The sequence below is a fragment of the Lycium barbarum genome, chromosome 3 (assembly GCF_019175385.1).
Source record: "Lycium barbarum isolate Lr01 chromosome 3, ASM1917538v2, whole genome shotgun sequence".
Taxonomy (NCBI): Eukaryota; Viridiplantae; Streptophyta; class Magnoliopsida; order Solanales; family Solanaceae; genus Lycium; species Lycium barbarum.
This window is the reverse complement of record NC_083339.1, coordinates 35,652,376-35,724,464: the sequence shown is the minus strand read 5'-3', so window position 1 is coordinate 35,724,464 and position 72,089 is coordinate 35,652,376. Positions and strand designations below refer to the sequence as shown.

General features: G+C 37.1%; 1 protein-coding gene and 1 long non-coding RNA gene across 3 annotated transcripts; one reads left to right on the top strand and one right to left on the bottom strand.

Annotated features, from left to right (window-relative positions):
• Positions 1-35,533: 35,533 nt before the first annotated feature.
• LOC132630995 (uncharacterized) lies at positions 35,534-37,887 on the bottom strand. Its single transcript, XR_009578775.1, has 3 exons — positions 37,337-37,887; positions 36,884-36,929; positions 35,534-35,922 (listed from the first exon to the last, which is right to left on the bottom strand). It is a non-coding gene; the product is annotated as an uncharacterized LOC132630995 (long non-coding RNA).
• A 4,616-nt stretch (positions 37,888-42,503) lies between these two features.
• Positions 42,504-45,443, top strand: LOC132630994 (G-type lectin S-receptor-like serine/threonine-protein kinase SD2-5). 2 transcript variants are annotated; one of them, XR_009578774.1, is made up of 3 exons: positions 42,504-43,199; positions 43,868-45,131; positions 45,225-45,443. XR_009578774.1 is itself a non-coding variant. In XM_060346589.1 (2 exons), exons 1-2 carry the CDS (start codon positions 42,813-42,815, stop codon positions 44,888-44,890), a joined length of 1,410 nt encoding a protein of 469 aa, XP_060202572.1. In that variant the 5' UTR covers positions 42,504-42,812; the 3' UTR covers positions 44,891-45,443. The 2 variants fall into 2 exon arrangements, 1 of the variants encoding a protein (XP_060202572.1); XM_060346589.1 differs by having other exon boundaries at positions 43,868-45,443.
• The last annotated feature ends 26,646 nt before the right edge of the window (positions 45,444-72,089 follow it).

Below are 72,089 nucleotides of genomic sequence, written 5' to 3'. Positions count from 1 at the left end.
TAAATCATCTTATAATTCCCTTAATCCAACTTGTAACACTCTAGGCACATTATCTCGTGTCACTCCTTTATCTTTAAGTCAAACTTCTTCTATTGCCTCTTTACTTAGATTTTTGCTCTTGGTTCTCCTCTCACGCGCCTTATTGCAATCTTTACACGAATAGGCATAGGTACTCAAATTATCCCAAGAAATACCTTAGCGTCGTCTCACCAGTCTTTGTGATTTACCTTGCCTTCTTCTCCCTTAGCTTACAATCGATGTCGGGATAAATCTTTGGCTCAACCATTGCCATGTCCCATTTTCCCTCAGCACTAATTCTATTTCGGTAATTTAGCTTAAACCATTTTTACATCTTTCTGTAACGTACCCAACATACCACAACTGCATTGTTATTACTAAATCCTTACTCCTCTTATCAAGTACTAACTCACTTGGTCTTACGCTTAATATACAAATATTTGTAGGTTGCATAACTATTCTTGTACAATTTGTATAAGGTATATTCAATCTTAGACATAGTTTTTCCGTCTCCTGGTTCATTCTGCTTTACATATCTCATTCATACTAACACTCGTTCGTCCTATTTTGTCGTACTACTTTCCCTTCCTTTATTCACTCGTTGGTTTTCTCATTTCCTACCATAGGATATTTTCTATTCCTTCTCCTTTGTTACTTATAAGTCGCAACGTCATTAGCGAACAACTCTATAGCCAACATCTTAACCTTTAATTATGTATATCATTGCTATCCTTTATAATATCTCTTAAGTTACTCGTTACCATTCGCTTGTCGTATTCTTCCTTTTTATACGCATCCACCTTCTGATGTCATTTTATCCAAGATCTTTACCAATAATTCTCAGCACTGTCTCAAACACCATCCTGACTTCTATCCGTTTATCGCTGGCTTTCAAATCTTACTAACCTGTTTTAGCAAGGGATCTCACTTGAAGTTTAAGCATCCATACCAAATATATTGCAGGATCAATTGCTTTCATCTCATACTTACATCTCTCTCACCCGCTTCCCCCCTTAAGGGTGTACTTATACCATTATCTGTTTATATTCTATTCTATGTCCCCATTTCCAAACTCAAATTCATATGATCCCTTTTTTCCCAGTTCGCTTGGTATATTGTACAGTATCTATGTCTTTTCTTTATAATTTATAACTTTGATTACCCGGGTACGAAACCTTAACAAAATCACGAAGCGACGAGAACCTTTCTATCTCTAGTACAAAATTTTATCTGACCATCTGTACTCGAGTAATGCAACCCATGTAGCAACTCATCCAAGGCCACATTCCACTTACTCCAATCAGTAATTAATTAGTACTTATAGTCGTTCCAAATTCTCAATTAGGTAGCACTTATGTTCCGACGATAAGTGTCCAAAGTTTTCTTGAAATATTTTCTTTATCCCAACCTATATCATTTGTTTCCTTTGATGAATTTATAATACACCATTTGTTCTTCAAGCCTACTGTCGTTGTCCCTTAAGGATTTCCGCTATTTTAGAGGTGAAGTCGTGTACAAGCAGTACCCCTTTATGCCTTATGCCCCCCCCCCCCCCCTTTTTTTTTTTGTTGTGTGCTCAATACCGACTTCCAACTTACTTAAAATCATATCAAATTCATTTTAATGATAGCCTTATCTTATCACTTTGTCGTCGTACTATACCTTTATGTTCATAACTATATATTCCCCTTTCGTTCCCTTTATTTTAAACTTTCCCTACAGAACTTGATAAGTCTTTCTTATTTGTACTATAGCTCGCTTTTTCGTTTTACACTTACCTTTATATTCTAGTCACACGGATCACGTCATGTCTTTGGCCACTTCCTCACTAGGTTTTACTTATTTTCATAACAATCCTCCTTATTTTCATTATATCCTGTTCGTCTTCGACCCCATAGCGAAACACTTTTTAATCTTATTCACGATTCTTATTATGGGTTAATTACACCCTGTGGAGTAAGCATACTTAACCTTTTACCCTTCCTAGTCAATATTATCCTTCACTACCTCACAACCTGTCTTACCAATACATTCGCATCCGTCACAATTCATTTTCCTCTGTACTCTCATCTTAATCATACTACTACTTCTTTTACTATAAACTCGTCATAATTTATCCCTGCTTATCAATTCAGTCGGTACCTTACTATAACACTTTATCGAGATTTGCCAGCCTTTTCTAAATCATCTCTTAGTATCATAAACCCTTTCCAAATTCTTCTTTTTACCGTATCGATAACGACATCCTAATTACTATTACCATCGATTCGGCAGTCGACTTATTTCTCGAGGTCAGCCGTATTGGCAACTTAGTCCAATCCTATCCTTACTATTGACACAACCTTTCAAAACATATTACAAACCTATATCTCATTCTCTTTTTTTTTTTCTGGGAAAATTTGGGCAGAGTTTCCTCTGTACTTCTTACTATCCCAGAACCTGCACGCAGGAAACACCAACAATGCCTCACAGGGCCAACATATATACACATATATCATATCGTATCATAGCCACACAGGGCTCCCAACTTCAAGTGAAAGGCATAAAGGTGTCGGGACTTACCTCACATATCGCACCTCGAGACGTACCTGATCCTTTAACGATTTTTTTCTGTTATACTTTCCTACCCACCTTCTCTTTCATCCTCCAATTTTACATTTCAATATTCTTACCTTATCCGACATGCCTCTTTCGTACGGTTACATACCTGTGCACTTTGTAACTTCCAATATCGTCAATCGCTTCCTTCTGTCGATGTCGTTATTCAGCTGAAATCAAAGGTTAGTACAAGGAGTTTCATTTCCTATGGCTGGGCTCTATCGCACGATCTGAGATATGAAAGAAAGATAACATCCTAAATGTCCTGTAGCTTCCTGTTTATAGATGTGGTGCACAACACACCGATAAAAAAGACTCTACTAGACACGGTCTGTAGACACTCCGAGGATGAACTGCTCTGATACCACTTTTGTCACGCCCAACCCCATAGGCCGTGACTAAGTACCCGAACTGGGCACTCGTATACACACTCTTTGGCTATATGTTCTTTTCACAACAAACTTAATATGGATCTTATAACGACCAAACCATGGTCTCGGAACTGTCGCATAAATATACATATAAATGCAAGCCGACAAGGCTGTTACCACAACATGATAATATCTGAAAGCCGGCGAGGCTGCCATCACATATCAATATCATAAGCAAGACGACAAGGCTGCCACTATAGACGAACATCATACCACAGCACATCATATAGACACAGCTGAACAGAACCCATACACAACCCACACATATGTCCACAGACCTCTAAGAGTATCAACAGTAACGTAACATATAACGGGACAGGGCCCCATCGTACCCTTAAACAACATATTCATATATTTAGATCAAAAAGGATTTATACCAAAGTCTGGGCTCCGGAACAACGGAACTCTCCAAGATAGCAGAAGGGAAATATTAAGCTGGCAGTTCACCAAAGCGCGTATCTGTACCTGCGGGCATGAAACGCAGCCCCCCGAAGAAAGGGGGTCAGTACGGAATATGTACTGAGCATATAAAGAGTGAAATACAGTAAAAGGATCGTAACTGAAATATGGAGTACAGTAAATGTGTACAATATCCAGAATACCAAAACACTTGCCTTTGTAACATAATCATATTTGTCAATATCATATATCGTATGCATATTCATATATCGTACCCGGCCCTTTAATGAGGGACTCGGTGAATAAGATCATCATATGCCCTCCTGGCCGCCATGACATGTCATCATATCGTCATATCATCATATCATCATATACATATATACCGTACCCGGCCCTCTAGTGAGGGACTCGGTGAACAATGCAGTGGAACTGTGCACGATAACATACCCGGCCCGGGACTCGGTGAAAGACATATTGAGGTATGCACGAGCACAGTAATGAGAAACTATATGCATTCAAAACGTTTTTAAGCACTCAATACAATAGTCAACACGAACCATCGTTCTCAAATTCAAATAATAGTCATATCATTTACCTTTCGGATTTCCCTGTGGATTATATCAAAATGGAACTTTGAAATCATATGTACATATCAAAATATATATAAAAAATGTAAGTTATGAGAATCAAGATCATTAGCCATCCTAGTGGCTCTAGGAATAGGAATTCCTTTGGAATCATATATATATCGTATATTCATTTCACAACGATCATGCCAAAAAGAAAGAAGGGTTAGCTTCACATACCTTTAGCGCTTATTTTTCACACAATATGTATACGCTACCCAACAATACTTCAACCTATATTAAGACGCCAACAACTACGGTTAAGCTACGGGGAGATTCAAAACGTATTCTAACGTTAGTAACTCCTTTCTAGATGTTTAGACGACGTTTTCTCTTGTAGTCAAACCAACTACACACAACCAATCCCACATCAATAATTATACATTCAATACCAATCCGGACAGCCCACACAACATTCCAAACAGTCGCATTCACAACATTCAATAGCGATTCACATACGGCTACTACATCCTCAAGTTATTCGTAATAGTTTGTAGCCTTACGTTTGCATGTAACAACTTTATAACAGCCCATCCAACATACAACACAATGCATAATCTTAATTATCATTAATCTTCCAAGCTCAATAAGAACAACAACAACGTGTCAAAACAGCCCGCATGCGGTTTCAAATCAACCCATACCTTACAATATTCGATAATAGTTTACATGCGGTTATGACACCTCCATTTTATTCTTATTGGTCCATAGTCATAATACTTTATCAAATGGTTCTATAACAGCCCAATTACTATGACAACATGATGTATACTCTTAATTATAATTAGTTTTTTCCAACTTAACAAAAACAACAGCACGTCCAAAACAATCCTTAACCAACAACATAAAGATGCTCGGAATTCTTGCAAACATTTACGAACATATTAAGCGAACTACATACGATTCTTATACCTTATTTCATGTCTTATTTTCAAATAATTTCAGTAAGTTACGACCAGCAACCACACGACATGTACATCATCACTTCATACGCAACTAAGCTACCTTGTCATCACTATAATCCTTACAACAACCCACAAACGATTTTAGTTCCAACTCCAACCATTAAACACCTTCATTTCCATCATAAAATTCATGACAACAACAATCAAAATATCAAGTAAAATCAGTTCATTATCTTCCACACAAAACAATCCCTACACGGTTTCAACATGCTTCAACATCACACACAAGATTTCATGGATTCAATTTATATTCATACTAACACAACTTCACCTTTAACCTTCCAATTATTTTCATTCTTTTTACCATGCAATCTATGATAGCATCATCCATAATTAATAAAGAAAATCAGTCCACCATGGCCACCAAAACAGTCCCTACGGCCACATTAACATTGCAACACCAACATTCATGATCTTATGCATGCAATTCATGTTCATCAAGTTACAACCATACTTCAACATCAACATATATAAGTTCATGTCTACTATCATGTTCCAATATCAACACACATCATTTCATGCATGAAACTTATATTCACACATCTACATCACCCTTAACACATGTAAAAGAAAGTTAGATCTTACCTTGACAATCCGACTTCTCAACTTGGCTAGAGTTTGTGAATTGAAATGATAATGGTTCTTGTTGCTCCAATGACTATCTTCACATTTCTAGGGACCTTCTAAAGGGTTGAAATTCTTGAAGAAATATTTTTTTTGATCAACACACAAAGAGCTCAAAATTCAGCCCCTTGGCCGAGAGCTTTTCTCTCCTTCTCTAGTCTTTCTATTTTTGTGTTGTGAAGCTGAAATGAGAAGATGATCTCTCTTAGTCTTCCATTTGATTAAACTAAGATGCCTACAAGTTGGACACAACACATGCTCCACTCATGACATTGAGCACTCAATTAACTTTACACTAAAATTCAATTCTTTTTCTCTATACTTTCGGCCAACCTCACTTCTTTGTCTCCTTTCTTCTTCTTTCCATTTAATTGTTTACAAGACAATTGCATGTGTATTGGATGATTCATACACTAACCTTATCCATTGCAATCATACAAAGATGAATGGTCAATATTTAAATGTGCAATGACTCATCCAACTTGTTTACCTTCATAAAATAATGCATGCCTTCATAAAATAATGGATACTTTCAATATTTAAATGCATGCCTCAACTTTTTCTCCTCTTATTTTCAGACATCTTGGCCGAATTTCACATCCCTTTTTCTTTCCATTTGGTTGTTCATAATATAATGAAAGTGTAGTGGATGAATCAACATTAAATGCATATTTGTATGTCTTCCATAATAGCCTTGTTTTAGATGACTTTGAGTCATCTTTTGGACATGGCATGTTAATGTTCATATTGGCTCATTGTTGCCACTAATTTTTACTTAACACCACAATTAAGTAGTTCCTAATTTCTAACAACATTCTTATACTAAGTAAAATTTATAACCGATTAGTTCTAGTTTAGAAATTAAAAATCCGAGGTTTCTATCTCACGTCGATTCCTTCGCGAATAACTCGACGTATAAAATACGGGGTCTAACAGTTTTTTTGTAGTTTGTAAAAGATTAAGAAGTTTTAAAAATTACATTTTGGACCCCAATCTTCTTAATTCCAAATTTAATTGGGTTTTGATGTGGGGTGGGCCCTACACGTCACCCTTAGTAATTTGAAGGTTTTTTAGTCACCTTTAGTAATTTGAAGACTTTTTAGTCACCTTCAGTTAATTCTTCCTTGTTAGTCTTATTAAGGGTCTGTTGTTGTTAGGCCCAATTAAATGTAGCTTTTATTCCAGCATTTGTTTTATTCCCAGGTTGTTGCCTATTGCTAAGGGCAGGTGTCATCAATAGTACAATTAGTTACATAGGACAGCTGTAGCTGGCTGAATTCCTCTATATATTGCATCTTTGTAATTTGGGACCGTATCTATGAAATATCATAATTCTTCTTTTATTAACTTTTTTGTTTTTTCCCTTTAATCCAAATTTGTAGCAGCTCTAGTGCTACATTTGGCACTACAACACAAGGCATATATTGCTATCAAATACATTGTAGCTAAATGTGAAATTTTTTGTGGCTAAACACTATAGCTACAATACTTTTTCCCGTAGCATTCGTAGCAAAATGTAGCGTAGTTAAAAGTAAGCTACAACTTTACATGGTCCGTGGCTAAGGACTAATACTTATTGCTACGAATGTTTTGTGTTGTAGCTATGATGATAAGAAATTTTTGCCACGAAAATATATACTTGTAGCAAGTGATTTTTTGTTCTTTTGCTACGACAAGCCTACTCTATGGCTATCTTTATGCTTTAGCCACAAAGTGATATATCGTGGCAAAAGATGTAATTTGGTTTGCCACAAAAATTAAAATATATAGGTATACTCACATATTAGCCTCTTGTTATTAATATTTATGTCTAGCTACGAATTTAAAATTTCATAGCCAGAAATCGGCACAAGATCTGTGGATAAATTTTTATTGTATATTAAATTTTAATTATTGACATAAATAAATTTATTAGTAGCAATAAAACTTTTCATTGCAAATCTATTGCTATTTTTCCTAATTAAATATTTTCAAATGTTTCATATCCATACATATATTATGAACATTAACAACATAATAAGCTTTAGGCATGACTTATTTCATACAAATAACACAAAATTATATAACTAAAGTTCATGGCATTCATAATACACAATCCTTCTAAATCATACATAATGAAATTGATAGTAACAAATATTACAAACTATGTGCAGTATGTTATACATTTCAACTATAATATGTAAAATTCTAAAGTGACTCATATCCAGAGGAAAAAAAACTAAGCATTTGTCAGGGATTCATGATGCTGCAACTCGCCCGATGATCTTCTTGCATTCAGGGAAAGGATGAAGTAGGTTTTACGTGCATCAATAGGTTGAAAGCCTGAAATAATGAAACAAAAATATTTTGTCACAAACTTATATGTAAATCATAAAATAAAATAACTGATAGAAGTATATTTTTATATATCTCCATACCAATGACAAAAAGGCTAAACGAATGTTTACAAAGTCATTCTTGCTCTTCTTTAATTATTGTTATTAAAATGCATCTGTAACTTCAGAAAAATAAACTAACAATCAGCACAATAAGAATGAGCAAACCCAAAAAAAACTTTAATACAAAGATGAAGTTTGATAAGTAACGATAATAGAATCACAGGAAAAAAAGATTATGTCTTGACAATTCATTTACATGAAATTTAACATATAACAAAAGGGAAAAACAAAGTACAATATAAAGATCTTTGTGATTGGAAGAGACAAGTGCCGATTACCAATGGTTGAAGACAAAAATGGAAAAGCAATAGAGGGGGTATGGCATTTGGAGAGGGAGAGAATGTGAGAAAGATGTTTAGGTTTTAAAGATTTTATTTTTGGACAATTGGCACAGCCTTTATCGGCCATTTTACTTATTAACTACTATATTTTGCTTTTTTCCCTGCTACAGATAGTACGTAAATGATAGTAAATGCACGTCCTAACAAATATTAGTAAGAAAATTACTTTTGAAGAAATCCTAAATAATAACTGCATATAATTTGCATTAAGTAAAATTGGAAAAATCAACTAAGAACAAGAAATAAAGATATTCTAAAAAAAAAAAAAAAAGGCATACATAAATTATCTCTACAATAATTAGAATTTTACATATAAAATTATATAATTAATATTCATAAAATTATTGTAAAAAAAAGAGTTAATTAAATATTAAAATTTTACATATAAGCACATACTAGTTGTTTAAATATGATATGACCATATATTCAAATTTCATTAAATGTGATAACTGTTGTATTTTGTCATTATTATGTACAGTTACAATATTAGTCATTATTATGTACAACTAGAATATTTCCTAGAATGTTATGTATAGCTACAATATCTCCTAGAATTAGGTAAGTCTTTTGTATATATTGATGACATTCAATCATAATCAATCAAGGAATTGATTTCCTACATGGTATCAGAGCAGGTTTTCCTTCTCCACAAAACCCTAACCTAGCCGCCACCCTAACCCTAGATGGCCGCCCCTTCGCTCTTTTTCTTCCTCAACTTATTCCTCCTCCCTTCGTCTTCAAAGCCACCATGACTGACACAAGAGCAAAGTTTCACTCTGCCCTCTCCATAACCAATGTTAAATCTCTCGTTCCTTTCACATTGGACATTGAAAATGGTCCATATCATTCATGGGTGGCGTTATTTAAGGTGCAAGCCCGAGTGCATAACCTCATGCATCACATTCTCCCCCCTACAGAGGCCACGGCTAAGGCCAAAATTGATGCCTTACGGGCAGCTGATCCTGAACTCTATGATCGTCTTGATGCGGCAGGCTTACAGTGGATATATGGTACGATCTCTCCTGAATTAATTCAAGCCATATTGGTGAAGCATGACACCGCGGCGAAAGCCTGGCAGAGGTTGAAGGCCATCTTTCAAGACAGCAAGGGTTCTAGGGCAACCCATCTCGAGGAAGAACTTGCTGCTGTCTCTCTCGAAAATGTTTGAAGTGCGTATGCGTATTGCAACCATGTCAAAACCTTGGCGGACAGGCTGGCTGATGTGGATGCTCTGGTGGCAAATAGTCGCCTTGTCTTGCGACTCATTGGTGGTCTTCCAGAGGACTACTCTGGCACAGTTGATTTTGTCCAAAATCAAGACCCGTTACCACCTTTTGAAAGCGTTCGATCCCGAATAAAACTGGTGGAACGTACGCTCAAAAATTGTCTCTCCAAGGAAGCCGGCGGGAATGCGGCTTTTATTTCCTCTACTGGCGGTGCCCAACTAGGTAACATGGAACATGTTAACTCCAACTCTCAGAATAATCTTTCTTCAAGTTCCAATCATGGCAGGAATAATAACAACAAGAAGAAAAATAATGGAAAGAACAATGGGCAAAACCGTCGCGGTGGGGATGGACAGAACGCTGGCCGCGGCACCAACCAGTGGCCGACTGGTGGCACCAGTCAGTGGCAGCCGCGCCACGTCCTACTGCCATACCCTCCATATGGGCAGTGGCCGCCACAGTGGGCAGCTCCACCTTGCCCCTACCCGACTGCTCCACGGCAGCAGTCCCGACCGGCAATGCAGCAGCCCGGAATTCTCGGGCCCAGACCTCAACAGGCCTATGCGACCTTGGCAGCCCAGCCCCATATTGGCTACTCTCCGATGGATATTGAGGCGGCAATGCATACTTTCTCTATCGCTCCACCGGATGGGAATTGGTATATGGATACCGGCGCAACATCACATATGACCTCAGACCAAGGTACACTCCCGTCTTATTTTAATTTGAGCAATAGTAATCATCACATTGTTGTTGGTAATGGGCATGTAATTCCAATTCATGGTTCCGGGAACACTACTCTCTCACCTCCACACCCCCTCTCACCTTGAATAATGTATTGCATGCACCCAAGTTCATTAAAAATCTTATCTTCGTCCGTAAATTTGCCATTGATAACTGGGTTTCTGTTGAATTTGACCCGTTTGGTTTTTATGTGAAGGATTTCCAGACGGGGAACAAACTAATGAGATGTAACAGTAGTGGGGACCTCTATCCACTCTCCACCGTCATCCAGGCCTCACCTTCAAAATCTTCTTTCGTCTTCACTGCTTTGTCTCCTGATTTATGGCATCGTCGTTTAGGACATCCGAGAGCCCAAACTTTACGCTCTCTTCATAGCCAGCATTTTATTGAATGTAATAGGAACAAACAGTTTTTATGTTCATCTTGTACTTTGGGGAAACAAGTTAAATTACCTTTTTATGAATCGATGTCATTCACTGCTTTTCCATTTGACATAGTTGATAGTGATCTTTGGACGTCGCCCGTAGCTAGCTCTAATGGGCATCGTTACTATGTACTATTTCTTGATGATTTTAGTAAATTTTTTTGGACTTTTCCTATCTCTATGAAGTCTCAAGTTTACTCTCTTTTCACCTCATTCCATGCTTTTGTCAAAACTCAATTTGAAAGGTCCATTAAAAATTTACAATGTGACAATGGGAAAGAATTTGATAATGGGCCACTTCAACCTTTTGCTCAAAAACATGGGATGCAATTCCGCCTCTCTTGCCCTCACACATCTCCTCAAAATGGAAAAGCCGAACGTCACATCCGAACCATAAATAATGTAATTCGGACCCTGCTCACCCATGCCTCAATGCCCCCTCGTTTTGGCATCATGCACTTTCTATGGCCACATACCTTTTGAACATTCTCCCTACTAAAGTTCTAGGATACTCTTCCCCTACTCAACTCTTATACCAAAAAGATCCTATCTATTCCCATCTTCGGGTTTTTGGGTGTCTATGTTTTCCTTTGTTTCCATCCACCACCATTCACAACTTACAATCACGGTCCACTCCTTGTGTCTTTCTTGGGTACCCTTCCGATCATAGGGGATATAAGTGTTATGATATGTCAACCCGGAAAATTTTCGTTGCCCGTCATATGGTCTTTGATGAACACACATTCCCTTTTTCAAAATTTCATACTCCTACTCCTCACATGTATGAATTTTTGAATCATAATGTTAATCCATACATCATTCATCATATGCAATGAAATTCTGGCAATACACCTCCCAACACTCCAAATCCCCACCCTCCTCCACCCGCGGCTCCACCCGCGGCTACTGCTAGTCCCCAGCAGCATCCCCCCCCGCCACAGGACAGCCCTCCCGCTGCTCCTGCACTGCTGCCTGCCAGCCCGCCATCACCACCTACGGCCCCCTCCCCACAGCCGCCACACCCCATGACGACCCGGTCCCGAAATGGCATTTTCAAACCCAATTTGAAATATTCCTCCAACCTTAACACCGAGACCACTACCTCCATCTCTCCATTACCCAAAAATCCCGTCAGTGCTCTCCGTGACTTAAATTGGAAGAATGCCATGATGGATGAATTTAATGCTGTAATTGAAAATAAGACTTGGGAGTTAGTTCCTCGGCCTGCTAATGTTAATGTAATTCGGTCAATGTGGATTTTCCGTCATAAAAAGAAATCTAATGGTTCTTTTGAGAGGCATAAAGCCCGTCTTGTAGGTGATGGCAGGTCTCAGCAGAAGGGTGTTGACTGTGAGGAGACCTTCAGTCTGGTGGTCAAGCCAGCATCCATTCGCACTGTGCTAAGTATTGCATTATCTTATTCTTGGCCCATCCACCAGCTCGATGTCAAGAATGCTTTTCTTCATGGCAATCTCTCTGACACTGTGTATATGCATCAACCATTGGGCTTTCGGGACCCCAATTTTCCTGATCATGTCTGCCTACTGAAGAAGTCTCTTTACGGCCTGAAACAAGCCCCTTGGGCTTGGTACCAGCGGTTTGCTAATTTTGTCGCCACCATTGGCTTCTCACACAACAAGTCTAATCACTCATTATTCATTTATCGCAGGGGTTCTGCTATTGCATATATACTGCTTTATGTCGATGACATCATTCTGACGGCCTCTTCAGATGATCTCCATAAGTCTATTATGGCACTCTTAAGTGCCGAGTTTTCCATGAAAGACCTTGGTCCACTAAGATATTTCTTGGGTATTGTTGTTACTCGTAATGCAAATGGCTTATTTTTATCACAGAAGCAATATGCCGAAGAAATCCTGGAACGGGCAGGTATGTCACTATGTAGCCCATCTCCTACACCTGTTGACACAAAGCCGAAGCTAAGTGCCTCGAAAGATGCACCATTTGATGATCCAACTAAGTATCGTCAGCTTGCTGGGGCTTTGCAGTACCTTACATTCACTAGACCAGATATCTCTTATGCCGTCCAACAGGTGTGTCTCCACATGCATGACCCTCATAATGAATATATGGCTGCTCTTAAGTGTATTCTCTGCTACATTCAAGGGTCTATCGATTTTGGTTTGCATCTCTATAAGTCTACTGTCAGCAGCTTAGTCTCCTATACAGATGCAGATTGGGGTGGCTGCCCGGATACCAGACGCTCCACCTCTGGCTATTGTGTCTTCCTCGGTGACAACTTGATTTCTTGGTCCTCCAAACGTCAGTCTACACTCTCTCGTTCTAGTGCCGAGGCCGAATACAGGGGAGTTGCTAATGTTGTCTCTGAATCCTGCTGGATCCGGAATTTACTTCTTGAGCTACATTGCCCGATCCAAAAGGCGACACTTTTTTATTGTGACAATGTGAGTGCGATATACTTATCAGGTAACCCGATACAACATCAACGCACTAAACACATTGAAATGGACATACACTTTGTTCGCGAAAAAGTTGCCCGTGGCGAGGTTCGTGTCCTTCATGTTCCGTCCCGATATCAGATTACAGACATTTTTACAAAAGGGCTTCCGCACGTACTGTTTGATGACTTTCGGGACAGTCTAAGCGTTCGTCCACCTCCCGCTTCGACTGCGGGGGTGTGATAACCGTTGTATTTTGTCATTATTATGTACAGTTAGAATATTAGTCATTATTATGTACAGCTAGAATATTTCCTAGAATATTATGTACAGCTACAATATCTCCTAGAATTAGGTAATTCTTTTGTATATATTGATGACATTCAATCATAATCAATCAAGGAATTGATTTCCTACAAAATGTAATTAAATAATTATTACTTCTGACACTTATAAATAATTTTTTTTAATATGAATTATGATATTTTAGTTAGTTTTATTATACACTTACATATGAACCAAATTATAAAATACCGAATTATACACTTACATATGAACCATATTATAAAATACCGAATAATAGTCATAATAGATACAAGACACTTTGTATACAAAACATATTAAATTCATAATTCGTTAATACAATGCATAATTTTGATTTACATCAACAACAATAACATATTCAGTGTATTCTTCAAGTAGAGTCTTGTGAAGGTAGAGAGGTTGTTCCTGCTGGACCCTCGGCTCAAATAAAGCTCAGAATCACGTATGGAAAGGAAAAATGGTAGTGAATAAGCCATGCTAAAAATAAAGGAGATAGTAAAGGACCATTACAACGTAAGTGGTAAAACTTATAGTTGTTTAAATGTTATATAATAGTTTTCCACACGTTAATTAGATATGTCCATTATTTTTAAATTATAATTGGAACTTATTACAATTAATACTTATTTAATAAGAATTATTATATAGTTAATTTTTATATGGACTTAGATATTAGCCATATTAAATTCTTAATACTTAGTGTAACTTAATAAAATAAAATTATGTAAAATTTTATATGAATAATAATATGAGTGATAGAGATTTCAAATATTCCCACATGCATTAGCACAAAATTAGCAATAAATCTCATTTTTAGTCTAAACTCCTCATTATTTTAATGTTTTTTTTTCTCTACTTATTTAGTGATGCAAATATGAATTCATCATCATTCCATGTCTATGTAGCTACGAAATGTCAATTAAATTATTATTATAAATTTATGATACTAAATGCACCAACACAATAGCAAAAAATAATAATAAATAATAATAATAATAATAATAATAATAATAATAATAATAATAATATGAGCACTTATTTAAAATAAATTGTTTCGATATCTGAAAAACATTTAAGTATTTATAGAAATAATTGAGGACCATATACATAATATCTCTACAACTATTAAATCTTCACTACGAATATATACTTAATGAGGAAAAGTGTTTACACATGAGAAAATACTCTATTTGAAAATAACAAAATACCAAATATATTAAAATTTGATCAATTCTATTTTATGTCGTTAAGATGGAGAACTGAACTAAAAAAATTCTTTCTTCATCTTCAATCGAATCACTATTCGCAACCCAAGATTCTATTTTCTATAAATATCTCTAATCATATAAAAACTTATTTTACATACAAAGTTATATAACTAACATAAAAAAAAAAGTTACAATAAAATATAGCATGATAATTTTTGAGGTTACAAGAAGGTATATATATGATCTATTAATGAAGATTACTTTTTTCATTTTATTCTTTTTAGTTGAATGTTAATTTATTCTTTAATTTATATAAATCCTATTTTCTGTCTTTTAGAAAAAAATATAATTTTTATGTTTAAGTTCTTTTCATAACTTAAATCTTGTTAAACCATCTCTTATAATGATTTCCGTAATCGATGCAAACATATTAATTTTTTATAGTTAATTTATTGATTATTATACAATGGTAACCTCACATGTATAACAAAAATTATAATTAATTATGGAAGTTTATTGTCGCTCTAAATTTGTAGTTATTTATTTTGTCATGACAAATAGTTATAATTATTAAGCAAAATTATTTTCACTTTTCTCAAATATAACTTGAGAAGAAAAATATTTACTTAGCTAAAAGATTTTCTTTCAAATAATTAATGTGGCTAAAAGATTACCATTGCTGCAACAAATTTCAACTTGTGGTAAGAAATGATGATTAGCTACGAAATTTCATCACAACAATAAAATGCGTAGCTATATCATTTTGTCATGATAAATAATTGTGGATATTAAGAAGACTATTGCCACGGTTTTTTAGTACTCGAAGCAAAAATATGTGTTTTAAATAATTTTTTATGGCTAAAAGGTTACTATTGCTACAATAATTTTCAACTTGTGACAAAAATCAATGATTAGCTACGAAATATTATTATAGCAAAAGAACTGTGGCTATATCATTAAATTATTGCCACAAATTTTTATAACTTGAAGCAAAAATATCTAGTTAGCTACAATATTTTTCTTTAAATAATTTATTGTGGCTAAAAGTTTATTATTGCTACAGTAACTTCTATCGCGTGGCAAAAATTTATGTTCAGCTACGAAATTTCATTGCAGCAATAAAGTTGTAGCTATTTCGGTAGTTATTGACACGATTGTTAGCGATCATAGCAAAAATGAAAATTGGATTTGTCAATTAAATTTTCGTGGCTAAGAAATTTTACGAATTTGTAGACAACCACGGAATTCAAATTTTTGTGGCTATTATTAGGTATTAGCCACGATTTTTAAATTCGTAGCTAAGATTTCGTAGCTATATATGCCTTATATTGCAATGTGGTATCCAGAGCATTGATCTTTGCCACTACGGTTAATCCACCGCCGCCCTTAGAACAGAGTGATGGTGATGGTTCTTCGAAATTGGGGTTACAGTTGATGCACCCCTATTATTTTTTATTCTACTTCTTCTTCAATTGATACCCTATTTTTCCATTCCTATCAGATTCTTGTTGTTCGACACTGCTATTACTCTATTTTTGGTTGATTAATCTTTGAGTGTTTCCGTTCCGGTTCCTTTTCCTTTTATATTGCATACTATCATTTCTTTTTCTTTTATGTTTTCTATTATTTGGGTGAAGGGAAAATAAATTAAGTGGCTTCAGTTAATTTTACTTCAAAGAGTTGTCTAGTGGAGGCATAATTATGTGGTAATGAAATCTTGGAAAGATATTGAAACATGACAAAGTCAAATTATTGTATATTTTTGGTATAAGCTTATGGGAATACATTCATGGTATAAATTTGTTATATTGAGAGTATTTTTCTTAAAAAATATTATTACATATCAATTTATATGTGTAATATATGCATGGTATAAAAGTTTTATATCTTAAATATACCATGTATTATTATGGTATAAGTATAGTATGTGTTAGCAAATATCAATTTATGTGTAATTTATGCACGGTACAAGAAATTATATTAAATGTACCATGTCTTTATATGGTATAATTATAGTATATATTATGTATTACATATCATTTTATATGTGAAATATATGCATGGTATAAATAATTTATATCTTAAATATACAATGTATTTTTATGGCATAAATATAATATATGACAAATGCAAATTATTGTTATATTTCTGGTACAAATCTATGGGATATAAAGGTAAAAATTGTATATTCATATATATATTTGTTATATCAAAACTATTTTTGTGAATATATATAGTGATTTTCTTCATATATATATATATATATATATATATATATATATATATAGACACACACATACAATAAAGCAAACTCGGGCAAATTAAAATAGAGAAACTCGGAATGTAATTATTGTCAGGGAAGATATCTTCTGAGCACAAAAGTAGGAAGAGAATCACTCTTCAACTGCTATTGGATGTGCACTAAATAAGTCTGCTAAAGTTTTGTAAATATTTTTAGGTTGTTGTATGGTTCCTTTTTTTCCCCCTTAGTGTTTAGAGGTTGGGCTTTTGCTTTTAGCTACTTTTTAGGATTGTAGCTTTAACTTGGGGAAAACGCGTAATTAGACAATACTATAATGATATTTACATAATGTTAGTAGGTAAATGATATTAAACATTACATGACAAGTTAAGTGTTTTATAGTAAATCAAATTGCTATGTTTAAGGAAACTTAGACGTGAATAACACCAGTCCCTATTTTTTGGTTCACAGTATAACTACTTTTTTTACAGATTTCTTACTTCACTTCCTGCATATTCTGAAATATTTTTTCCCATCGTGCTTTTCCTAACCTTTTTTACTTCCTCCATATTTTCATCTTCTTTCATTGTTCCATGTAAAATAAAATCACAGTTTTCATTTAACACGGTGGGGAATAAGAGTACAATAATTTTAATGTTAATTTTATTATATTTAGTATAATAAAAATGTTATACTGGAATATTGTTCATATAATTTATTACACCTTTTATAATAAATTAGATATAACTCATTTAATTTGACTATACACTATATAAAATTTTATAGCCTTGTATAATTTTAATGTCACGGCCCATTTTGCTTAGGTCGTGTGGGCACTTACCTTCCCACCTCGAGAGGTGAACTCTTATCCCAACAATGAACCAGTACATAAATTGAAGAAATTAAGTAGCGGAAATCAATAAATACGTAAGTCTCACTATGGATAGATAGAAGTAAAAAGTGCGGAAGACAATAAATACCCCCAGGGTCTAGTATGAATAATACAAGAGCATCTAGGGAGAATAATACAATCTGAAAGTACTAATACAAAATATTTATGTCTCTAGAATAAAAGTAAGACATATAATGAGAAAGTCTTCCCGGTCAGTGAACCCCCTGCTCACCCTGGAAACTCGAGTGGAAGCTGAAGAGTCGCTCAGCCACGGGTCAGAGAGGTAGATCTGACCTGGTACTCTGCATTCATAAAAGAATGCAGCAAGTGCAGGTTAGTACAAACAACAGTACTGGTAGGCATAATCGGTCGACTAAGTATAGTTAACACCATTCATAAGATAAAGAAGATAAACAAGGAATCTAGCAAGTATAAGACAATATAATCACAACCAGATATCCATCATCGCCTATGTAAGCATCTAACCCAAATCTGTCAAGTCTGAATGTATCCGATCCAATATATCAGCACGATAGAATCATCACGATCCATCATCATAACAGAGTCATCACAATCCAATCATCACAACATCTCAATCAAGTCATAATGCAATGCAGTGCACTAATGGTATGAATGCGATGCCATGCCACACAAATGAGGTGTACACATGTACTCCGGACGGAAATATCGACGTCTCGGTAGCACAACCCAGCGTGACTGGCGAAGTCTAAGTGCTATTATACCCCATTTTAACCGGGTTAAATTAGAAGTACAACATATTGGTGATTCCTATTTTTGTTTTATTTGTTTTAAGGAGTCGCCACCTAATTATTTACGGTGAATTAGGACACCTAAATTGATTACAGTTATTTTAAAGTTAACTCTGTTTTAAAAGTCTGCGAAACTTAAGATTCTAGGTAAGGGGTTCAATTAGTCTAAAGGGAAGGTATTAGGCATCCTTTAAGACCCATTAACAATGGTTAACCGACCGGACTTATGTTATTTAATTAAGGCAAAAGTAGATGTGAATATTTAAGAAAATACCTTGTAAGTATGGCTAAAGTTATTTACAGTAAAACTTGTAGAAAATAATAATTGCATAAAAGAGTTAGTTAAAAAAAATAAACTAAAAGAAGCGGGATCTATAATGTTTATATGCATTTGGAGAAAATGACTAAAATTTAAAAGAGTTATTTAGTAAAAATTTAAAGGTTGTTTTAGACAAATATGTATTTTATGATTCCTTTTTCTCAAAATATGTAATCGCTATTTTGAAAGTCAATTGAAATAACAGTATAGGTATTATAAGTAGTTTTATCATAAAAAAAAAATGGAGATGAAATTTATAGAATTAATCGTTGGTTCCCCTTAAAGTAATTACCCATGACTTCTAAAACCATCCACACTAATTTCCTACAATTCATCTAAGCTAAGAAAAACAAAATAAAAGGAAGTGTTAGTCAAACAATCAAATACACCAAGATGATAGAATGGCAGAAATAGAACGGAGTTCAAATGGGTTTATCCCATTTTGGGATGTTGCTGCCTGCTGTTGTTGCTATGGGTTTCAGCTTCACCACTGTCGTATTAGATCCCGTTTACGCACAAAAAGAATACTGGATTAAGCCATGCCCAATGGCAATAGATGAAGATTGTGTGAGCAATGCAGGTTGTGGCCTCGAGTCCTAATAGAGGGACTCCTTGCGGCTCCATACACCATGTGAACAAAGAAAATAAAATAGGGAAGCATTAGAGAAGCAATCTGATTGTCAAACACGAAAAAGAAAAAAAAATGTAAACTAAAGCAAATTAGGACTGATATGAGTCTTCAACTACCACATATATGTACTACATACGAATATAAGGAAGAGCAAAACTGAGCGTTATTTATATAACAGAACTCAACGGATTTCAGACTTAACGACAGATTGAATATACTATGAAAACAGGACTCAGCAGATTCCAAACCAAATGACAGATTGAAGACATTATGAAAACAACATCTTATAGACAGGCTGAAGCTCTAACTGAAAGCACAATTCAGGTCACACAAGAAGGCTACTACCAGGTTCATTCATACATCAAAAGAAAAAGAGAGATAAGGAATTAGTGTTCTAAACAGCGGACTGATACTAAACTTGAATCTGAACAGACTAAACAACGCAGATACATTTAGCTATTAGGCACCTGGTGTTAAAAATACTCCAAGACAATCCACACTCTATTTTATCAGCTTTTAATAGATTAAGCAGAGAAACATGTCAAACAAATATAAAAGGGCCCATTAATAGACTAATCTGCCAGAAATTAATAAAGTTGCACTAGACCTCCGATTAAACCAGCCAAAACAAGCACCTAATACATAATTATCAAGCTAATCTAACAACTTAATGTGATAAAATGTCACGCTTACAAGTAGTTGGCTGGACCACATCTGATTTATATTAAACATACATAAACTACTAAGACATACTTAGTGACTAACGAATACCAACAGAATCAAACTAATCACTAAGCTAACACTTAACTGTCACCTAGGCATAAATCAAACAGATAGGAAGAACATTATACAATAACCACGTTTCAGATTCAACGAGACATTCATGACCATGCTAATATCATTCGAACAAACATACAGAGGACTAGATTATCTTGGAAATGGCATAAGCATACTAAACTTGAATTAAACCAGGATTAGATAAACACCAACACCATGGTATGGAATTACAGAAATTAAACATGCACAGACATGTCTAAACTAGCAATTAGACAACTTATCTGACTGTGTAGAAAAAAAAGAAGCAATTAACTCAAATATGCACACCCCAGTAATTCGGCACACACAAACAAGCTATAATCCAGGCTTAAGGCAGCATTCATCTCTGGTTTGACAAGGAGCTTTCAAGGACACACACGGGTTAAACATCCTAGTCTCATGCTTATGTCATAATCTCGAGCTAGTACTTCATTGAACACTTATTTAAACCAACCATGATGATTACTTGAACCCAATTGTATGCTAACAACTACCATATAACATTCATGCTAATTCATCCCCCCCAAATGACTTGTGAATCAGTTCTTATATTGGTGCTGACCTAAACTAATCATAATGAGAAGCAAAGCACAAATCATATTATGGTTAAACCAACAATACTGCAGTATTTAAACGATTGCCAACATCCTTTAAAGCTTAAGACAACACCACTTTTCTGTCAACATTAGGCTACATATTTTAAAATAAATCTTCTCAAAACAAACCAAAATAAACACTTATATGCTAATGCGAAAATGAATGATAGGATATATTATTTGAAAAAATAGAGTAAAAGAGAGACAATGCTGGCCTGTTCTAATCGTATATGTAATATACCTAAGATATACACACCACTGTGTGTATATCTTAGGTATATCGAATGTATATCTTTTCCTTATCTCGATAACCCACTGTATATCCTATATATATGCGGTTTCAAATATGTCTTAGGTCCTGGAAATTCATTCTTAAGCAACAATAGACATCTTTCAAATTCGAATAATGATTAATATCCTATCCTAACAGCTCCCAAACATCAAACAAATAACGCGACGACAACGAAACTACATAACCACTGAACATACAGCAGAATAAACTAAAAATCTTAACCAAAACAGAAATTAAAACTTATGAGTGATAAGGTATCGAAGTTTACCTCTTTTGTGTGCAATGAACTGAGGTCGTCGGGGCCTCGAATCTATGCTCGAATTCGAACGAACGATTAAAGTAACTAAAGTTCCCAACTGGAAAGTGAAAATAGAGTAATATGTGGTTATTTTTTAGAATTGAGGCTATCTATTCGATGATAATTTCAGTCCCAAACCGTATATTTCAACAGAAAGGGTTTTCTGATTTAAAGGAAAATCCAGACCAAAATATATAAAAAAAAAATTAAGACTCGATGACAGAAAACTCGTGTATCTTCCCAAAAAAAAAACTGAAAAATCCCCCCCTAAGACCGATTCAACCCGCATTCGTTTATAGGGTTTTTATTGCGTTAAAGTGAAGAGAGGAGCTTATGAGAGAGAAACGATTGGCGTGGGGAGACAAAAGGAAGTGGGGAGCAGAGGCGTGGGTGACAGAGTGTGGTGGAAGCATGGAGATGGCAGAGATGTGGTGGGGAGAACGTGGGAGACGAAGGAGGAGAGAGGAAGAGAAGCGGGAAAGGGGAAAGGTTAGGGGTGTGCGGCGGGTTAAGGGATTAGGTTTAGGGATTTAGTTTAGGTTGAGCTGATTAAAACAAATGGGCCGGACGGGTTGCGTATTGTAGTGGGCTGGACCAGGTAGTTTAGGATGTGGGCTGGTCCGTTTGGGCTGAAAATGTGGGTTGGGTATAAAAATGTGGGTTGTTTATTTGGGTAGGGAAATAATATTGTATTTGTATTTCGGGTCATTAATTTGGCTGAAAATTGTTGATCCTTCCTCCTCTATTTAATTTTTTGGGATTTCTAATTTAATAACTAGTACAGTGCATGCTATCTAAAGACATTAAATAATTAATATGTAAAAAGAAAAAATAAGGATTTTACAAAATGTTGTCTTGTAATTAATTTAGCGATTCCAAACCCGAAAATGAAGCGATGACGAACATTTAAAATTTGTGATAAAGTAATGCTCTTAATGTTTAAAAATAAAAGTAGCGAAAATAATAGTATTGAAAATAAAGTATTTAGTTCGTCAGTAAATTTAGAAGCCCGAGTAAATAAAATTGAATAAAGGAGGGACAAAATTGGGTGTCAACAAGTGCCCCTCTTCGACCGGAGATGATGTAAGAGTCTTCGGGCGAAGAAGTTGACGTAGCAGCCAATTTTGTTTCGACCGACAAACATGAACTTGAGAAAATGCAGTTTAGGGGAATTGGTGGAAAATATTATGGTATGGAAAGAATTATGGTTGAATCTGCTGAGAGAATGTTATTTATGGATTTATGACTTCGCAAGGGTTGTAGACAGGTGACGAGAATGAAACATATGCTTATAGCCTCCTGATTATAAATGTGGCGCGCAACACACCTATAAGTAGGACTCTACCAGACACGATGTAAGTTCTCCAAAAATGCCCCAGTGTTGAGTTATGGAGACACTGGGATATAGACAGACTTACAAGATTGTGAGAGGAGTTGATTAAGTAGAGTCTTAGCGGTGTATATGAAAGAATTTTTTTGGATAACCTACATATCACATGTTGTGGACGTAGGCGGAATCGAGTTCGAGAGTAGATTCGTGACCTTTGCTTGGGAGTTTGATATTCCTCTTTAGCATGTTTTCCCCAGTTCACTGCGTAAGATAAGGTTCCACGTTGTGTTGCGTCTCCGCAGGTTGTACTTTCTGTCAAAACTGAAATTCATGTCAAAATTAGTAGTAATGTTGGAAGTGTAAAATTATAAAGAATGTAAAATGATAGTAAATATGAGTGTGGGAATGAAGATGAAGCCGTGTGGATTTTAATGAAGCAGTGTGGCCAAATGTTGTCTCTGGTTGTCTTCCAGGACTTGAATGAATGCGCGATGTTTATGCTGAATATCTCCAGTTGTATTTGAAGAATTTAAATGATAATGAGGCCTCCGGCTGTCTTTGGAGGCTTAATGATAATTCCTTTAAAGTTCAAGGTAAAATCGTTAGAGTTGGTAAAGTGAATGATAAAGTAGAGAGTAAAGGCATAGTGCAGCCGTCTGGCTTATGCATATGAGACTGTATAGTCGAGTGATGCCCCCGGTTGTCTTCGGAGACTCGACGCCAATCCTGTAAAATTCAAGATAAAAATGTGAATTCTTATTTTAGGGTGGAATGACCCAATATGTCCTATTTTAGGGTGGACGAACCCAAGTATCCTATTTTAGGGTGGAAGAACCCAATATGTCCTATTTTAGGGTGGACGAACCCAAGTATGTCTCCGGTTGTTTTCGAGGACATGATGCATATGCCGTGTGAGGCATTTAAAGAAATGATATCCTATTAAAGGCGGACGAGCCTAAAGTGTCCTATTAAAGGCGGACGAGCCTAAAGTGTCCTATTAAAGGCGGACGAGCCTAAAGTGTGCGTTTGCGAACAATGATGTTGTCCCTTTGCAGGGCCTTTGAAAGTAATAATGCAATACCGGTGGGGTGCCTTTGCAGTGCGGGCATTTGAAAGCAGTAGTGCATATGCAGTGCGGGCATTTGAAGAAATGATGTCCTATTCAAGGCGGACGATCCTAAAATGTCCTATTCAAGGCGGACGAGCCTAAAGTGTCCCATTAAAGTCGGACGAGCCTAAAGTGTCCTATTAAAGGCGGACGAGCCTAAAGTGTCCTATTAAAGGCGGACGAGCCTAAAGTGTATAGTTATCCTCGGAGTGTGATATTGATTTTAAAGTAAAGTCATTAAAGTTTTTAAAATAAATAATAAAAACGGAGAGTAAAGTAAGAGTCAGTTCGCTCGGCTAATGATATTGATGATATCGTGACAGGCCAAATTAAGGACACGTAATCCTGATTTAATTCGCCTTCAATCTCGTCAACCTACAAAAATAGGTATATAAAGTCATAAAATTATTGTGATAAAAATAAAATAAATTAAAAGATAAAGTTGGAAATAAAGCCGTATGGATTTTGAGGCGAGGCCATAATGAGCCAAATGATGCTTTTGGCCCTGATTGATAGACTTGACTGTTGATCTCGCAATTTTAGGTTCCAGCACTCAAAGAAAAATTCTTAGTTTGGGAGGGGGAAGTTGATTCGTGTTTGACTCGAAGCTTGACGTTGTTGGTTCTCCATTCGTCTTATTTGTTTGGATCTCGTGACCCCCGTTCAAGCCTCGGTAGATGAACAGTAGTGAAACAATTGAAAGAAAGTATTTCATTTGAAAGGTAGGTATGTAAGTATATGTATGCGGAAAGATATATATGTAAGTATATGTATATAAGGAAATATATATGTGTAAACATATGTATGTAAGTTGTAAAATATTTCTGCCAACTTCAGATTGTGACACTTCTGAAACAATTGGAAAGTCATTTGTCTATACTATTTCCTGTCTGGTAGCCTTAATCTTGTCGATGTCTAACTCTTCTCTTGTCTAATCTTTCAAAATATGCCCCAGTTTTGGGTTCAGAAGGGTGTGCTAAAATTTATGTTATGGGGTGACCGAACCTTGTATAGGTTGCCTACGTATCCTGCCAAGGAATCAGGTCAGAACGTAGTTCGTAAGGTTCATAAAAAAATGGTTTGAAGTTTTCTAATAAAGGGACCGAACCCGATGTGGATTGCCTACGTATCCCACCAAGGGAATCAGGTCAGCGTAGTTCTATTATATAAATGGTAAAAGATTTGTTGGATTTTTATCTAGGTGTGACAGACCTATATGTTGATAGTCTACGAATCCCGCCAAGGGAATCAGGCTATATGTAGTTATCCTTGTATAAGGATTTTTTGGATTTTCTATTATAATACAACCGAACCCTACATGGGCTGCCTACATATCCCACCTCGGGAATCAGGTCGGAACGTAGTTCGTACGTGTTAGGAAAGGTTGCGAACTAGGTTGTCTAACCTAATGTCATACTTTGATTTCTCCTTGAATTGCTAGCTTTCTGTTTAGGTCATTGCCTATCGGCTATTTCGATTTCTTCGAAGTGGAATATTGTCTTGTACTCGAATTTTCTTTGTTACTCTCTCGAGATGTATGTTTTTTTTATTCGTTTATTTTGTGTCACAATCGTAGAGTTGACAGTTTTGATAAATAAAGTAGAAAATAACAATAATAGATGATTTAAGGAAAATCAGAAATTCATTCATAGGTTTGCAATCCAAAAGATGAAGCAAAGCAACAAAAGTTTTGCGCGTGATTCAAAAGATAACAATCCACTACATGTTCAGTCTACCAAGACTACCGGCGCATCAGAGACGGAGTACAAGTCAAATTCCTCAGAGTCTCTCCAGGTTCGGCACCCCATATTGTCAGTGCCTTGGTGTTGTGAGTAGTTGTAGCAGTAATCTTCATGTGTGTCTATCTTTGGACTGTTCATGGGAGCGACAAAAGTTGATGACATGTCTCCTTTTCACCCTCCAATCGACACACTAGATTCGTTCAAACTTCGTGAGCAGGCAAAGGATTGTTGACCACATTGGGCTTAGCTTCCGCGAGCTGGACTACTCCTTCCTTAATCAGGGCTTCGATTTTATTTTTAAGCCCATAGCAATCTTCAGTGGCGTGCCCAGCAACTCCAGAATGGTATGCACAGCGCTTGGAACCATCAAACCATTTTGGGATAGGATCGGGAATTTTTCCTTCAATCGGTTGTATTACGCCTGCTGCTTTCATTCTTTCAAACAATTGAGCCAAGGGTTCAACGATCCGAGTGTAATTACGGGTGTTTTTGGTGTCATGGTTTGGACGGGCTCTGGGTATAGCATGTGGTCGATTTTGGTAAGTTGGGGCTTGGACGAGTTGATACGGACGCGGGTTTTGATGTGGAGGTGCTCGGGGTTGGTAGTAGTTTGCTTGGGCGTTGTAGACAGGGTAAGGAGATGGTGGAGCTTGGTAGGGTTCAGGGTAGTAGTAAGGATAGAAGGGTTGTTGTGGGTGGTTAAAGTATGTAATGGCTTGTTTCGGCTTATGCCCTTGAACGTTCATGACTGCAGCGACATCTTCCTTCTTCTTTTTAACCCCGTTGATAGAACCAGTTTGAATAGCTTTGTTTATCGCTTGTAAAGCAATAAGATCCTGAATCTTTCCCGATTTGATTCTTTCTTCTAAGGCTTCTCCCATTCGGACAACTTCTGTGAATTTTTGTCCCATCATACCTATCATTTTCTCATAAAATATGCCAGCCTGGCATTCAATAAAGGTAGCAGTCATTTCTCTATCATTCATCGGAGGTTGAACCCTGGCCGCTTCTGGCCTCCAGCGTAACGCATACTCGCGGAACGTCTCAACGGGCTTCTTGGTTAACTTAGTCATGTAGACTCTATCTGGCGTGATATCAGTGTTAAAACTGAATCTATCCATAAAGTCTTGCGCCATGTCACTCCAACCACGCCATTTACGGACGTCCTGTTGTGTATACCAAGTAAGAGCCTCACCAGACAAGCTTCTTATGAAGAGCTTCATCCTTATGTTCTGGTCTCTACCTACTCCAACCAGCTTATCGCAATAGGCCCTTAAGTGTGTATGGGGGTTGCCTGTTCCATTGAATGTATCAAATTTCGGTGGCTTGTAGCCTACGGGAAAATCAACGTCAGGCTGAACACACAGATCTTCGTATTCTACGCTCTTGCTTCCCCTGGAAACTTGAAGGTTTCTCATTGCTTCTTTGAGACTATGGATTTCTTTTAACAACATATCATCCGCCCTTGCTTTCGCCTCTTTTTCCATTTCCTCGTATTGATCCACCTCGGGTTGGAACCTGACCGTTACTGGGTTGGTAAAGGCTTGTGTTTCTGCGGCATATACTGGAGGAACATACTGTGTATTTGGAGTGACAAAATGTGCCCCTTGTAGATGCTGGGTTGGCTAAGTTTGGACGGTGGGGGTGTTTTGGACTGGAGGTGGTGTGTTATAAGTGGTGTTTGTAGGTGGTTGATTTGGTAGGTTTAGAGGAGTAGTCGCAGGTGGTGGATTAGTGTTGGTGGGCAAAGTAACATAGGGAGTGTGAACTAGCGATTGACTTGGTGGGTTGACGGGTGGTGGATTAGGAGTAGCATAGGTAGTATAGGTGGGTGGTTGATTTTGTGGAGGAGTATAGTTAGTGTAAGTGGGTGGTTGACTTTGTGGGGGAGTATAGGCGGATGATGGATTTGGTGGATTTGCGGGGGTGATTGGAGGTAAGTTGTTGTTGGTAGATGCATTGTTTTGTGGAGGAAAATGCTTAGGAACTGGAGATTCGAGTGATGGGAAACGAGGTGGGTTTGGTGTAGTATTTCTAGGTTCAGGAGGCGGACTTTGGAGTGTGATGGATAAATTGGTCAAGTCCCTAACCCGATTCAGTTCTCCACGTAGATCCTCAATTTCTTGAGTCAGGCGGGCGATATGTTCATCACGTTGAATAGTAGTTCCATGTTCGGAAGTCTCGGGGGGATCACCAGAGATCACGATGTTTTCCACACCAGTTGAAATAGGTGCGGCCGGATCAGACATAGTAATTTCATTTCCTTGAACAGCCCAACTACGTTCAGGTAACGATGACGTCTTTGACCTTGTGATGTAAGGATGGTCGGCCATCGAGTGTCAACACGAATCAACTCTTTGGGAATAAACATAAAAAGAAACATAAAGTGCAAATGATGTCAGTCTCATTAACGTGTCTAGGTAAAGTCATGATCACATAGAGTCAAGTAAGTCATGTAGCAAATAATTCATCAAATAAAGTCAAACAAGTTGTCAAACAAATGTAAATAACGCGTCCTAGTATGCATATGACCTCTTTGTTCCAGAGGTAGGCCTAACGTTTGTTTGAAGGGTAAAGTGTACCATAATACGTCATCCCGTTGCTTTGATTAATTAAACAACTTCTATTTCCCCAAAATAAAGTACAAAAGTAGTGTAATATTTTTTACATGTCAAATGAATAAAACATAAAGTGTTTCCTAATCTAAGTAAAGTAAATACAATTTCCTATGTCTAAATATCAGCTCCGTTTTGTGATGTTATTGATCTTCGTCATTCATTGTACTCCAATGCAAATCCATACCTGTCATAGAAACGTTAGTCATTCCCTCCCTCCTAAAGTTTAATTAATTAGAGCAAATAGTCAATATTTAGGCACAGTTATCCTTCAAACATGCACATAAAGTATGATTAGTGTCACTCGGGGTCGTGAACCCGCTTGGACGTTTGGGTAAAGTCATCTAATAAATTTAATACACCAAGGGTATTAAACCTCCTAGGTCATGAAATGTATGCTCTTAATAAAGGGTGTTGTTTAGCTCTATCTTAGGCTGACTAAGAGTGTTTTTCCTATGACACAAGGTTCTCCCAAGTGGACAACTTGGGAGTGAAAAGTCCGTGGCCGCCGACTGCACCGCCGATCGACTAAATCCACAAGATCGATCCAACTAAAGGGTAATTTAGTAGTGCACGGCCGCGAACCGCGAAACCGCTTTAAGTGTGTGAATTTGTGTGAATTTTCCAGGAGTGGAGGAAGTATGAACGGAATGACAGTTTTATCAAAGCAAGTAACACAAAAACAGTTTATATCAAACAAACAATTAATAACATGTAAAAAACAGTTAACAAACAAATAAAGTAATTAAAATAAGCACACAAAGCCTATTTAAACTAAGTCCGTTATGGCTAGAACCTAATTATTCCCCAGTGAAGTCGCCAAGCTTTTATACCCCATTTTAACCGGGTTAAATTAGAAGTACAACATATTGGTGATTCCTATTTTTGTTTTATTTGTTTTAAGGAGTCGCCACCTAATTATTTACGATGAATTAGGACACCTAAATTGATTACAGTTATTTTAAAGTTAACTCTGTTTTAAAAGTCTGCGAAACTTAAGATTCTAGGTAAGGGGTTCAATTAGTCTAAAGGGAAGGTATTAGGCATCCTTTAAGACCCATTAACAATGGTTAGCCGACCGGACTTATGTTATTTAATTAAGGCAAAAGTAGATGTGAATATTTAAGAAAATACCTTGTAAGTATGGCTAAAGTTATTTACAGTAAAACTTGTAGAAAATAATAATTGCATAAAAGAGTTAGTTAAAAAAAATAAACTAAAAGAAGCGGGATCTATAATGTTTATATGCATTTGGAGAAAATGACTAAAATTTAAAAGAGTTATTTAGTAAAAATTTAAAGGTTGTTTTAGACAAATATGTATTTTATGATTCCTTTTTCTCAAAATATGTAATCGCTATTTTGAAAGTCAATTGAAATAACAGTATAGGTATTATAAGTAGTTTTATCATAAAAAAAAAATGGAGATGAAATTTATAGAATTAATCGTTGGTTCCCCTTAAAGTAATTACCCATGACTTCTAAAACCATCCACACTAATTTCCTACAATTCATCTAAGCTAAGAAAAACAAAATAAAAGGAAGTGTTAGTCAAACAATCAAATACACCAAGATGATAGAATGGCAGAAATAGAACGGAGTTCAAATGGGTTTATCCCATTTTGGGATGTTGCTGCCTGCTGTTGTTGCTATGGGTTTCAGCTTCACCACTGTCGTATTAGATCCCGTTTACGCACAAAAAGAATACTGGATTAAGCCATGCCCAATGGCAATAGATGAAGATTGTGTGAGCAATGCAGGTTGTGGCCTCGAGTCCTAATAGAGGGACTCCTTGCGGCTCCATACACCATGTGAACAAAGAAAATAAAATAGGGAAGCATTAGAGAAGCAATCTGATTGTCAAACACGAAAAAGAAAAAAAAATGTAAACTAAAGCAAATTAGGACTGATATGAGTCTTCAACTACCACATATATGTACTACATGCGAATATAAGGAAGAGCAAAACTGAGCGTTATTTATATAACAGAACTCAACGGATTTAAGACTTAACGACAGATTGAATATACTATGAAAACAGGACTCAGCAGATTCCAAACCAAATGACAGATTGAAGACATTATGAAAACAGCATCTTATAGACAGGCTGAAGCTCTAACTGAAAGCACAATTCAGGTCACACAAGAAGGCTACTACCAGGTTCATTCATACATCAAAAGAAAAAGAGAGATAAGGAATTAGTGTTCTAAACAGCGGACTGATACTAAACTTGAATCTGAACAGACTAAACAACGCAGATACATTTAGCTATTAGGCACCTGGTGTTAAAAATACTCCAAGACAATCCACACTCTATTTTATCAGCTTTTAATAGATTAAGCAGAGAAACATGTCAAACAAATATAAAAGGGCCCATTAATAGACTAATCTGCCAGAAATTAATAAAGTTGCACTAGACCTCCGATTAAACCAGCCAAAACAAGCACCTAATACATAATTATCAAGCTAATCTAACAACTTAATGTGATAAAATGTCACGCTTACAAGTAGTTGGCTGGACCACATCTGATTTATATTAAACATACATAAACTACTAAGACATACTTAGTGACTAACGAATACCAACAGAATCAAACTAATCACTAAGCTAACACTTAACTGTCACCTAGGCATAAATCAAACAGATAGGAAGAACATTATACAATAACCACGTTTCAGATTCAACGAGACATTCATGACCATGCTAATATCATTCGAACAAACATACAGAGGACTAGATTATCTTGGAAATGGCATAAGCATACTAAACTTGAATTAAACCAGGATTAGACAAACACCAACACCATGGTATGGAATTACAGAAATTAAACATGCACAGACATGTCTAAACTAGCAATTAGACAACTTATCTGACTGTGTAGAAAAAAAAGAAGCAATTAACTCAAATATGCACACCCCAGTAATTCGGCACACACAAACAAGCTATAATCCAGGCTTAAGGCAGCATTCATCTCTGGTTTGACAAGGAGCTTTCAAGGACACACACGGGTTAAACATCCTAGTCTCATGCTTATGTCATAATCTCGAGCTAGTACTTCATTGAACACTTATTTAAACCAACCATGATGATTACTTGAACCCAATTGTATGCTAACAACTACCATATAACATTCATGCTAATTCATCCCCCCCAAATGACTTGTGAATCAGTTCTTATATTGGTGCTGACCTAAACTAATCATAATGAGAAGCAAAGCACAAATCATATTATGGTTAAACCAACAATACTGCAGTATTTAAACGATTGCCAACATCCTTTAAAGCTTAAGACAACACCACTTTTCTGTCAACATTAGGCTACATATTTTAAAATAAATCTTCTCAAAACAAACCAAAATAAACACTTATATGCTAATGCGAAAATGAATGATAGGATATATTATTTGAAAAAATAGAGTAAAAGAGAGACAATGCTGGCCTGTTCTAATCGTATATGTAATATACCTAAGATATACACACCACTGTGTGTATATCTTAGGTATATCGAATGTATATCTTTTCCTTATCTCGATAACCCACTGTATATCCTATATATATGCGGTTTCAAATATGTCTTAGGTCCTGGAAATTCATTCTTAAGCAACAATAGACATCTTTCAAATTCGAATAATGATTAATATCCTATCCTAACAGCTCCCAAACATCAAACAAATAACGCGACGACAACGAAACTACATAACCACTGAACATACAGCAGAATAAACTAAAAATCTTAACCAAAACAGAAATTAAAACTTATGAGTGATAAGGTATCGAAGTTTACCTCTTTTGTGTGCAATGAACTGAGGTCGTCGGGGCCTCGAATCTATGCTCGAATTCGAACGAACGATTAAAGTAACTAAAGTTCCCAACTGGAAAGTGAAAATAGAGTAATATGTGGTTATTTTTTAGAATTGAGGCTATCTATTCGATGATAATTTCAGTCCCAAACCGTATATTTCAACAGAAAGGGTTTTCTGATTTAAAGGAAAATCCAGACCAAAATATATAAAAAAAAAATTAAGACTCGATGACAGAAAACTCGTGTATCTTCCCAAAAAAAAAACTGAAAAATCCCCCCCTAAGACCGATTCAACCCGCATTCGTTTATAGGGTTTTTATTGCGTTAAAGTGAAGAGAGGAGCTTATGAGAGAGAAACGATTGGCGTGGGGAGACAAAAGGAAGTGGGGAGCAGAGGCGTGGGTGACAGAGTGTGGTGGAAGCATGGAGATGGCAGAGATGTGGTGGGGAGAACGTGGGAGACGAAGGAGGAGAGAGGAAGAGAAGCGGGAAAGGGGAAAGGTTAGGGGTGTGCGGCGGGTTAAGGGATTAGGTTTAGGGATTTAGTTTAGGTTGAGCTGATTAAAACAAATGGGCCGGACGGGTTGCGTATTGTAGTGGGCTGGACCAGGTAGTTTAGGATGTGGGCTGGTCCGTTTGGGCTGAAAATGTGGGTTGGGTATAAAAATGTGGGTTGTTTATTTGGGTAGGGAAATAATATTGTATTTGTATTTCGGGTCATTAATTTGGCTGAAAATTGTTGATCCTTCCTCCTCTATTTAATTTTTTGGGATTTCTAATTTAATAACTAGTACAGTGCATGCTATCTAAAGACATTAAATAATTAATATGTAAAAAGAAAAAATAAGGATTTTACAAAATGCTGTCTTGTAATTAATTTAGCGATTCCAAACCCGAAAATGAAGCGATGACGAACATTTAAAATTTGTGATAAAGTAATGCTCGTAATGTTTAAAAATAAAAGTAGCGAAAATAATAGTAGTGAAAATAAAGTATTTAGTTCGTCAGTAAATTTAGAAGCCCGAGTAAATAAAATTGAATAAAGGAGGGACAAAATTGGGTGTCAACAAGTGCCACCCGTCCCGGATCTTTGCCCAACAGACAGATGAGACCCTGGCTAATTGCTCACAGGGAGAGTCTCATCGGCACCACCCTAGGGGACCGCGGAGTCCATGCTCTAACAACAATTCCGGAATAACATCGAAATCGGCCATGCAACAACGATGCTGGAATAGCTCATCGGACATCGGCCATCTCACAGTCACTGAAGTAAAAGAGTCTGTCAAATATCAGTTTCACACAATCAACGATTCCGGAATTGAACCTCGGACATCGGCCTTTTTACAATCACTCAAGTAAAAGAGTTCATCAAAATATTAGTTTCATATAATCAACAATTTCGGAATGGATCTTCGGACATCGACCTTCTTACAATCACTCAGGTAAAAGAGTTATCAAATATCAGTTTCGCTCAATCAACGATACCGGATCATCACCGGGTATCGGCCATGCATGAATATGAGAGAATGCAATGCATATGTAAATCGATCAAGTTCAATATCACAAGTACCACAACGGGGTACGCCAACAAGTATCACATCACAATACTAACAGTGGGTATGCCAACATACCAAGTACCAACAGTGGGTACGCCAACAACAAATCCAAGTACAAATACCAACCGCGGGTATGTCAATTCTATCCAAATCAAGATGACAAGACATAACTCGATATCTACCAAGTACACATGGCATCAACTATCAAAATGGAATAATCAAGCACACATAATGGGGTGGCTAGTCCCAACACACATCAGGGCCCAACCTAAGGCAATATCCATCCCAACTTCATACCCGAAGGTTCACATGCTGTCTCCGACATTATAATCTAAATATGTGATTCACTATATGAAGTCTCACTAAAGGTAAGCCATAACCTACCTGGACTGCCGAACCGCAACACCAACAAGTCACTCTTTTGCCTTGCCCTTCCTCTGAAGCTCAGAACCAAAGTATTCTAAGCATAATCGAATTATATATTACAAATCATGAAGAATGATACTAATATTGCTATGATATCAACTAGACCCTAGAAATTGGGGAAACGGGCCCACAAGGGCAAAACGGGAAATTCGCGAGCAAAATACCAAATTAAGTACTAGGCAATCATAATACCGCCCTTAATTGTTGATTTTGCTCAATAATTAGCCTAGATTCTGATTTCATGCAAAACCCCCAAATTGGGTATAAACCCTAAATCTCCAAATCCGAAATTCAATGTTAAAAGTGGAAGATCTATGATTAATGAGCCTAGATTTGTCAACCTCTAACAAAACATCACCAATTTATTCATTAATAATCCTAGGAACAACATTCTTCCAAACCCTCTTTCAACTCTTACCACCTTGGGTTCATTAAGGGAGAAGGGGGAATCTTAACATGATTATGGTTTAAAGGACGAATGAAGAAGTGAGTAGGAATTACCTCCAAGATTTTCCTCCAAATATCCTTAGGAGTAGTTTCTTCAAGCTCAAATATCGAAATGGGGTAAATTAAAGGGTCTAGGGCTTTTTAACACTTCATTAATATTATTAACTGCCCGTCACCCGCTGAAGCGGTACCTGGACCGCCCCAGCGACCACCTGGCCGCTTCAGCGGCAATGACTAAAAGTCATATACCGCTTAGCGGCAGGGCTACCGCTCCAGTGGTGCCGCTGCCGCGGTGCTGGTGCCGCTAAAGCAAGCACTAGACACCAGAAACTTAATCCAAGATTTCCTTTCGATCTGATTTTTTGACTAATTCCCCAGGCCATCTGCTCACATACCAGACACATAGTCCCACATAAAAATGCGTTACGAACGCATCCGTGGCCTCGAAATTCCCAACGGATGTCTCGTTAACCGAGCCAACCCCTGGTGCCTTAATCCCAAATTTCCATCCCAAGTCCCGAAATGCACCCAAGTGCATTGGGAACTGAACCAAACACACACACAAGTTCTAAATAATCATCCGGACCTTTCGGAATCGATGGAATTTCAAAAAAGGTTTTTTTGTCCAAACGTCAACTTTGGGTCAACCATTTTTCACTTTACGCCTATATTTTCACCAAAGTTGCCCGAATTCAGTCTAGGCACCTCGGGATACATATCAGCGGTTCCCTCGTGTCACGACCCAACCCCGTGGGCCGTGACTGGTGCCCGACCTGGACACCCGTATACGTACCTGATAAACATAATCAAACTGAACCCATGAACAATATCGACTTTACAAAAGAACTCTGAAGGTTCATAGCGTCAACATATATGTATATTCAGATACACTGTCTCCTGAGGAGTCACAACTGATCATATCATGAAATAATACGCAAGCCGACAAGGCTGCCATCACATATCAATATCATATGCAAGCCGACAAGGCTGCCACTATAGACGAACATTATACCACAGCACCTCGTATAGACACAGCTGAACAGAACCCATACACAACCCACACATATGTCTACAGACCTCTAAGAGTACGAATAGCGAAATATGACGGGACAAGGCCCCGCCGTACCCTTGGATAACATATACATATATATATCATCAGATCTGTACTAAAAGCTTAAACCCCGGAACAACGGAGCTCTCCAAGATAGCTAAGTAGAAGTCCTATGCTGAAGGGTCACCCAACCGACTATCTGTACCTGCGGGCATGAAACGCAGCCCCCCGAAGAAAGGGGATCAGTACGGAATATGTACTGAGTATGTAAAGCATGAAATATAGTAAAGAGGATCATAACTGAAATAGAGATTACCAGAAACAAGTATGACTTTTAAAACATCAATACACTTGCCTTATGAAATGAAAGTCATGCATATCAATATCATATATCATATATATATAACGTGTCCCGGCCCTATAGTGAGGGACTCGGTAAATAAAATCATATCATCATCATGCATATATATATACATATAACGTGTCCCAGCCCTCTAGTGAGGGGCTCGGTGGATAAAGTCATCATATGCCATCCTGGCCGCCATCACCATATCATCATATCATCATGTCATCATATCATCATATACATATACATATAACGTGTCCCGGCCCTCTAGTGAGGGACTCGGTGAACAATGCAGTGAAGCTGTGCACGAAAACATATCCTGGCCCGGGACTCAGTGAAAGACATATTGAGGCATGCACGAGTAGAGTAGTGAGAAACTATATGCAATTTAAAAACATTTTCGAAGACTCAATAGAATAGTCAACACGAGTTACCATTTGAAAATTAGGACAATAGTCGTATCAAATACCTTTCGAATATCACTCGGAACATATCAAACATCCCTTGAATGTCATCATAAGTATATCACAAAGCCTTAAGGATCATAGTCATATGTCACTATAGTATGAAACACTTTATAGAAGTTCAGTCACTAGTTATCATAGAGTTCCTAAGAATAGGAACGGATATTTATCGACTATTAACCAACGTACAGAAAACTGAAGAGGGAGGCTCAATCACTTGAGAATTGTAACATCAAGAAGTGAATAAGAATCATAAATATCACTCAAAGCTTATGAATGGAATTACCCCAAAGTTCATATCATTCATCACTTAAATCTAAGACATGCCAAAAGAAAGAAGGGACGGCTTTAGATACCTGTTAGCGGCTATTCGTAATTCGTTCGTCTCGTCGCTCTTTTAACCTATTTAATATAAGATTAACGTTATCATTAGCAACTATATTTTCCAGTCCACAAATCTATACCCCATTTCTTATTGAACCTATATTTTAGTTTATATAATCTCGTTTAGGGTTTTCTATTATCTAAAAATTTAGCCACTTCCCCTATATTTTCGCCTATCCCAAATTTCCAATTGTCCTCCTGTTGACACAGAAATACCAACAATAACAATATATATAATAAATTCTCCCAGTTCAGCCCATAACCATTCTAACAACCCGACAACTTTCCTTAATTCATTTCAACCCACAATTTCCTATAACATCGATTTCAGGCACTTTCTTAATTCCAATTTCGTCCAATCCAATTTTAATATTTTCATTACAACACCATTAACATAATTACACTATAAAATACGAAAATCTTACCAATTTTTTTCTCGGAGGAATTTCTACTCTTAATTGCTCAAATTTCGCAATTTCTTCTTCCCCGATTCAATATCCAATGTTGCTATCATCTTCTTGGATTTTTAATTCACCTTGGAATTAATCTAGGCAACAAAACATATATTTTTTTTCCACAACCATGGCTGGCCGAGAGCATGGCATCCATGGTTATGATTTTATTTCTTTTTCCCTCAAGTTGGATTTTGCAAAATGAAAGTGAATTGTTTGGTTTGGTCGTTCAACACATATACGTATATGGTGTCCATATATTGGACACGTTTCCCACCTTTTATGACTCATTAATATCAATTTGCTGATTTGTTTTTTTTTTTTTTTAAACGGGTGGGGCCCACAATTTAGAAATTAAATTAATTAATTAATCCTTAATCCCTACTTAATAATTTTAATCATAATTAATTAGTTCCTAATCTCCAATAATATTTCCACACCAAATAAAATTTACGAATAATTTGTGTTCTAATTTAGAATTGAAATTTAAGGGTTTCTATCTCGTGTCCGAAAATGACTCCGCCTTTAACTTGAGTCGACTTGCTTGCGAATAATTCGACGAATAAATTACGGGGTATAACACCTCGGGTCAAAAGCGAGCTAATCAATGCTCGGGAACGGGCGAAAACGCCGAAAGAACTATAACGACCAAACGGATCGTTACATCTAATTATATGTTGTATAACAATTATATTGTATGTATTGAAGGTATTATTTTATCCTGTATATGTGGATGAATTCTAAAGTCATCAAGCCTTGACACATTAAATATATTTAATCTAGCGTAAATCCTCTGTAACTTGAAGCAATTAAGAAATAAAAATGGAAATGAATGAAGAGATGATCAATCTCAAATGGAGAATGTATAGATAAGAAGAGATAGAAGTGACAAAAATATAAATGTTGGGTCAAAGAAGAGAGACAATGATTATAAAAAGGGTTTATCCGTTAAAGAAGAGGGATAAATGATACTCGCTGATTTAGGGGGATTTTTTTCCTTATAATATTTATTCAATTTGTATAAAGATAATAAATAATGTTCTTTTTGATGAATTTGAAAAGGTATGCTATTTACGTGCTTAATTCTAATACAGTGACTTAAAGTGTAATTTTCTCCTTTAACTTGCATCAACAGAGTAAAGAGGCCCAATTAGCTTGTAGCCCCTCATGGCCTATACATTGCAGTAACTAATAAAGTTCCAATTATTTAGCATTTTAATGCTTTATTTTTTATACATGTTAATCTTGCAATTTAATCAATTTATGATATGATGGAAATTTGATCATTTTATATGCCTTATGCGTGGAAAATATTAGTTACTTCTTACAAGTTTCATATTTTTTGTTCGTTTCAGATATTTTAGAACCTAATTATTTTAATGTTCTATAGTCCATTTTATTGATTTTTAATAAGACAATACCATACCTTTTTATAGGGGAATTTTACATAAATGACTGCACTTTCGGGGTTTAAAATTTTCCATAGCTACAGTTTCAATATTTACATTGCGTAGCTACAGTTTCCCAGCTGTATTCAAAAAATGGCTCACTGTATTCATAAAACGGCCTAGCTGTATTCATTAATACAGCGAATAAAAAAAATTCAAAAATTATTTTCACTGTATTCAAGTCATATGTATTCAACTCAGTTGTATTCATGTCAAATGTATTCATCTATAGCTACTTTTACATTGTATTGACTTTATTGTATTTAAAAATCAGTGGTATTCAAACAACATAAATACAAAAAATATTGTATTCAACTTGTTGCATACAATTTTTTTTTAGTGAAGGCAGCGAGTAATACACTAAAAATTGAATACATAAAAACATAGATACACTAAAAATTAACAAAAACACTCAAAAAAACTGAATACAAAACAATAAAATGAATACAATATAAAAAATTAACCAAAAAACTCAAAAATAATGAATACAAATGCTCCGATGATCTCAGCAGATCTGAGAAAAAGGGAGAGAGAGAGAGAGAGAGAGAGAGAGAGAGAGAGATCTAGACGGAGATACACTCAATAAAACAGGCAGAGAGACGAGCTGGTTTAGCCGGAGCTAGGTTTCACCGGAGCTAGTTTGGACGGAGATGGCAATGGAGGGTAGGATCAGAGAAGGGGTGGTGATTTGAGAAGCAGTGGAGGGATGGTCAGGTTGGTGGTTTCGTGGTGGCTGGAGATGGAGGGCGTGGTGGTAGATCTGGTGGGTGTTATCGGAGTTCTGCCGGCGGTGGTGGTTGTCGGTGTAGAAGAAGACAGCTTAGAGAGAGAGAGGTGATGGAGGAGAGAGAAAATGAAGGAAAATGGGAGGAGAGAGAAAATGAAGGAAAATGGGAGGAGATTACGAGAGAATAGAGAGAAAATAGTTTTTAATTCTAAATACAATATAATTTTACTATACTAGTTACCTTGTGTAATTGACATACAAGATTTAGCTATGCGATGTAGTTTGAGCAAAGTATAGCTACTAAATGTAAATAAGGCCTAATGTTCTCTACACTATGTAGATTTCCCTTTTTATAGTTCATACCTACATCTTTTCATCTCCATTACTATCATGTCTTTAATAGGTTTATTTTATTCCGCAAAAGTAGGGGTGTGCATTATTGGGATTGAACCAAAAAAACAAATTGAACCAAACCGAATTTTAATTTGGTTGTTTTTTCGGTTTTTTTGATTTGGTTTCGGATTGAAAACTAAAAATATTGGATATTTGGTTTGTGTTTGAGGGTTTAACCACTTTCAGTCATTCTTACTTAGTGGCCTATTTGTATTAGAGTAAAATATGACTGATTCTCAATCTTTAGGTTATGTACATGTATTAATATACTTTTAAATATTGTATTTTTAAAATTTTACACTATGACTTATATTAGAAAATATATTTAAGAGATTTGACATGATTACTTCTCATTCACTATAATATTTGTTTTTTTTTTTTTGCCATTTTGATTATGTTAGTTATCTTATATGACGCAACCGAATAACTAAACCGAAAAGAGAAAAACCGAACTCAACCAAATTTATTTTGGTTCGGATTGGATTATAGTTTTTAGAAACCGAACACCGAAAAATCCAAACCGAATAATGTAAAACCAAATCGAAAAACAGAATGCACACCCCAACGCAAAAGTCATTTACTAATCTTATTTTATTCAACTGGTTATGGCCTAATCCTACTGTGCACTTGAGATTAATTTGAGAACAAGTTGTTATCTTAATAATTGTCGAGCATCACAACGGCTTTCATCTTCACTTTTAAGATTATTTAATTAATTATTATGGCCTAATTCCACTGTGAACTTGAATAACTGGAACTTTAATTAATTGTTATGGCCTACTTCAATAACGTACGGTTAAATTTTTTTTGGATGAGAGACCTATCCAGAATATTTTTTGTCTAAATTATCCTTATTTATGGGAGTAGGTTACTCTGAGCATCTTTAGTCCCTTAAGTTTATTAAAGTAGAGGACATTTTATCCAACTTATAACAGAATAAAATTTAAAACTAATGGTGACTACCAAAAACACTACTAAAAATAAGGCTAATATTGATCGAAAAAATTGATCGACTTTCGGACCGACAGAGCTTAGTCAGGTTTTTTGCGCCAAAAACCGATCTACTTTTGGACCAATCGAAAAACCGATCGATTCAGCTAGGTTGATCTAATATGTTCTAATTTTAAAAAACGACCGAACTCGGTCTGTGGTTCGGTCGTTTTTTTATTTTTCCATTTTTTGGTGCAAGAAAAAATCGACCTAGCTCGGCCGATTTCTTCATCGATTCGAAAGTTTGGTCGATTTTTACCGTATTTTTAGTAGTGTTTTTTTGAAAGTCACCATTAGCTTTTAAGTTTATTGTGTTAGTTGGACCAAAGATAAGCCACTTTAGCAAAACTGAAGGAACTAAAAATGCTCGAGTTTATATCTAAAGGACCAAAATGGACCTATGACCATAAATAATTTACAATTTTGACTAAAACTCACATCTTTTTCACTTATTAGAGAACATATTTGAACTTTTTTATTTTTTATTTTAGGTGAAAGTTTTCCTTGTTATCTAGAGTTTCATGTTTTCTTTTCTCATTGGAAATTTCCTTTTTTTTTTTTTTTTATTATTACGAGAGATTTTTAATGTCACAATGACGCTACAAAAGTGTCAGCAAAGATTATGGCCATAAAGTATAATTCACAATTGATCCCACGTGGTATCCACGGACCCTAATTCATCTCACTCAAAACAAAAGAACACTGAAAAGGGTGGGCATGCCACAAAACCAAAAAAGTAATCTAAGAAAACAAGGGGGAATTATGGGTCCCTTTCACCATTACTACCAACCCAGGACCCAGATATACTGAATGGTGTCTCATTTGAGTACAAACATCCACTGCCTAATCAATTATAATATGGATTAACTTTTTTGACAGCTAATTTACCTTCTATAATCCTCTAACAACAACCATGTTCAACAGCTCAGGTCTTAATCTATGTTGTCGGATTATTAAAAATGCTACCAGGTGTATGTTGGATCCTCCAAAATTAATTTATATTTGAAAAATTTGACACAAATACAATATTGCTTGTAAGGAAGGACTTATATATAGCCTATGGTCCATATATATATTTTTTTTATTACACAGAGGTAGGAGAAGGGGACTACAAGTTACAACGTGGGGATACGAACCCTCACCAATAAAGGTGAAGATTCAGGTAGCCAACCAACTGAGCTACTAGATCCCTACCTATGATCCATATTATCTGTCTTTTAAAAACTTTTTATATCCGTTAATTGAGACATATATTAATAGTCTTTTAATCACAAGAGTCTTTACCAAAGGTACCACTTATCTCTCTCTTTTTTTCTTTTTTTTTTTTCAATAAGGTAAGATAAAAGCTACCATTCATCGCCCCGTAAACGTCTCCATTATTTAACAGTCCACTAATTAAAACAATGAAGATGGATTTGAAAAATAAAAGTAATTAATTTCTTATTTTTTTAAAAGGTCAAATAATTTGAAACAAATTTTGGTCGACCATAGAGATCGGAGGAAAGATCTTTTTTATTTGAATCAAATGTTAAAAATGACTACCTTTAAAAGCTTTTCCCTTTCATAAGTATCATTTATTGGTACAGTGCTAAGTGCTAACAACAAAACCACTACACTTCAATGTAATCCTTCTGTCTCCTAAGTAACACCTTTTAAGTAATATTTGATTCACAAAAAGAAAGAAAAAAAATGGAGAGATGAATGTAAAAAGGAAGCACTTGATAGTTAAGTCACAATTTTAAGGAGTGGGAAGACACTACTAATGCTGTGACATTATAACCATGCCAAAAAAGTTTTTTTCATCTTGTTTATACTTTCCCAACAAAGAAACCTATTAGCAGAAGAAAACATACCTGATGTGAAAAGCATATAGTGACAATCCATTCCGCACATGAAAATCAATGAGCTTGTTTTTGTCATTTATTGGTTGGCTCATGGCCATTGCTTTTCTGATGTACAAATTGGTTATGAGGTAAGTCTTGCTATACCAACATCATATAACAGAGGATTCATAGGCAGGGCATTTTTAATGGAAACTGACAAACAAACGGCACCAAATTTTAGAGCTGCAATAAGTGTTGAAGCCAATAATGAGAAGTACACATGTTCACTTGATGTCTTTCTTGGAGATGTGAAAGTTTGGAGTTCTGGTCATTTTTCAAAGTTCTACACAATAGACAAATGTGCACTTCAACTAACTCAATATGGAGACTTATTGTTGAAGGGTCAAGATGATAAAGTTGGATGGAAAGCTGGTACTTCTGGACAAGGTGTGAAGGTAACTGTGAATCTTTTTATGTCAATTTTCAGTTTAAGACATAAATACTGTACGGCTTCTGATAAATTGTATGTGCAACAAAAATATTGCCTTTTCTTATGAGCAATCTGCAACTTTGAGGCAAAACACTGATGAGGTAATTTGTATGTTCTCAAAACACTTATACTCCCTCTATTCCACTAACGTGACACTTTCAGTTTTCAAGATAAACTTGACCAACATTTTAAAGTAATTTTATTATATGAACATAAAAAGAATTGCAACTTAAAGTACTGTTTGTTTAGCTTTTGAATATCTAAATTTTAATTGTAAAATATTTAGTTGATCTTATCCAATTTAACTTCAAAGCTTAGTCAACTTAACTCTCGCGAAACGAAAGGTGCCACATAAATTGGGATGGAGGGAGTAATCTTTTTTGAGGTAAAACTACAAAAGGGCCAAATTATAATGTGCCCAAATATCTAAATTTTAACTTTAAAATATTTAGTTGATCTTATCCAATTTAACTTCAAAGCTTAGTCAACTTAACTCTCGCGAAACGAAAGTTGCCACATTAATTGGGGCGGAGGGAGTAATCTTTTTTGAGGTAAAACTACAAAAGGGCCAAATTATAATGTGCCCCTCGTGGAACATAAATATTGAATGCTAATATTTGATTTCTTCTGCAGAGGCTGCACTTACTTGGGACAGGTAATTTGGTCTTAGTTGATGCTTTGAACTTGATAAAATGGCAAAGTTTCAATTTCCCAACTAATATTATGCTTTGGGGCCAAAGACTAAGCTCAAGAACTCGGTTAACTTCTTTCCCTATCAACTCTAGTTTGTCATATTCTTTTGAGATTCAGTATGACAAGATTGCATTGTACTTGTACTCTGGAAAATCGAAGTATTCGTACTGGGAATATACACCTTCGGAAGTGGATGGCCTAAATATCACTTATGTTGAGTTAACTTCCAACGCGTTGGAGATATTCAACAACGAAAACCATAGAATCGGAAGAATAAAATCTGACAAGCCAGAGCCTCTGAGGTTTTTAGCATTGGGGAATAACACCGGGAATTTGGGATTCTATTATTACTCATCTGACAAAGGAAAGTTTGAAGCTTCATATCAAGCACTAAACACTACTTGTGATCTTCCTTTGGCATGTAAACCTTATGGTATTTGTACATTTTCAAAACAGTGTTCTTGCATAAGGCTAATAAAAAGAGGAGACGGGTTGCTTTCTGATTGCACGGAAAATGTAACCGAGGGATTTTGTGGAAGAAATGAATCCCAAATGCTAGAATTACAAGGCGTTACGAGTATATTAAGAAGCAATCCTTATAAGGTCAATGTCAGCAAAGAAATATGCGCGAATTTGTGCTTGGATAACTGTACATGTGTTGCGGCATTACATTTTTCATTTGAGGATTCTGAGGATGATCCCACAAAACCGGGCGAATGCTATCTGTATGGACTAGTGAGAGGAGTTAAACAAATAGAAAGGGATGGAAGACTGAGTTATATGGTCAAGGTACCAAAGGGAATTGATCAAGGTCATGATAAGCACTCTCATTGGAAGAAATGGATTCCAATTGTTGTAGGAGTGGTTGATGGAGTTGTATTATTACTTGTTTTAGGAGGGATTGGATACTATGTAATACGAAAGAGAAGAAAGTCGTGCGCGGATACTGGTCACAGCAATTGATATTGTATAGCTGAAATTTTGTTTTCAAGATAACATTTTCTTCATGGATATAGTATTGACTGATTTTCATGAAAAAACAAGGATGAAGCTCGAGCTACGGATACTAAACTTCTAACCAAGAAGTTAAATTTGACAACTTCAAATCCAAAGGAAAGGAACTTAATTTACAGACTTACAAGAAGATAGAAGTGAATTGATGAAATGCCTATTGAGCTGAAGTTCCAAGAAATAGAAGTGTCAGGTATGCAATCTTTTCAGGGTTAAAATATGTTATCACTTCACATGGGATTTTTTAATTCCTGAACTAAGATGTTGAATTTGTTAATGTTCCAAGGTTGGAGAAAAAGGCTACAGCATTCTTGCTCGAAAAATTGAGCAAGCTTGACTTACAAAATGCGCGGAGTAACATTAGCCAAATGTATCTAGTATAAACTATATATAAGTTGATTTGCTCAATTGTAAACTAGATTCTTGCAGTTCTTTTTTATTTTCCTTATGTTTCCAACCAAGACATAAACTTCAGACATAAGGAGAGATTCATGCTCCATTTAAATTCTTTTTAGCTCAGTGACTATTTGCCTTGAACAAACTAAACCATTGTAGTTTCTGGTCTTAGCCTCATTTTCTGGCTTTAAACTCAGTAAATTATTATACCTTTTTAATTAATACTTCTAATGTCACAACTGTCTGTGGAGCAAGTTGTGGAGATATGTGAGTCAAGTGTGTGTGTATGAGACAGTGAAAGAGATAACACAAAGGGGATCGAGTAGGATAAAATAAATCTAGTACTCTGCCTATGAGTTGAGCTAATACTGTCATAGACAGTTAGACACTAGTCATTGCATCAACATCTAAACACATAACGTATGAATATACTTAAATTATTAATTAACCTCAATTGCATCACTATTCGAAACATGTATTAGCCAGTTTTTATAAAACAAAACTATAATTGGCTGTAATCTAAACTCAGGGATTTTGGAGATTTTTCTTTTTTGTCTTTCTTCCTATATTCTCTTTCTTCGTATCCTCTCTTCCCACAAATTCTAACTGTCATCGTTCCACCACAAGACCATCATCACGAACCACCATAACCACAGAATAAGAAGACGACAAGGAGGATGAAGAGGAGAGGAAGAAGAAGAGGTAGAGGAGGGAGGAGGAGGAAGAAGAAGTTTCAAACTAGTAAATGAAATTAAATACTCACTTCCATCAATATGATGCACAATGTTGTATGTCGTTTGTATGTATTTTGTATGTCTGTGTGTATGTCAATATATGTCTAGTGATACATAATATATGCAGTCACATACACTAAACATAATTCCACATACACGAGATATACACTAGATATGCACTCATTCCACATCTAGTAACATACACACCTGACATACAAATAACATACATCTAACATACAATTACTCTACCATCGGACCACCACCAGCAAACCCACCATACCCATCACAAAATGTTGGATGAATAAGGGAAATATGAAGGAAAAGTGAACAGAAAACAGAACAAACAAGATAAAAAGTTGTTGAGTTTTTTATTACACTTCAAGTGAACAAGTATTGCCTACAAATAAGCTTACAATGAAACTAGAAATACTAAAATCTAGGTTCACTAACCTGCAAATTAGCTATTTATTTGCAATAATAGTTAAACTTTTCTTAAATAAAGGAAACTAACTACAAAACTCCTGAAGACTTGGTCAGATATTTTTTGAATCACTTCCCGACGCTCCCCCTTGATTAAAATTTGCAAACTCCAAGTTGACCTCTGAAGAACTCATGCTTTGCTTGGGGAAGTGACTTTGCGTAGATGTCTGCAACTTGCTCATTTGTATCGCAAGCCTTCAAAGTAATTTCTCCAGTAGAAACAGGGCTACAAATAGAGTGATAGAGAATTTTAATGTGCTTTGTTCTACGGTGAAGATCTGGATTGTTCGCCAGTGCAATAGCAGATTTATTGACACCAAAGATCTGTGGCGCACCAATTTCTTTTTGATTATAATATGCAACTAGTATAATTAACCAAACTGCTTGACAAGCTGCAGAAATTGGTGCAATATATTTATCCTCTGAAGTTCATAAGGTCACTACTTCCTGCTTCTTTGAACTCCATGAAATTTCTCAAGATACAAGATTAAACAAGAAACCAAATCTGCTCTTTTTATCATCAATGCTACCTCCAAATCATTTACAATATAACCAGCTAATACGAAATTCGTTGCCTTAGAATATTAAATTTCATGATTTGTGGTCTTGAAATATATCTCAGTGTTCTCTGGCCTTGTATGAGACAAGTAGGTTAAACAACCAACAAGACTTCTAAAGTAAGTTGTATTTGTGAAACTTTTCGATGAAATGGAGGCTTGCCTCCGGAATGTTGTGTGACAAGAAGGTGCCACCAAAACTTAAAGGCAAGTTCTACAAAGTGGTGGTTAGACCAACTATGTTGTATGGGGCGGAGTGTTGGCCAGTCAAGAAATCTCATGTTCAGAAGATGAAAGTGGCGGAAATAAGAATACTGCGATGGATGTGTGGGCACACTAGGAGCGATAGGATTAGGAATGAAGTCATCCGAGACAAGGTTGGAGTAGCCTCAGTGGGAGACAAGATGCGGGAAGCGAGGCTAAGATGGTTTGGGCATGTGATGCGGAGAGATGCAAATGCCCCAGTGCGGAGGTGCGAGAGGCTAGCTAGCGACGGTTTCAGAAGAGGTAGAGGTAGGCCGAAGAAGTATTGGGGAGAGGTGATTAGATAGGACATGGCGCATTTCTTGCTTACCGAGGACATGACCTTAGATAGGAGGGTATGGAGGACTCATATTAGGGCAGAAGGCTAGTAGGTAGTCGCGTTTATCCTTTCTTATGAGTAGTTATATAGCTCTATAGTTTCTTGTCTCTTGATTTCTGCTAGTATCTGTTGGTTTATAATGGCTTATTTACTTTCATTGTTTTCATTTTCATAATTGCTTTGATTTGTTTGCCCGTATCTGACCTTTCATATGCCTTTTCTTGAGCCGAGGGCCTTCCGGAAACAGTCTCCCTACCTAAGGTAGGGGTAACGTCTGCGTACACTCTACCCTCCCCAGACCCCACGTCATGGGATTCACTGGGCATGTTGTTGTATTTTGAACTTTTCGAATTCTGGATTAGATTTTGGATTTAATTTTTAAATTTTTTGAATTTTGGATTTTTGGATATCCGAAAACTGAATTTCTTATACCTTATGTTTAGCCTACCCGACTATCCATTAAATATTAGCACATTACCTATATGTCCAATAGAATAAGTCCAATATACCCTACTTGTCACAATCTAAAATCCCATTAGTGCCGTGAGGGCTCCCAACCCAACCCATAGGCAAAACCCCAAATACATACCAGTCAAGATAACATAAAGTAAATAGGGAAATAAAGTCACAACAACCCAAGGTAATTAAGTCTTAATGTCACGACCCAACCAGAAGGCCATGACGGGCACCCGGATCTAACCTACCGAGCACCACAAGACATATATGCATCACATAATCATACCTGAGTGGGCCATGCTACTAACTAATAGGTATCATAAGCTGAGACGAAATCAAGCCCAAAAAGATCTATATATACAAACGTAATCAACTGAACCCAAGTACGCAAGCCAACAAGGCTATCAAAATGATGATACAACAAAATGTAGACCGAGATGGCCATAGAACATCTAACTGTGCATATCTGTTTACGAGCCTCTACTGGAATGCATAACATAATAAGGACGGGATAGGACCCCGCCATGCCCAAATGTACATAAAAGAATCATAACAAGCTGAACTGCTAATCCAGAACAAGTGGAGTGCTCCTATACAAGCGTTGAGAAGGCAGCCTAAGGGTCTGAACAGTCTCCCTGTCTACCTACGAGCATGAACGCAGCGTCCACAAACAAAGGACGTCAGTACGAGTAATGTACCAAGTATGTAAGGCATGTAGAACAACATAATAAAGATATGGAAGTAACATGAGATAAGAGAGAGCAACCTGTACATCTGAATGCCATGTCATGCATGCTTGCCTTTAAAAAAACATTTCCATACATAAATAAGTCATATCATCATAATACCGTACCCGGCCATAATAAGGTTCGGTGTTATCCGTATTCGGCCATAATAGGCTCGGTGTTATCCATACCTAAATGCAGTGGCGTGCACAATAGGTGCCATACCCGGCCGACCATACCGCGACTCGGTGTCATAAAATATCTACATATAAATAAAGCATGCATGAGAGCTCAAAGAAACGTTACGACTCTATCGGAGTGACGTAAGGTCGGTATACCTCCGATTACCGTTATGGAGCTAACATCATCGACATATCTCACTTTGAAGGATCAAAACCATAAGATGAGATCAACAATCATAAAACAAGATCAATAACCATAAGATAAGGTCAATAATGATGGGACAAGACAAATAACATCATAAGAAGATCAAGAACATAAGCTTCTAATATTTCTAGGAATGGAGTCAGTATGGATGTCATTCGTATATGTTCGTATCAATATGATCATGCCATAAGAAAGAAAGGGAAATCCTTAACATACCTCAAGTCGTCCAAGTGATCCAACAACAAGCTTATCACCATTAGTGCGCCACTCCTACAACAAAGAATACACATACGACTTAGATGGCACTTGTATATCATGTATATCAATGATAACTTGATTCCATAGTGAAATGGACAGCCCTTCCCCTATCTTTAATCATCACCACAAAATCCACAACCAACAATTTACATAAAAACCTCATATGATCTCCTTTAACCTCATACTTACACATTTAAAGATCTATCATTAAGCAGCCCCATATACACTTGTATACAACACTTCGTCAATATTACTATTATCCCTCATAACAAAATTATATTCAAAACACACTAACAATCGTAGCTCAAGTTAACTTACAACTCAAATATCATCAAATTCATGTTTGAAATTTTCCTCCAATTTCTTTCCCTCAAATCTTAGCATAATTACCACATAAACTCATAAACATGAAAATAAGATGAAAGCTTACCTCAAGAACTCAAGAACACTTCAATTCCAAGATCACCTCACCTTGAAATACCCTCCAAAGCTTCTACAAGAAGAAAAGACAAGTTTCAACCACACTTTGAAACCCTAAGTACTTTGATCCTCACTTTGATATTTGATTTATGCTTGGAGAAGTTTTTGAATATGTTGGAAGAGGTTTCTAGAGCTTTCTTGAACTTGGGGTAATGAGCTTTCTTGAACTTGGGGTTATGTTAAAAATGACTTAAAATGAAGAGGGGCCGTGATATATAAAATCAGAAAAATTCCACCGCCATAAGAAAATATGGTCCGTATTCTTGGCCGTTTAACATTATACGGCCAACTTTTTTGCCGTATAAAATAATATGGTCCGTATAACGGGTCGTATAACACCACCTCCAAAACTGTTTTCTCTGGAAATTTTTAAAATCATTAAATACGGTCCATATCTCAAAAAACGGACCAATCTCATATACGGTCCATATTTTATATTTCCCACAAACAACTTTTGACGGACCTTTCCGCTTCGATTCACTTATTCTCTAATCCTTGCGTAACTTACCAAACATGAATTTAAACCCTTATAAGGATAAGTTAAGCATGCCCAACATCATGTAACCTCGAAGACAAATCCGGTGTCCAAAACGAAGACAACTAATAAACAGTGCATCTAAATGTATAAAACTAGAAGGTGTAACACTTAATAATACATAGATAAAAAATATGTCTAAGTCTGAAAAACTCCCCAAAACCTGGAAGTAACAAGTACAGAGCTGCTAAACCCAAATACAAGTTTGACTAATACATAAACACTGTCTCGAAGTAAAGAAGAAAGAAAGTAACATAGAAAGGAGTCTGGCGCCGTGGAACCATTGGAAGCTTACCCTAACTCCAAGAAATGCGCTCCAAGGATCTATGAACCTTGATCTTCTCTGGTATACGAATTTGAATCTACGCACAAAAGGTGCAGCAAGTGTAGAGTTAGTATGGGAAGCACGTGTACTTAGCAACATTGTTAACCGACCCTAAACTATAGTGATGACGAGGGTAGGTACTTTCGATACTCCTCTTCTTTCTTTATTAGTTTAAAAATCCACAATTTATAAGCATTCAACAAACAAAGGAGGTTTGGACACTCAATTTGTTCATATAGTCCATTTCTTTCTAAGCATAGTCGTGAAGATTCAGTTTTTTCATCAGTTAAGGCATCTATACGTGTAAAGATCCCATCTTTATATCAATTAGGACAAGTACAAACATAAAGATCCCATCTTTATATCCTTTAAGCACATATGGCATGAACCCAAGTCAAATAAGCTTGAATGGTATGCAATATAAGGGTATGCATGCAATGCAAGTGAATATTATGCAATCCAATGGCCATATGCACCGGTATACACACGCTCCTGCAGTAGGTTTCACGTGATCCATTAGGGACTCATGAGGTCCATATTCCCACCGGGAATACCAGATCTCCCAGATCACATCCGGTCTCAACCGTTTGGCTAAATCATCATCATCACTCCGACCACGTACCATATTCAATATCTGGCCTCCCTGGCCCCTGTGTTGTCTTTCATCAATAAAATGCCAATAATATCATGAAAGTATGAATGGATATGTGTACACCATGTAAATGCACAATATCAAGTCAATATTAAGTATATATGTCCTTTTCATAGCTTAGATGAGATGTGTAGTGATGAATGCAAATCAGGTCAATAATCACAAGTATTCGATAATAGCGGTCAACATAGCCTAAATAAGCAGCAATCATACCAACCTAAATGGATTTATCCACCATTTCTCATGGTCCGACGGCTAAACACATAATTTTCGTCACTTAACATATTTCTTTCATGTTTTAGTTACCTATGTAGTTACATCGGTACCCGCACAAGTTCTCGTTACCTCACGAGTACAGGACCCCCAATTCCCCATTACACCCTTTAATTACATTAACCAACACATAACACTACATAAAGGGTCTGGTAAGTCTCAACTTGCATGAATCTGAAGCCGAAGAGTCACTCCACGACCTTCCTTTTCCTCTGAACTTCTAAACGAGCCCAATCTCTTCAAATACGGTATCTACATAAGAATACGAGTCTAACGATACCTATATTACCATATAAAGGATTCGGGTCCAAAAGTCAACCCAAAATCCCGTCCCAAACCCCGAAGGTCAAAGCAATAATTTTATTGTGAAATCGAATTCAACATAGTCAAAATAGTATTCTATGAGGTCAAAAGAATCAAACAATACCCATATTTCTATTCTATAGTCCGAGACCCAAAAATGAACCCGAAGAGGTAACCCCGAGCCTATAAGCATAAAACTTGAATTTAAGCATATATTCATCTTACCCATAGTCTAGATAGTCTATATCCTAAAAATCATGAAGTTCTAACCACAAATGAATCCCCAATTTCATAATCTCAACAAAACCCACTTCCATGGAAACCCTTATTTCACTACTTAGAAATCATGACTAGAATCATAAATTAATGGAAGAAATCATTTGTAATCACTTAGATTAAAGTTAAGGTAAGGTTAAGGACTTACCTCAATGAATAAACTTGCAAATAACACTTGAAATCACCTTAATCCGAGCTCCATAGCTTTTAAAATGGGTTTAGGAAAGTGAAATACAAAATGGGGGTTTATTTCTGCCCAGTCACGATCCTCTTCGCGATCGCGAGGGCCATTCTCCCGATCGCGGGTCACTTACCCGACTCGACCCAGCTTTTCCTCTGCGTAATCGAAACCTACCCTATTGCGATCGCGGCCCGCTTTCCCTTCCTTTATCGCGGTGGTGTGACCTCATTGTGATTGCGATGAAGGAAACCAGATTACAGTAGAAGCCAATTTTTTGCTTTTCCCAAAATCCCGATCCAACACCTGAAACGCATTCGGAATCCCCTAGACACAAATTAAATATGCATTTCTATCATAAAATACACTATGATCACTGGCGCACTCAGAATTCCCAAAAGAGGTCATCTTGACCCGGTATTGACTAAGGTCAACTCCAAAACATCAAAATCTCAACTTTCCAATCAATGACCCAAAACACACCCGAACGCTTTGGGACTCGAACCAAAGGCTTGACAAAGTCAAAAATCGCACTCCGGACCTAATGGATTCGACAAAACTTTCAAAATTATGCATTTACCCCTTCTTTAACTTAGAAAACTCAAATTTCACTTAAACCAAACCAAAACCCCCCTGATTGCCTCGGGAACCGCATCATCCATCCCTGTAAGTTATAAATAATGAAATGAAACTGGGAATGGGTATTTTGGGGAAAATAAGGCAAACAACTCAAAATGACTAAGCGAGTCGTTGCATCCGATACCACTAAAAAAAGCGTTCATCCTCGAACGGTGAAAGATAGAAAAATACCTGGATCTAAAAGCTGGAGATATCTTGATCGCATACCTGACTCGGTCTCCGAAGTAGCCTCCTCAACTGAACAATGTCTCCACTACAATTTCACTGAAGCAATTTCTTTCGATCTCAACTTCTGAACCTGTCTATCGAAGATGGCTATCGACTCTTCCTCAAAAGCTAAATTCTGATCAAGCAACACTGAATCTCACCGAATCACATGAGAACCATCCAAATGGTACTTCTTTCAACATCAAAACATGAAAAACTGGGTGAACACCCGAAAGACCCGGAGGTAAAGTCAACTCATAAGCAACCTCTCGAATATGCTGAACAATGTCAAACGGACCAATAAACTTCAGACTCAACTTCCTTTCTTACCAAACCTCATCATACCCTTCTTGGGTGAACCTTCAACATAACTTGTTTCCTAACCACGACTCTAAAAGTCACAAACCTTCTAGTCTGCATAACTCTTTTGCCTACTCTGAGCTGTGAGAAGTCATTCCTGCATTAACTTAACAATTAGAGAATGACACCTCCTACCATACAATGCCTCAAATAGGGCCATCTCAAAACTCGAATGGTAACTGTTGTTGTTAGCAAACTCCGCTAAGGGTAGAAACTGATCCCAATGACCCCATAGTCAATCACAAAAGCTCGCAATATGTCCTTGAGAACCTGAATAGTCTGCTCGGACTGGCCATCAGTCTGAGGATGAAAAGCCGTACTAAGCTCCACTCTAGTACCCAACTCCTTCTGCATAGACCGCAATAAATGAGATGTAAACTGAGTAGCTCAGTTGAAATGATAAAAATGGGCGCTCCATGCAATCAAACTATCTCTCAAATATAAATCTTAGCCAACTTCTCTGAATTGTAGGTAGTCTTAACTTGAATGAAATGGGCACACTTGGTCAACTTATCTACAATGAGCCAAATAGCATCAAATTTTCCCAAAGTACGTGGCAATCCTACCACAAAGTCCATAACAATCCTTTCCCACTTCCACTTGGGTATGGGCATCCTTTGAATCACACCACCAAACTGCTGGTGCTCATACGTCACTTGTTGGTAATTCAGACACTGAGACACGAACTCCACTATGTCCCTCTTCATTCGACATCACCAATAATGTTGCTTCAAGTCACGATACATTTTTGTAGCTCCTGGATTAATGGAATATTTCGAACAATGTGCTTCCTCTATGATTAATCTTGTCCAATCTCCTACTTTAGGAACACAAATCCTACCCTTGATCCTCAGAACACCATTATCATCAAGAATCACTTCCTTAGCCTCACTTTGTAACACTTTGTCCCGAATCTTTCACAATTTCTCAAAATCAAACTGTTGAGCCCGAGCCTGCTCCAATAAGAAAGACTGTGTCTCCACCTAAGCTAGAACTCTACCAGGCTCTGAATATCAAGTCTCACAAAACAATTAGCCAAGGACTGAACATCCATAGCCATAGGACGCTCTCACACACGCAATAATGCCAAACTACCCACACTCACAACCTTCCTACTCAAGGCATCCGCCACCACATTAGCCTTGCCCAAGTGATAGAGAATAGTCATCGCATAGTCCTTGAGCAACTCCAACCACCTACGCTATCTCAAATTAAGGTCCTTCTGATTGAAAATGTACTGAAGGTTGTGATGATCCGTGAATACCTCATAATGCACCCCATAAATATAATCCCTCCAAATGTTCAAAGCGAACACTACCGCCGCCAGCTGCAAGTCATGAGTGGGGTAGTTCTTCTCATGCATCTTCAAATGCCTCGAAGCATAAGCTATCACCTTTCTTTTTTGCATCAATACACATCCAAGACCCACTCCAGAAGCATCACAATAGACCGTAAAGCTTTCTCTCTCTCAATAGGTAAGGTCAAAATCGGAGCAGTAGTCAACAAAGTCTTGAGCTTTTGAAAGCTCACCTCACACTTATCAGACCAATGAAAAGCCATCTCCTTCTGAGTCAATTTGGTCAACGGGGATGCAGTGGAAGAAAACCTCTCTACTAAACACCGATAATACCCCGCAAGACCCACAATACTTCAAACCTCAGTGACCGAAGCAGGTCTAATCCAATCACGAACCGCCTCAATCTTCTTAGGATCTACCATAATACCATCCTTTGTCACCACATCACCCAAGAATGCCACCGAACTAAGCAAAACTCACACTTCAGAAACATGGCATAAAGCTTCTTCTCCTTCCGAACCCCAAGCACAGTCCTCAAATGCTACTCATTCTCCTTTTTACTACGAGATTAAGTCAAGATATCGTCAATGAAGAAAATCACAAAGGAATCCAAGTAGGGTCTGAACACCCTATTCAGTAAATCTAATGAAGGCTGCGGGGGCATTAGTCAATCCAAATGACATCACCAAAAACTTATAATGCCATAACATGTCCGGAAACGGTCTTTGGAACATCCGCAGGTCCAATCTTCAAGTGGTGATAACGGGACCTTAAGTCAATCTTAGAAAAGACAGAAGCACCCTGAAGTTTATTGAATAAATCATCAATGCGAGGATCAGATACTTGTTTTTGATAGTCAACCTATTCAACTGTCGATAATCAATACACATGAGCATGGATCAGTCCTTCTTTATCACAAACAACATGGGAGCTCCCCATGGTGAAACACTAGGCCGAATGAACCCTGTGCTCAACAAATCTTGCAATTTCTCCTTTAACTCCTTCAACTCGGACTGTGCCATCTGATATGGGGGAATAGAAATGGGCTGAGTGCCCGACTCCAAATCAATACAAAATTCAATATCACGATCGGGTGGGATGCCTGGAAGATCTGTCGAAAAAACCTCTAGAAACTCTCTCACTATCGAGACTGACTCTAATGGAAGAGTCTCCGAACTAGTATCTTGAACATACGCCAAGTAGGAGAGACATCCCTTCTCCACTATCCTTTGGGCCTTAAGAAGCGATATAACCCTCTTTGAATATTGACTAAGAGCACCCTTCCACTCTAATCTAGGAATACCCGGCATGGCTCAAATAACTGTCTTGGCATGACAATTCAAGATTGCACGATACGGAGATAACCCATCCATCCTAAGAATAGCGTCAAAATCTACCATATCCAAAACTTTCAAATCTACTTGGGTATTATACCCCATCAAGGTAACTAAACAACACCTTTATACTCAGTCTACCACAACAGAATCCCCAACATGCTTAGAAACATGAATAGGCAAGTCTAGAGAATCACACATCATATCCAAACTTGAAGCGAAATAGGTAGACAGATAATAATAGGTAGAGCCTGGATCAAATAATACCGTAGCAGAATGATGGAAATGATCACGATCACCTGAACAAGGCCACTACCTCGCCCGGGATGAGTACCACCTCTAGCTGCCTGAGAACCACCTCTACTACCCTGAGTACCACCTCTAGTTGGTTGTGCAACAATCCTAGGCACGGGAGTCTAAGAAATCTGATATTGACCACCACGCCTAAGTATAGGATAATCTCTATTCAAATGTCCAATGTCTCCACACTCAAAACATCCCCTGGGAACTATGGTTCGATGAAAAGAAGAACTGGCACCCGAATGTCCACCATAACCAGATGGTCTGTAAAAACTCTGGGATACTGTCCTGAACCATAAGAAGTACGCTTCGGTTGTCCTATCTCAAATATTGGCATGGATGCAACAATTGGCCTGATAATCGGACGGTGATGACCTCTACTAGAGTGTCCTCTACCGCCAGAAGAGGTACCTACATGAGTGCCAAAACGGGGCCTCTTGATCATTCGTTCCTCATAGTCCTCATGCCTAATAAACTCAGCCTCTGGAACTTCATCCACAATCTGCTAGAAAGAAGACCCTGTGGCAGCCATCTGTGCTGCAATCAAACGAAGTGGACAAATCAACCCATTGGTGAACCTTTTCACCCTCATCAGAAAGAATTATCAAGGCATGGATATAGGGCATGGAACTGGGTCTCATACTCTGTCATAGACATAAGTCCCTGGCGTAACCCCTCGAACTGAGCCCTCCTCCTCTTTCTTACAGTGTGAGGTACGAACTTCTCCAAAAATGCCTAAGTGAACAAATCCCAAGTGAAAGGAGGAGACCCTTCTAGTCTAGTCTCAACAAACGAACTCCACCACTGTTTAGAGGGGCCAACCATCTGAAAAGTGGTGTAGTCCATACCACGAGACTCTACTAACCCGAGGTTGTATAACCTCTCATAACAATTGATCAGAAACTCATACACATCGTCCTTGGGGTCTCCATCATACTTAGGAGGATCCATCTTCCTAAAATACTTAAACGTCTTCTACACTTCCACGGATATAGTGGGATGAGTGGCTGGGGGTGAAGCAAAGCCAGGCACTGGAATACCCATAAATCGGGGAGCCATAGCAGGTGCTGGCCTAGCCCCTAGAGTCTGAAATCTGGGAGCAGTCATAAAATCAAGAGTTTGTCCTACAACTCTAGTCTATAAGACATCAGAAGTAGACGGTAGAATACCCTCGTGAGCCATACTCTCAAGGAAACCCAATATACAAATCGAAATATCCTAAAGCACAAGCGTAGAAATAAAACTCGGTGGTGCCTATCTTGGTCCCACTTTCTCATCATGAACTGGCTCATCCTCTTCAATCACATTTGGCACTGGAGATGTTTCCCTAACATGGGCCTGAGGTGTATTGGTGCTCCGCCTCAAGCTGGTGCCACTACTCGAACTCTACCTTTGCCTCGGTCTCTACCCCTACCCCGAACAACATCCCTCGCAACGGGCTCAAGTGCAGGTGAAGGTGTGGGCTCGTGCTCTCCTGCTGTGATCGGTCTAGTTCTCACCATCTGTGAGAAAGAGTGAAACAAGAAACTCAGTATTCGATATAGTCAAGAACGCCGGATAAGAATTAAAGAAGTGAAATTTCTTAAAAGCCTGTAGCCTCTCGAAGATAGGTACAGACGTCATCGTACCGATCTGCAAGACTACTAGACACCGCTCATGTACTTGTGAGACCATTGAAGTCACAACAACCCAAGGTACTTAAGTCTGAAACACTCCCCAAAACCTGGAAGTCACAAGTACATAGTTGCTAAACCAAATTACAAGTCCAACTAATACATAACCATTTTCTGGAAGTAAAGAAGACAAAAAGTAAAATAGGAAGGGTTATGGCACCACGAAACCATCAGCGGCTCATCCTAACTCTAAGAAATGCACTCTAAAGATCTACGAACCTCGATCTCCTCTGGTATCCAGATTCGAACCTGTACATAAAATGTGCAGCAAGTGTAGAGTGACTACGGGAAGCACGTGTATCCAAAAACATCTATAACATCTCAAGCCCTAATACTAAGGCACGACTCGTATTAAGTGAGTAAAACGAAATTTAGAAGGTTTCCCTTTTTTTTTTTGCAAAAGTGGCCGAGGGGCCTACTTCGGGGAACTATAACCCCTTGATTAGTTAGAATTTGGAAAGTGCCCATAATAAAAGTTGTCGTACGCAGAAATACCTTGCTATCCATATAAATATCAGAACGAACAACGATCAGAGCAAAAAGTTATGAGCATCACGAAAACGCTCAGAGTGGCAAGCCAACCCACGTTGGCTACGCGACGCGCCAAAAGTGCTTGCACGTTGGCCATGCATCGCGGTCCCAGAGTGAGGAAACCTGCTCTCTAACCAAAGTCTGAGTGAGACCCTACATGGGGCGTGCGACGCAGGTTCAACGCGCATGGGTCAGATTCTCGGGTTAAAAGTCGAATTTTCGCGTTTTCTCTTATATTTATATTGTGGTTTAGTTCCCTAACACCCCTAATCACGAAAAACATCCTAAGGTACAAGTGAACAAGTCCCAAGCCTCAAGAACCCTCTAAGGTAAGTTCTATAATGATTCTAGGTTGAATTCAAGTCCCTAATACCCTTCTAACCTGATTAAACTCTTCAAATCGTTAGATATTTGATTGAGACATCATTGTTGAGCAAAGAAACCATAGAACTCGAATTTAAGAGGATTGAACTTCAAAAAGCTAATGCTTCTACTCTCTAATTATTTGCAGTTGTGAATTGATGATTAGACTCTAAGTTCTTGGGCCATAAGTTGATGGGTTTGATAAAGAGAGTAATATGAACTATGGATGGGTTTTGGATTATTGACTTAGGATTGTTGTGATCATATGGGTGATGAAGAATGAGGTTCATTACACCTAATTAATGTTGTAGAATCACCAAGAAGTAATAGAATGGGAATTGGGTGAAAATAAGAGCATTAATGAAGGCTGTGGAGCTTTATGTCCACCAAGTGTTTGATACAATGCTTGGATGACCAATGCATAAATATTATTGCTAATATGGAATCCCTTTGACTTGTATGGTTATAGATTAAGGTTAAAAGGGTTGACGAACGTTGTATTACGCTCAAAGGCCTGAATTAAGGTATGTCAGGCTAACTCTCTACGTTTAGGAATATTAATGATTCTCCCTACATCACGTTCTTTTACAACATTACTAATTTCCTCAAAAATATAGTTAAGCTTTGTTCCTTGAATAGTTGCAGAACTTCTATTCTCTAGTTTCGTAATTCGTTTATGACTTTCATTCTGAACGTTGTGAGCTCAGTACGTAATCAATATAGACTTGTGTTGATACCCATGAGTCTCAGTCTAGAATACTCAGCATGTTTATAAATGGTTAAAGCTTCAGGTCTCATAATCAGTTCATGAATATATGTCTCAGTGAGTCATTGCTCAGTATGTCAGTGTTGTACTTTTTAGCATGATTTTCAGTTCTTTTATATAAATTGTTTAATGTTTAACACCTATGTTTTGGGCCTAAGGCCATAGTTATGTATACTTATACTTGGGCCTGACGCTATAGACTTTTGCACTTATATTATTCCTGAGGCCACAGATTATGATCTCAGTAAGTAGGTGATTCTCCATTTAGAACAGGAAGTATTTGTCATACTCCATTTTAACCGGGTTAAATTAGAAGTACGACATATTGGTGATTCCTATTTTTTATTTTAAGGAGTCGCCACCTAATTATTTATGGTGAATTAGGACACCTAAAGTTTATTAAAGTTATTTTCTAAAGTTAGCTTTGTTTAAGGTCTGCGAAACTTAAGATTCTAGATAAGGGTTCAATTAGTCTAAAGGGAAGGTATTAGGCATCCTTTAAGACCCATTAACAATGATTAACCGACCGGACTTATGTTATTTAATTAAGGCTAAAATATAGATGTAAACATTTAAATATTTAAGAAATACCTTGTAAGTATTGCTAAAATTATTTAAAGTAAAACTCGTAAAAAATAATAGTTGCATAAAAGAGTTTAGTTAAAAATAAACTAAAAGAAACGGGACATGTAATGTTTATATCTATTTGGAGAGAAGTGAGTTGTGCCGACTCTCAAATTAAAAAAAAAAGTATTTGTAACATTAATGTTAAATAAATTTCAAAGGTTTCATAGAAAGACTATTAGTTTAATGTATATTGTGCGAAGGTTGTTTCAAATATGTATTTCAAGTCTTGGAAAGAAACTAAAGTGAAAGAGTTATCCGTTGAAACTAGTTCGTTTTTCTTATTTATTATTTCAAAGGGTTGTTGGTTTTGTTTTTGGTCCACTAATGGAGAAATCACTGGCAAAGCAGAGATGGGCAACCACCCATTACAGAAAATCCTAATCCCTCTGATTCCTCGTTCTTCATCATTTCAAGGCTATGTTTAGCTGATACTGAACAAATATGGTGATACATTAGGATTTGCAAGATGATTTATAGCTAGCAGCAGAAAGGTTCTACATATTCCAACATTGAATCATGGAAGAGATTCTATTGCTTTCCTTTCAAGCAAATGGGGGCAAAGAGATGTGTCATCTCAATGTCCGAATTGGTTATCCCAAATGCAGAAATATCATCATCACTACCACTTTACGACAACTTTTGTCCACACCAAAAAAATCACAAACACAAAACACAGAATAAGACGCAACTGTATATGAACAACAAGCATATAATATAAATAATGGTCGACCACCGACATAAATGAGCAAACAGGCAAAAAATAAATTCAACAATCAGAAGTGAACCCGAACGATGATCCTCTTCGGCACCTCGCTGTTTGAGCATGCCGAGGGAGAGAAAAAAAGTGAGGATATGCATATAAGGTCCAAATGCCGTATAGTCCCAAAATGAGACTGCTTGGATAATGAGTCTTATGAAGACTCCATTTTCGCTCCGAAGTGTACATGCAAAAGAAGATTGAAAAGGAAAGAAAAAAAAAATGACAAAGTTAGAGAGATATCTTACCCTCGACAGGAAATAAGCAAACAAGGAGTGCAGACTCTGAGTGACAAACCATAACACGATTCTCACATAAGAAATATATGAAGACTTCGACATATCTTTTGCATACTCAAACAGATTCATGACATTGGATAAGACCGATATGACCAATAACGAACAGACATGAAAATAGGACTATTTTTTTTAAGGAATAGGTTCGTCTATAAAAGTGATACAGCAAGAAGATTAGTACACTGAAGCAACATTTTTTAAATGGCACAAGCATCAAGTTCAACAAAGTCGTAATTTTGGTTTCAAGAAATTTAAAGCCACAATTTCTGCTATTTTTGAGAAGAAGTTGGAATGTGCCATAGCTTCTGCTATTGTTGGACACAAATACACATTTTCCTTTAATCGTCTTTGACATGAATGAGCATTTTTGAATGAAATCTTTAATAATATTTACAGTATGACTTCAACATTACTAAATCCTAGTAATATAATTTCTAAAGCAAGTAAAACAACCCCTTTTTTTTTAAACTAACAAACCAGAACATGCTCATAGATAAAGAAATTGTCATCACACACATGACACTTAGTGAGAAAATATTCTATATAGTCACACGACTTAAACACGATTCATTTGTGAATAAACATATTCCAAAACTAGATTCTTAATACTCAAAGAAAATTTACTACATGTCACATAGCCAGAAACTATGTTGAACGAAAGGGGATAAGATTTCATACTAGAAACATGATACAAGGCAAATGAAATAAAACAAAATCAGTAGCTATTTCATAGTATCTAATGACAGGATACAAAAAAAAATATTACAAAATAAAAATGCTACAATGCTACTTAAAACAGATAGAAAGCAAAAGGAGAACAGCAATGACCTTTTTTAGGTGCAGTGAACTGGACGTCGGAGCCTCGAAATCTACACTCGAACGCGAACGATCCCGAACCCGATTAAAGTAACTAAAGTTTCAAAATAAAAAATAAAAATAGAATAATTGCTGGTCGCGGCTAAAGTTCACCGGAAAAGGAGAAATCAAGAGTGGAAGATGGTCTGTATCCCTCCAAATACTGAAAATTAATTCCCCCTTTTCTAAAACAAAACGCTGGATTATTGTTTTTTCGTTTTGTTCTTCTTTTTCTTTTTCTGTTTGATCTCTGTCTTATTCGGTTTTTGCTCCTCCAAAATCCCCTCCTAAAATGATTCAACTAGGATCACATTTATAGGGTTTCATTTGTATTAAAGTAAAGAGAGGAGCGTAGGAGAGAGACGAAGGAGCGGGGGACAAGGGGAAGTGGAATGAGCGGGTAACGTGGGGTCAGGGGAGAGTGGAGATGACAGGAGAGAGGAAAAGGGGGAGAAGAGAGGGTGAGAGAAAGAGGGGTGAACGGCTGTGGTGAAGAGAAAGAGAAAGAGAGAGGGGAAAGATTAGGGTAAAGGAGAAAATAAGGGGTTGGGCCGGTCGGGTCATGCGGTGTGGGCTGGACCGAATGGAAATGGTAGTGGGATGATCTGTTGAGATATGGGCTGGTCTAATTAATTAAAGTATGGGCTGTTTGGGTTGAAAATATTGTGTTTGTATTTTGGGCCATTAATTTGGGTGAAAAATATTAGTCCTTCCTCCTTTATTTAATTATTCTTTGGGCTTTTAACTTAATAACTAGTACAATGTATACTATGATAATTAGTGATAATATGTAAAAAATAAAAAACTTGATAAAGTAAAATTAATTTAACAAGTACAAAGTCCAAAAATAAAATGATGACGAGCCATTTAAAATTTGTGATAAAGTAATACTAGTAATGTTGATAGTAAAATAGTGAAAATTAATAGTAGTGAAAATAAAGTGTTTAGCTCGTCAGTAAGTTTAGAAGCTCAAAGAAATAAATTGAAATAAAGGAGGGACAGAATTGGGTGTCAACAGATGCCCCTCTTCGACCGGAGACGATGTAAGAGTTTTCGGGCGAAGAAGTTGACGTAGTAGCCAATTTTGTTCCGACTAACAAATACGAACTTGAGAGAACATGGGTTAGGAGAATTGGTGGAAAATATTATGGGATGAAAAGAATTATGGTCGAACCTGTTGAGAGAATGTTATTTATGGGTTTATAACTTTGCAAGGGTTGTGGACAGGTGACAAGAATGTTCGAGAATGGAACATATGTTTATAGCCTCCTAATTATAAATGTGGCGCGCAACCCACCTATAAGTAAGACTCTACTAGACGCGATGTAAATTCTCCAAAATGCCCAGTGTTGAGTTATGGAGACACTGGGATATAGATAGGCTTACAAGATTATGAGAGGAGTTGATTGAGTAGAGTTTTAGCGATGGATATAAAAGAGAAATTAACCTACGTATCATGTGTTTGTGGACGTAGGCGGAGTTGAGTTCGAGAGTAGATCCGTGACTTTGCTTGTGAGTTTGATATTCCTCTTCAACATGTTTGCCCAGTTCACTGCGTAAGATAAAGTTCCACGTTGTACTGCATCTCTGTAGGTTGTATTTTGTGTCAAAACTGAAATTCATGTCAAAATCAGTAATGAAGTTTGGTATAGAGTTGAAAGCGCACAACTTATAAAGAACTTAAAATGATAATAAATATGAGTGTGAGAGTGAGGATGAAGCCGTGTGGCTTATAATGAGGCAGTGTGGCCAATGTTGTCTCTGATTGTCTTCAGGAACTTGAATGAATGTGTGATGCTGTCACGACCCAACCCCGTAGGCCGTGACTTGTGCCCGAATTGGACACTCATATTTATCTGTTAACTCTAATAATTTATAATTAGCATGTCATGATCTCATTTGTATGTAAGAAGATAGTGAGTTATTTAGATTTGTCAAGTTCTGTATGCCTTAGTCATCCATCTCCCAAGGAGTTGCACTTATCAAACAACAACATTTATATATATTCCTAAGCAAGCCGACAAGGCTGCCACGATATACAAAATACCAAACATACACACATATGCAAGCCGACAAGGCTGCCATTACGACTGGGTACGCCCCAAACTTAAGTCAAAACATAAAACGCATCAACAACTGTAAACAGACCCACACCGATGTCCACAGACCTCTAAGAGTAATGACTGTATTATGTGCCGGGACAGGGCCCCGCCGTACCCAAACAAACACATACGGACACAACATAAGGAGGTTATACCACAAGCTAGCTCCGGAACAAAGGAGCAGTCCAAAATAGCTGAAGGATGATCTAAGCTGGCGGATCTCCAAAGCGAGCGTCTGTACCTGCGGGCATGAACGCAGCCCCCCGAAGGAAGGGGGTCAGTACGGAATATGTACTGAATATGTAAAGCTTGAAATATAGTATAGACTTATATTGAGACACGGTACATAGGATGCATTGCAACAACAGAATTTCATAAAACTTGCCTTTGAACATATTTCATCTGTATCATTCTCATATCATTGCTATTATAGAGTTTTGTAGTCAAAGCTGCATAATCATTCTGTATAAAACATACATGACGTGTCCCGGCCCTTTTTATGAGGGACTCGGTAATTTAAAATCACAGCATCATAACATAAACATAGACGTGTCCCGGCCCTTTCCTGAGGGACTCGGTAATAAGGAATATGCCCTCCTGGCCACCATCATCTCCATATCATCACATCATCATATCATCACATCATCACATCATCATATCATCATCATATATATATATATACATAATGTGTCCCGGCCCTCTAGTGAGGGGCTCGGTGATTAATATAATAAATGTGCGCACGAAAACGTACCCTGGCCCGGGACTCAGTGAAGGATATAGCGGTAAGCACGAGCAGAATAATAAACAACCACATATATGCAAATCATCTTTTTAGACTCAAGGGATAAGCAACTAACCTGCTCTAAGTGTCAAAATAATGTTCACCTTCAGTTCATTTCAAGTCTCATAACAAACTATTACAAGAAACGTTTTAGACTTCATGTACATATGTCACTTTAATATGGTATAGCTTTTGGAAGTCAAGTATGTCTTTAGTTGTGCAATTCTTTAAGTATAGGAACTTTCATGCATCATTCATTAGTCACTCATACTGTAGGTACATGACAATAACATTAGTGAAATATAGATTCATAAGCCATACATGAAACTAGAGAATAGAATTTACCCCAAAATTCATATCGTTTCATTCTTACGTCTAGGACATGCCAAAAGAAAGAAGGAATAGGCTTTACATACCTTTTGCGTTTAGTTGTATTCTAACTTGTACTTGCTGCCCAACAATACTTATCCTATATCAAGATGTGAAGAACTACAATTAGTCTACAGGGGCATTCAATACGTATTGTGACATTCACAACTCCTTTCTAACAATTAAACGACGTTTCGTTCGCATTCAAAACCAACTAGCGTTACAAGCTAACATTGCTAATCGTTCTTTCATATATTGATCAAAACTTGTTTAAGCATGACTTAGGGAACTTGGGCAGTCCATACACCATCAAAATAGTCTCATACACACGGCAAACCAACACACACATCATTTCCATTCTTACTTAGCAAATTTCCAGTTTTAACTTGCAATAACACAACACTTTTAATGACTTTACTTTCATGAATCTTGGAACTGTTTTAGCATCATTTTCACTCTTACAACAGCCCACAATGATTTCAGTTTTAACTTGAATCATGACATTTTACATTCACTAAACGTTTGCAACAAGAATCAACATTCAACACACACAAATTCACTTCTAACCTTAAAACTGTCCACGGTTTTGGACTGCCTCTACACCTCAACATAATTCGTTTCTTGAACACCTTAATTTACATATTCAACATGCATACAATACACCACAATGTCCATAACATCAACAATCAAAATGTGCCCCAAAACAGTCCCTAATTCTCCCTAAAACAGTCCCTACTACACGGCTACAACACCCTTCCACCATTTCATGATTTTCATCCGTTTATCCAACTACAATGCATTCAATCCATTTCCAATACAAGTTCAACAAGATTAAGCATGACTTCATTAGAATATTCAACACATGATTCATTTAAAATTCGAGCAAAAACAGTCCAATATCCAACATGCAACATCACAACCAAACTCCTACAATCTTTGTTCATTTACATATGTTGATACATATTCAATTCACCAACAATACATGCACAATGAAATCAGTCATGAACTCAACTCACACACGGCTCACTCCCTACTTCAACTACAACCATAATCCAACAACAACATGCATGAACTATACATTCAAATCATCATGCAACACAAGAACAACAAACATTCTTACCTCTCAATCTTGACACTTCAATCGGCTAGCCTTCACTTTCACTACTTGAATTTTAACACTTGTTCTTGCTATATCAATGGATGCTACATGTTAACACACCTTCCATGGAGTTGGATTGCTTAGGAAAAACTGATTTTTTTTGGAGAAGTTGGCACCTTCACTCTCGGCTAGCTCTAGCCGAGAGACTCTCTCTCTCTCTATCACTATATTTCTTGACTTGTTGATGTTGGAATGAGTTTGTTAGTGCTATGGAATCAGATTTTTGTTTTGTCTATGTTCCCTCCATGACTTGGCCATGTGCCTTACATTATTTTGGGTCAATAACCATTGACTATTCCACTCAAGCTACACGGCTAGCTTTGTCCATTTAATGGACTGATTTTTGGTCTTTCCAATCCCACTTATTAATCCAATTATGGTTAGTTTAATACCAATTTTCCATTACTAGTTTAATGCCACACGAGAATTGTGAATAAATTGTGACTCGACGCGAAACCGGAAGTTAAAATCTCTACTTCATATCTTAAGATAGTCTTGCCTTTAACTCGTCGCGCTTATTTTAAAACGTCCCGACGTATGAAAATACGGGACATAACAGATGCGTATGGTGAGGATGTAATAATATCTCTAGTTGCGGTTGAAGATGATAGTAGTAAGGCCTCCGGCTGTCTTCTGGGACTCGATGATAAATGATGTCTGCGGAATTTAAGTTAAAGTCGTTAAAGTAGGTAAAGTGGATGATGAAGTAAAGTGATAAAGTAAAGAGTAAAGTAAAAGTGTAGCCGTTTGGCTTATGCAGATGAGGTCGTGTAGCTATGTAATGTCTCCGGTTGTTGTCGGGACTCAATGATATGATATCTCCAGTTGTCTTCGGAGATTTGATGAAAATTCCCGTACAGTCCGGGGTAAAGTCGTAAAGTGGATGATGTCTCCGGTTGTCTTTGGAGGCTCAATGATAATTCCTGTAAAGTTCAGGGTAAAATCGTTAGAGTTGGTAAAGTGAATGATAAAGTAGAGATTAAAGTCGTAGTGTAGCCGTCTGGCTTATGCATGTGAGGCTGTATAGCCGAATGATGCCCCCGGTTGTCTTCGGAGACTTGATGATAATTCCTGCAAAGTTCAGGATAAAGTCGTTAAAGTTGGTAAAGTAAATGATAAAGTAATTGGTAGAGTAGAGTGATAGTGTAGCCGTCTGGCTTATGCATATGAGGCTGTATAGCCGAATGATGCCCCCGGTTGTCTTCGGAGACTTAATGATAATCCCTGCAAAGTTCAGGATAAAGTCGTTAAAGTTGGTAAAGTAAATGATAAAGTAATGGGTAAAGTAAGGGGTAAAGTAAGAGTGTAGCCGTTTGGCTTGTGCAAAAGAGGCTGAATAGCCAAATGATGCCTCCAGTTGTCTTTGGAGACTTATCGTTGATTCCTGTAAAGTTCGGAGTAAAATGGTTAAAGTTGGTAAAGTATATGATAAAGTAATTGTTAAAGTATGGAGTAAAGTGATAGAATAGCCGTTTTGGCTGATGATGTTTGATGGTGTCGTGATAGGCCGAACTAATGACATGTGATCCTAATTTAATCTGCCTTCAATTTCGTCAACCTACAAAATAGGTATATAAAGTCATAAAGTTATTGTGATAAAAATAAAATTAAAGATAAAGTTGGAAATAAAGCCGTTTCGCTTTTAAGGCGAGGCTCTAATGGCCAAGCGATGCTTTTAGCCGTGATCGATAGACTTGACTGTTGATCTCGCAGCCTTTTGGTTCCTGCACTCAAAGAAAAATTCTTAGTTTGGGAGGGGGAAGTTGATTCGTGTTGACTCGAAGCTGGACATTGTTGGCGCTCCATTCGTCCTGTTTGTTTGGATCTCGTGATCTCCGTTCAAGCCTCGGTAGATGAACAGTAGCGAAAATGATTAAAAGAACGTGTTTCATTTGAAAAGTGTATATGTAAGTGTATATATAAGGAAAGATATATATGTGAGTATATGTATATAAGGAAAAATATATGTGTAAATATATGTATGTAAGTTGTAAAATATTTCTGCCAACTTCAGATTGTGACACTTCTGAAACAATTAAAAGTCATTTGTCTATACTATTTCCTGTCTGGTAGCCTTAATATTGTCGATGTCCAACTTTCTCTTGTATAATCTTTCAAAATATGTGTTACACCTCGGAAAATTTCCCATTGGTACGCAAGTAAATGAACTAATGGTGTGTGCGAGGAGTGCGAGTGTATAATGTTTCATGGGAAATGTATGTAAAGGGATGTGGATGATTAGAATGAAAAGTCGAGAAATGAAAAAAATTGAAAGTTGGCAAAACTGCCCAGTGGTCGTGTATTGCAAAATACGGACCGTAAAGTGCAATACAGTCTGTAAACTGGCAGACGTAAACTGCCATGCAAAAGCTTCAGCCTTCTGCCAGTGGTCGTAAAGTGAAAATACGGACCGTAAACTGGTATACGGTTCGTAAACTGCCAGGTCGTAAACTGGCATGCCAAACTTCAACTTTCTGCCAGCCGAGGAAATGGTTAAATACGACCTGGTGGACGGACCGTAAAGTGATTTACGGCCCGTAAACCATGGTCGTAAACCACCATGAAGCCAGCCCAGCTTCTGGTCCTTGAAATGGCTAAATACGCCCATGGAGGACGAGCCGTATAGTGGAATACGGTCCGTAAACCTCCATGGACGACCACTGTTCACCCAACGCAGATTTCCCAATTCATTAAATATGAGGATCAAGACTTATTTTATTTCATTACAACATTACACCACTTCTCTCTACATTTATTATATGAGTTTTCAAGGATTATAAGCCATCAATAACATTAAGACGAGTGAATCAAGGATAAGGGAATCATCAAGGATCATCCAAGTCAAGAAATCCAAATGGAGAAAAACTAGGGTTTTGCTCAAAGAAGAGTATTATCAACCAAAGCTTGTTCCTACAACTTCTAAGGTAAGATTCATGATTTTTACAAGATGTTTAAGGTATTGGAGAATTAAAAAACATGGATTGTAGAAAATGTGGTCAACTAGGTCATGAATGATGAATAGTGACATTTTGAGAAATAGTTTGAATTGAGTTATGAATGTTGTTGTGTTGTGATATGAATGTGTTATAAATGGTATTAAGATCATGAACTAAACACTTTGGATGAATGGACGAAGATGGGTGTTATAATCATGAATGTGGGTGAATTAGAGGCAAATTGAGGAATCTAGATAATGTGAATGACTAATGGTCGTTGTTATGATATTAATGAAGGTATAAACGCTAGCATTGGAAGGGAACGTGCAAGTGTAGAATAGTTCGACGGAAAGGTATGTAAGGCTAACCCTTCTTTCATAAGGCATGGTTCTTGGCCAAATTCCTAATTCCTCTATATGAGTAAGTTGTCTTCACATGGTTGACATTCCGAGCTCATAAGCTCACGACCCTTGATATGTACTATGATTATACTATGTTCCTCGTATGACGAGTAGGTCCATGATGTAGATGTAACGATAATGATGAGGATAGTAATAGTGATGAGAGTAAAATGAGATTAGAGATGCTTACGAGCTATGATATATGTATATGTATGCCTATGAAGGGCTATGATAAGACCCCGAGCTTATGATGCCGGGTAAGACTATATGTATATGACTATGTATAAAGTATGTATACGATTACTTAACGCGCGCACACATCTGCAGATGGTACGGATAACCCTGAAGCCTTGGTAGGTCAGGTAGAAATAACATTGAGCCTTGGTTGGCCAAGTACGTATGAAACACCGAACCTTATGGTCGGGTAAGCTATGTATGTATATAAGTGTATGGCTATGTATATAATATGAATATGAATGTGATAAGACTATGTATAAGAATACGAATAAGGACATGTATACGAATATGAGCACAAGTATGGTACGAGTATTATTATGGGATACGAACGACGATGTATGCAAGTAATCGACATGATGATAATGATATTACTGTCTCCCCTCCTATGCTATCTTCATATGATATCTATTATGCTTCTATATTGATGTTGATCATGCTTTACATACTCAGTACATTTTTCGTACTGACGTCCTTTTGTTTGTGGACGCTGCGTCATGCCCGCAGGTGCACAGGGAGACAGATTTGATCCTTAGCTGCCTATTCGGAGATTACATAGAGAGCTCCATTTCCTTCGGAGCCATATCTTTTGGGTACTCATTCTTTTGTGTATATAATTATGGGCATAGCGGGGTCCTGTCCCGCTAATGTGATATGTTATACTCTTAGAGGCTCGTAGACATGTGTGTGTGTGGGTAGATGTGTTTGGCCTTGTCGGCCTATGTTTTGTATATCATTTTGTCGGCCACGTTGGCCCATGTATATTGATGTGGCATAAATGCCTATGATGATATAAATGTGCGGTTGTCCATATGGGACTAGTTGACGAATGAATGGAAATGCATGTATAATTATGTGGCTCACCTAGATGTAAGTATAAGAGTAAGCTAAGAGGGTGCTCGGGTGGGTTAGCACCGGGTGCTCGTCGCGGCCCCGAGTCGGGTTGTGACAATATGCCCCAGTTTTGATTCAGAAATGTGTACTAAACCTATGTTGTGGTGTGACCGAACCTTATATAGGTTGCCTACGTATCCTGCCAAGGAATCAGGTCAGAACGTAGTTCGTAAGGTTCATAAAAAAAAATTGTTTGAAATTTTCTCATAAAGGGACCGAACCCGATGTGGATTGCCTACGTATCCCACCAAAGGAATCAGGTCAACGTAATTCTGTTATGTAAATGATAAAAGATTTGTTGGCTTTCTACCTAAATATAATTGTCCCTTATGTTGAAAGTCTGCGAATCCCACCGAGGGAATTAGGCTATGTGTAGTTCTCCTTGTATAAGGATTTTTGAATTTTTTGTTATAGTGCCACCGAACCCTATGTGGGCTGCCTATGTATCCCACCAAGGGAATCAGGTCGTAGTTCGTACGTTAAAGGAAAGGTTGCAAACTAGGTTGTCTAATCTAATGTTGTACTTTGATTTCTTCTTGAATTGCTAGCTTTCTGCTTGTGTCATTGTCTATCGGTTATTTCGATTTCTTCCAAATGGAATATTGTCTTGTACTCGAGTTTTCTTTGTTACTCTCTTGACATATATGTTGTTTATTCGTTCATTTTATGTCA

What these genes read in the sequence shown, in the direction of transcription:
- LOC132630994 (XM_060346589.1), top strand. Translation starts at nt 42,813, where the DNA reads ATGAAAATCAATGAGCTTGTTTTTGTCATTTATTGGTTGGCTCATGGC. An exon ending in CTTCTGGACAAGGTGTGAAG is followed by an intron (nt 43,200 to 43,867) that starts GTAACTGTGAAT and finishes TTTCTTCTGCAG; the next exon opens with AGGCTGCACTTACTTGGGAC.